The sequence below is a fragment of the Oncorhynchus gorbuscha genome, linkage group LG25 (assembly GCF_021184085.1).
Source record: "Oncorhynchus gorbuscha isolate QuinsamMale2020 ecotype Even-year linkage group LG25, OgorEven_v1.0, whole genome shotgun sequence".
Classification (NCBI taxonomy): domain Eukaryota; kingdom Metazoa; phylum Chordata; class Actinopteri; order Salmoniformes; family Salmonidae; genus Oncorhynchus; species Oncorhynchus gorbuscha.
The window spans coordinates 24,643,144-24,714,750 of NC_060197.1; the positions used below are offsets into that span (position 1 = coordinate 24,643,144).

The 71,607-nt window shown below is 43.9% G+C and overlaps 4 protein-coding genes across 7 annotated transcripts in view; 1 reads left to right on the forward strand and 3 right to left on the reverse strand.

Moving 5' to 3' along the window:
• Positions 1–1,521: 1,521 nt before the first annotated feature.
• LOC124014517 (calsequestrin-1-like) lies at positions 1,522–31,286 on the forward strand. 2 transcript variants are annotated; one of them, XM_046329615.1, is made up of 12 exons: positions 1,522–2,043; positions 23,397–23,429; positions 25,206–25,299; positions 26,568–26,668; positions 27,036–27,147; positions 27,449–27,522; positions 27,834–27,964; positions 28,231–28,276; positions 28,660–28,714; positions 28,934–29,034; positions 30,048–30,122; positions 30,339–31,286. In XM_046329615.1, exons 1-12 carry the CDS (start codon positions 1,807–1,809, stop codon positions 30,624–30,626), a joined length of 1,347 nt encoding a protein of 448 aa, XP_046185571.1. In that variant the 5' UTR covers positions 1,522–1,806; the 3' UTR covers positions 30,627–31,286. The 2 variants fall into 2 exon arrangements, with proteins under 2 accessions (XP_046185571.1, XP_046185572.1); XM_046329616.1 differs by lacking the exon at positions 23,397–23,429 and having other exon boundaries at positions 1,526–2,043.
• Positions 31,287–40,191: 8,905 nt separating this feature from the next.
• LOC124014540 (endonuclease domain-containing 1 protein-like) lies at positions 40,192–42,483 on the reverse strand. Its single transcript, XM_046329656.1, has 2 exons — positions 42,122–42,483; positions 40,192–40,853 (listed from the first exon to the last, which is right to left on the reverse strand). Exons 1-2 carry the CDS (start codon positions 42,422–42,424, stop codon positions 40,341–40,343), a joined length of 816 nt encoding a protein of 271 aa, XP_046185612.1. The 5' UTR covers positions 42,425–42,483; the 3' UTR covers positions 40,192–40,340.
• Positions 42,484–59,327: 16,844 nt separating this feature from the next.
• LOC124013729 (E3 ubiquitin-protein ligase TRIM39-like) lies at positions 59,328–68,563 on the reverse strand. Its single transcript, XM_046328180.1, has 9 exons — positions 68,427–68,563; positions 65,472–65,705; positions 63,814–64,025; positions 63,490–63,649; positions 63,241–63,336; positions 62,524–62,757; positions 61,868–62,015; positions 60,390–60,416; positions 59,328–60,186 (listed from the first exon to the last, which is right to left on the reverse strand). The coding sequence occupies exons 2-9, from the start codon at positions 65,679–65,681 to the stop codon at positions 59,648–59,650; spliced, it is 1,626 nt and encodes a 541-aa protein (XP_046184136.1). The 5' UTR covers positions 65,682–65,705; positions 68,427–68,563; the 3' UTR covers positions 59,328–59,647.
• LOC124013730 (E3 ubiquitin-protein ligase TRIM47-like) overlaps positions 67,981–71,607 on the reverse strand; it is an 11,234-nt gene continuing 7,607 nt past the window's right edge. For all 3 annotated transcript variants that reach the window (XM_046328181.1, XM_046328182.1, XM_046328183.1), the window contains 2 exons: positions 69,627–69,866; positions 67,981–69,471 (listed from right to left, as the gene is read on the reverse strand). In XM_046328181.1, coding sequence (XP_046184137.1) covers positions 69,349–69,471; positions 69,627–69,866 — 363 coding nt within the window. In that variant the 3' untranslated portion in view covers positions 67,981–69,348. The remainder of the gene's footprint in view (positions 69,472–69,626; positions 69,867–71,607) is intronic.

The following is a 71,607-nucleotide window of genomic DNA, read 5'->3' on the forward strand; positions in this document are numbered from 1 at the left end:
ATTTTTCAGCAGCTGCTCAATTTAGAACTCCGGAACTAGCTAGGCACTGCAGGTCCTGGATTAACCTCTACATTACCAGAGGAACAGAGGAGAAGTAGGATAAGGGTACGCCTAAAGATTATAAGAACTGGCCGTCAAGCACGTTCGGGAACAGAGAGTGAAAGGAGCAGGTTTCTGGGCACGATAGCATAGCATTGGAAGACTATCCATATAGACGGAGGCTTTTGCCTTTCTAGTTTTGTGTTTTTCTTGCATTTCTTAATTTTCTATAGGAAATGTAATAACAGTCACAAAATGCCCAGTAAAGCATTGAAGATTGCTATTCTTCTTGTCCATCATGGGAACCTACACTCTTAGAAAAAAGGGTTCTGAAAGGGTTCTTCATCTGTCCCCATAGGATAACCCTTTTTGGTTCCAGGTAGAACCCTTTTTGGGGTTCCTTAAGATGTTAAAATGCTCATAGATGACCAGCAGGGTCAAACAATAATCAAAGTGTTTATTGAGTTATAGAGTCAGCACCCCAGGATTAAATGTCAGTTGGCTTTTCACAGCCAAGCATTCAAAGGTCGAGAGAGAGAGACGAAACAGCGAGTCCGGGGAAAAGGTAGCACGTCCGGTGAACAAGTCAGGGTTCAATAGGCAGAATTGAAGAAACTGGATCAGCAGCACAACCAGGTGGACTGGGAACAGGGGAAGCCAGGAGTCATCACCATAACTCTGAATGTACAGTATTTCAAGGCCTTTACACTGTGCCAAAGAATCTGTGCCATCCTGTCTGTTTGTCTGTCTAGGCACTCAGCTATGCACCGCACTGGCAGACTACAGTCGGGCCGACCTAGTTCGACATCTATGTGTCTCATGCCGTTTATACTCTGTGCCACCCTGAATATGCCTTTCTATGTCTGTTTCTCTCTGTCTGCCACCCAGCTAGGCACTGGTAGACAACTACCAAGTTCAACATAATCACCAATGTGCGTCATGCCCTATACTCTGTGCCTATGACATTATGCCCAATTCTCAATATGCCCCATTCTCTCTCTCTCTCTCTCTCTCTCTGTCTCTCTTTGTCTCTCTCTCTCTTTGAAATTGCAGGCTACAGTACACCTCCATCAAACCAAGCTCATCGACCCTCATGGTGGCCATCTTGCTCACACCGTTTGTGTCAGTATTTTTAGCCGTGGTCAGGGTCCCCTACAAAACTTAATATGGGAATGGAATCCCCTCTCTCTCTCTCTCTCTCTCTCTCTCTCTCTCTCTCTCTCTCTCTCTCTCTCTCTCTCTCTCTCTCTCTCTCTCTCTCTCTCTCTCTCTCCCTCTCCCTCTCCCTCTCTCGCCCTCCCTTTGTAGCCATGGTATCCAACAGGTGGCCATGCGATCCAAAGATAGCCTCTCCCACGTTTCCATCCATTTGCTATTTACTAACCCCCTCAAACCCATTGTCACCAAGCCCCCCCCCCCAACCCCCTCTCACTTTCTCTCCCTACTTTTTGGTTGCCCACTCTCCCCGGGTTGCAGCCTGCTTCTCTCTCCCTCGAAATCGCCCTCGTCGTTGGAACCCCACCCCTCACTCACCCCCTTGGACGGTAGTGTCTGAGCCCGCATGTAAAAGGGGGGGTTCAACACTCCGACCTGCTCTTCTCTGGCCGGCGTCGAAACGAAGTGGACCTTGTTCCTAAGTGGCGTTTTTTATTTTTTATTTTAGGAACAACGCAAAAACTATATTCTTACGCAACATTAAACAATTCAGCAATTGACGTCCAAGTCGTGGGAGACCTGAGTGGGGGGAACCAACAATAACCTGGAACAATGAAGTGGGGTTGGGTGTTTCTGGGGGCCCTGCTCTCTTTGGGGAACATGTCCTGGGGAGAGAAGGGTCTGGAGATCCCTGAGTATGATGGGAAAGACCGCGTCCATGATCTCAATGCTAAGAACTACAAGTCTGTGATGAAGAAGTACGATGTCATGGTGATCTACTACCATGCACATGTGGAGAGCAACAAAAACGCCCAGAAAGCATTCGAGATGGAGGAGCTCACCCTGGAGGTGGGTCCTATGGAGGGAATGGATGGAGGAATGGAGGGGAAGAGGTAGTAAGGATGAGTGAGATGGAGGAGTTGACCCTGGACGTGGGTGTTGGGACAGCATGACGAAACTGAGGTATAAGGGGAAAAGGGGTTGGAGGGATGAAGGGTTGAGGGAGGACTTATGAGGGAGATGGAGGAGAAGGTACGTGAGACTAGATAACATGACCTCTGACGTGGGACAAAAGGATGATGAGAAAGGGGGCGAGTGGATAGAAGGAAACTGAGGGATGAGAGAATGGAGGGAGGGGCAACAATGAGGGAGAGAGACAAAGCATAATTTGCGCTGCAGCTCCATTCCAGGAAGCCAGCAGCATCATCAACCCAGGGGGAAATGGAGGGAAGAGGGGATGAGGGAGAGAGAGAAAGAGACAATGCGGCCGGGGAAAACACGACACACTGAGAGATGCTACAAAAAGCACCTTAATAGAAAATATAGTCTGTCTTCCCTAAGAATATTAGGAGCCTGGTTAGTTAGACTGAACCAGGATGTGGAGCACTCCAAATGGTTGGGCCTTGGACACGTCACGTTATTGGTTGTTGGAAAGAGTTGAAGCTGGTCTGGTCTGGTCTGCGAAGCTCAGTCCTAAATCCATAGGTTTTTTTGCTTCGGGGGTTCTCTGGGCTATTTAGTTCTGCTTGAGGGTGTCCAAGCGGCTTGTGGGTGTATGAGACTGTGTGCGTGCGTACAGGTACAGTATGTGGGTGTTAGTGGATGAACTATCAAACTGCTAAATTCAAAGAGGATCAAAATTAAACTATGACATCATAACAACAACCGATATCTACCCCCTGCAGTTCTTCTGCACCCTGCAGTTCTTCTGCACCCTGCAGTTCTTCTGCACCCTGCACTGCACGCCCACAGCAGATCAGGGTAAGTCCGGCTCTGTATGTATCAAGCGTCTCAAAGAAGGAGTGCTGATCTAGTATCAGTTTTTTGATCATAGTCTATAAGATTACATGGACAGGAGGGGCCTGGGGCTATTTGTATCAAGAGTATCGATGTAAGAGTACTGATCTAGGATCAGGTCTCCCCTATCCATGTCATCTTATTCATTGTGATCAAAAAGGGAAAATGTATCCTATATCAGACTCGTACTTTGAGATGCTTGATACATACAGTGTCTTCTTACAGGTCTAGAGTAGCACTAGCTGTCATAACTGTAAATAGCCCTGGACAGGGATGGCGTAGTTACCAAGAAGGCGAAGAGCCTTCCGGGGAGAGACAGAGAGACATATATCACAGCTCTAACTTCTATCAGTGCTTTCAATGCTCTCCCTGCACCATAATACACAACACTAGGCCGCAGGTGAACATCTTAACCTTTTACTGCAGTGGGCTAAATCAGGGTCACACAGAGTGTTTCTTGGTAGTCTTAAACAAATCTACTTTGAGACAAAAGTACACGGCTCACACATATGGTTATGAGCTTAAAAAAAAGATACCTGTACCATGTCAAATATAGAGTTGAATTGTGTTACATTTTTAGTTTGCATCTCAATATTACACTTTATAAATCACAGAAGACTGAAATATAACAAAACCGTTTGACATAGAAACAACGGATTTTCAGCGTTTAAAAATATATATGTTTATTAATTATGAAATTATGAAAAATATGAATAACATTCCAACCATGAGGCCACTAGGTCATTTGACTGCAGGAACTGGCTACAACATTGTTTATGTACCTACCACACTTTGAATACGATAGATTGACGACAAGCGCGTGTGTGCCCATGTTCAGCCATGTAGCTGAGTTGAGTAGTGTGTGTGTGTGTGTGTGTGTGTGTGTGTGTGTGTGTGTGTGTGTGTGTGTGTGTGTGTGTGTGTGTGTGTGTGTGTGTGTGTGTGTGTGTGTGTGTGTGTGTGTGGGTGTGTGTGTGCGTGCGTGCGTGCGTGCGTGTGTGTGTGTGTGTGTGTGTGTGCGCGTGTGTTTGCACGTGTGTGTGTGTGAGTAGCTAGACTGCTGAGTTGCTGAGTAGCTTGACCCCTCACTGTCTTACTGCTGACTCCTGGTCAATGTGGAGCGTTAGTTAGCCAATCAGAAACAAGCTTTCAGGGGTCTAAAATACATACTGAAAATAGCATTTCCACCAAACAGGATATATAAATTATTAAATGATGCACCCTGACAAAATCAGATTGGATTTTTAAGAGTACAAAACTCAATATCCCCCAGTATATAAAAATATGTGAATGGTTTTATTGCAGGAAAGACCCCAATATCTCAAGATACTGATCAGAGGACTGGTCCAGCACGACGGTTTGTGTTGTGCGACTTGCCCTGATGCATTTCACAGATGGAAAATATCGTACGATTTCTGCAACGCTATGTAATGTTCAGCAACGCTATTGGACAGATGAGTAGGACAAGGTGTGTAATCTAATGTCCTCTATCCGTAGTAATGAGGGCCCTGAGCTGCCATCTCCTCATGGATGTGTCAAACCATAGACAGTGTGGATGACAACGATTCAGCCACATACAAATGACAGCCGTCTCACAATTTCTAGATGTATCTTGCTTCTTTAGACTGAGCGTTGTTGAGGTTGTGGTGGTGTCTGCATTCAAAAGCAGCGCTTATGGGAACAATCTAGAGGTTTTGGGTGACATACAGTAATTGTTGTTACGAGGGAGAGAGATAGTAAGTTCAAATCCAGATGCACCAGAAGCACTGACGGTTAAAGAGATTAAACGGGATCGTAAACGCGTAGAAATTCATAACGTATTATACAAATTGGTATTTGTAACATATCAAACGAATTGCAGAATTAAAAAATGAGTTACTGATTTAAAAAACAATAATAATAATTAAAAGCTTGTGAGTGCTACTTTCAAAACTACTGGCTGAAATTATACAAAAACTCTGCTGCGTCACTTTAAGACAGATAGCCTGAGCAAGATCACAAAAAAAAAAAATCTGGTTAACATCTTCTTGCCTGTGACTTCCCTAGTCCACCTAGCATGGCGAGAAAGTAATCCTCCTCGGCATCTTCTTCTCTGAGAGGTCAAAGGTCAGAATGTTAGCCTGTGTCTCCCCGGCCAGGCACACCTGAAATGTCACCCCTCTAAGAGTCAGATTACTGGAGTCAGATTATCTCTCTCTCGGTCAAAGACAAGATAATGAAGATGATATATCTATATGCGGTTGGGCGTTGATTTTGGAGATCCATTTTGGGGTTTGCTTGAGGCTTGGGGCGGCAGGTAGCCTAGTGGTCAGAGTGTTGGACTAGTATCCAAAAGGTTGCAAGATTGAATCCCTGAGCTGACAAGGTACAAATCTGTTGTTCTGCCCCTGAATAAGGCAGTTAACCCACTGTTCCTAGGCCATAATTGAAAATAAGAATTGTTCTGAACTGACTTGACTAGTTAAATAAAGGTAAAATAAAAAATTGTATGAGGTGACTTGGGTGTGAGAGAGTATTCGTGCTTGTGTTTCTTCACTCTCTCTTACTATATGTGGTATTGCCCTGATATTGGACCTGTGTTAAGGAGTGCATGAGGCTACTTGAGGATGATTTGGGTGTGGGAGAGTATCAGTGTTCCTGCGGGTGCAGTTTGTGTTTATGAGGTGTAATAATAACAAGTCTGATTGAATGATTTGTGTATTTGCAAGGAGGAGATGAGAGATGCAGAGAGAGAGACAGACAGAGAAATAGAGAGAGTTCTTTGTTCTCAAGGAAAGTCCCATGTCATGTAGCCTACTGTAGTTTGGTCCAGATCACAGCTGTTTGGTCACTATGGAGATTTGTATTAATTTGAGTCAGTCAGTGACTCATGCTAGCTAAGCTAGCATCGCTGCATTAGGCCTAATAACAGTGACTCATGCTAGCTGCCATTGCTGTACTGTACTAGGCTCAATCAACAGACCCCCAACTAACAACAAATGTTCTTACAACTTTAAGGAACGTTCCCTTAAGAGTCGCATTAGATTATTACCTGACGTTTTCATTGGAATGTTCCAGTGATGTGCAAGGACTGTTTCCAAGAGACCATTTTCTCGAAGTTACCCGGAACCCAGAACATGGTTACCATGTTCTCAGAATATTTAATATTCATGTTCTGGACACTTCTCATGGGAATGTTCCTGTGTCCAGTTTTCTGAGGATATTCCATCAATGTCACACCAAAAACACGCAAAACGTGGTTACCATGGTCTTAGAATATAAGATATTAAGATATTAATATTCTAGACAAGTTTCATGGGAATATTGCAAGAACATTCCTGTGTCCAACGTCGTTTAAAACATAGGACATTCTGTTGTGGTCCCCCTGAGGTTTTTGACGTGTTCCCAGCTTCTTTCAGGTACGTCCCTAAATAATTTTTTTAAGATGTCGCCTGATGGTCCCTTAGAAACGTTTTAAAAAATGATCCTGTCTCTTTACAGACCACCCCTTGTTACTGTTGTCGAGCCTATCAAGGTCCTGATTGGTGAACCACTGATCCATTCACAGATGTTTGTTGGCAAGGATAGGGACACCCAAACAGTGCTTTCAAACATGCAGCGTTTTCGACGTACATATTTGACATATAGTACCTTCAGAAAGCATTCACACCCCTTGGCCTTTTCCACATTGTGTTGTGTTACTGTTTTGAGCCAATAAGTATTCAACCGCTATGTGATGGAAAGCCTAAATAAATTCAGGAGTAAATATTTGCTTAACAAGTCACATAACAAGTTGCATGAACTCACTCTGTGTGCAATAATAGTGCTTAACATGATTTCTGAATGACTACCTCATCACTATACCCCACACATACTGTACAATTATATGTAAGGTCCCTCAATCAAGCAGTGAATTTATTGGTAGATGGGTAAAAGAAAGCAGACATTGAATTTCCCTTTGAGCATGGTGAAGTTATTAATTACACTTTAGATGGTAATAAATAATTGCAGCAGACAGTTAAGCTTTTATGGCTCACTGGCTCTGAACAGGGGAATAGTGAAAAATAGATGCATCTATCAGTAGTGCAAGTCCAAATTGTTCACAGATCAAACGTGGGGTGTAGTTTTGTACTCTTCTTTGGGATAGGTATGGAGCTAGCCTGACATGAAATGTGATATGGGGCAGCGGGCTTAAATCATATTTGGACCAACAGGTCAAATACTATGTTAATTGTATAGATAATCATCCAATAAAACCAATGGTTCAACCCTCATGTCTCTATTGCAATCTGTTCACATGTTATTGGTTTTCTACCCTTGTTGGATGGCCCAGAATTAGGGTGACTAAATCAATGGGGGCCAGAGAAAAACAGGGGTACAAAAATCATAAAGCATTGTGTTGTCGAGGCTGGACGCTATGACGGAGAGTAATGGCTACCTGGCAGCCTCACTTTCCCGTTGAACTCATCGTCTTTCTTTTCGCATGTACAGGACATATGAAAACAATATAGAGGTAGGATAGATATTGATTTTGAGTCATGACATATTTTAGTATAAGCTTTTCATAATAATACAAGATTCCTGTTTTGTTTTTTTAGATTTCTCTCAAAAACAAACGTATCTCTGTGAAATGTCACTGGAGCACTGAGTGAGCGTACTGCAAGCTTTATTCATTTTTTTCAAAGCCTTTCGCATTTATTTCAGTTCAAAAACCGTTACACGCTGTTGTCCCTCAACGGCTGAGATTGATTGGCCACCCCTGAAGCGACCTGTGGATAATACTACATTAGCCAGTTCCTCTACACTTTTCTTGCGTGACTAGCTGCATCTTCGACAGTACCATGTGGAATAGACATTCTCTGTAGTATTGAGCTGAATGTTCAGACCATCGTCATGGCAACCGTGTCACTCTTCTGGCACCATGCTGTTGATGCGAAATAACATCATCACTGCTCATTAGGCAGCAACACCAACAACAATACTTGTATTACTGCCAGTTCTCATGAGAGTAGTGATGTAATGCAAGCCCAAAGCTACTAACTAACAAATTAAAAAGGTTTTGAAGTGGTTGAGTACAACATTTGGGGATGATTACAATATTACAAAGGATAAAGTATCCTATGGTTAAGTTTGGATAGTGTGAAGGTCAAACTGTGCGTCTTGGGCTTCATAGTTTGCGATTTATTTATTCTATTCAATCCATTACTCTTAATTGTGCTCATTTAATTTTAACACAGTTTCAATGGTCCTGCCCTTCCTTATAGCCCTCTACGTCCTGACTGTATGCTCCATACTTTTGAGTAAGATGGCGCCGACAGATACGGCAGCTCTGCTTCTAGCGCCTAAGCAACTTTGCAGTATTTTGTTTTTGTGTGTGTTATTTCTTACATTATTAGCCCAGAATTTGTTTTGTGTTATTACATACAGCCAGATTTTTTGCGGGGGGATATCAGAGTCGCGGTAACCCAGGAATACGACTTTCCCGAATTGGATCCTTTGTTCGTACCCCCCAGGGCAATTTAACTTATTCCAGAGGCTGCACCAAAATACCGCCGGCGGAGAAGAGGTTTTCGGAGTGGACTTCTAGTCCAACTCAGGAGGCGTGCACACCATCCACCGCTTCTGAGTTTGTTACTCGCTAATATTCAGTCTCTGGATGATGAAGTAGATGAGCTCAGCGCGAGGATCTCCTTCCAGAGAGACATCAGGGATTGTAACATACTCTGTTTCACAGAAACTCAAGTCCTTTTGTTCACCCCTGACCTAGAATACCTCACAATCAAATGCAGACCATATTACCGCCCAAGACAATTCTCTTTGGTTATAGTCACAGCCGTGTATATTCCCCCTCAAGCCGATACCACGACAGCCCTCAAAGAACTACACTGGACTTTATGCAAACTGGAAGCCACATATCCTGAGGCTGCATTTATTGTAGATGGGGATTTTGAGGAAAACACTACCGAAGTTCTACCAAAACATTGACTGTAGTACTTGTGCTGGTAAAACATTAGACCACTGCGACTCAACTTTTCTAAATGCCTACAGGACCCTCCCCCGCCCTCCCTTCGGCAAATCTGATCACGACTCCATTTTGCTCCTCCCTTCCAATAGGCAGAGAGTAAAGCAGGAATTACCCGTGCTAAGGTCTATTCAACGCTGGTCTGACCAAACGGAATCCATGCTTCAAGATTGTTTTGATCACGCTGACTGGGATAAGTTTTCCCTCCTTAAGGCAATCAAACAAGCAAAACGTCAGTACAGAGACAAAGTGGAGTCACAATTCAACGGCCCAGACACGAGACAATCATGGACTACAAAGGGAAAACCAGCCATGTCGCGGATACCGACGTCTTGCTTCCGGACAAGCTAAACACCTTCTTCGCCTGCTTTGAGGATAACACAGTGCCACCGATGTGGCCCGCTACCAAGGACTGTGGGCTCTCCTTCTCCGTGGCAGATGTGAGGAAGACATTAACCCTCACAAGGCTGCCGGCCCAGACGACATCCCTAACCGCGTCCTCAGAGCATGCGCAGACCAGCTGGCTGGAGTGTTTACGGACATATTCAATCTCTCCCTATCCCAGTCTGCTGTCCCCACTTGCTTCAATATGTCCACCATTGATCCTGTACCCAAGAAAGCAAAGGTAACTGAACTAAATAAATATAGCCCCGTAGCACTCACTTCTGTAATCATGCTTTGAGAGGCTCGTTAAGGATCATATCACCTCTACCTTACCTGACATTCCAGACCCACTTCAGTTTGCTTACCGCCCAAATAGAACCACAGACGATGCAATCGCCATCGCACTGCACACTACCCTATCCCATCTGGACAAGAAGAATACCTATTTAAGAATGCTGTTCATTGACTATAGCTCAGCATTCAACACAATAGTACCCTCCAAGCTCATCATTTAGTTCTTGCCCTGGGTCTGAACCCCAGCCTGTGCAACTGGGTCCTGGCCTTCCTGACGGGCCGCCCCCAGATGGTGAAGGTATGAAACAACACCTCCACTTCCCTGATCCTCAACACAAGGGTGCATGCTCAGCCCCCTTCTGTACTCCCTTTTCACCCATGACTGCGTGGCCATGCACGCATCCAACTCAATCATCAATTTGCAGATGACACAACAGTTGTAGGCCTGATTACCAACAATGACAAGACAGCCTACAGGGAGGAGGTGAGGGCCCTGGGAGAGTGGTACCAGGAAAATAACCTCTCACTCAACGTCAACAAAATACAGGAGATGATCGTAGACTTCAGGAAACAGCAGAGGGAGCGCACCCCTATCGACATAGACGGGACCACAGTGGAGAAGGTGGAAATCTTCAAATTCCTCGGCGTACACATCACTGACGATCTGAAATGGTCCATCCACACAGACTGTGTGGTGATTAAGGCGCAGGAGCGCCTATTCAATCTTAGGAGGCTGAAGTCATTTGGCTTGGCCCCTAAAACCCTCACAAACTTTTACAGATGCACAATTGAGAGCATCCTGTCGGGCTGTATCACCGCTTGGTACGGCAACTGCACCGCCAGCAGCCGCAGGTTTCTCCAGAGGGTGGTGCGGTCTGCCCAAATCATCACCTGGGGGCAAACTACCCGATGTCACAGGGAGGCCAAAAAGATTCTCAAGGACATCTACCACCCGAGCCCTGCCTGTTCACACCGCTATCATCCAGAAGGCGAAGTTAATACAGGTGCATCAAAGCTGAGACCGAGAGACTGAAAAACAGCTTCTATCTTAAAGGCCATCTGACAGTTAAATAGCCATCACTAGCCGGTATCCACCCTGTTACGCAACCCTTCACCTTAGAGGCTGCTGCCCTATATACATAGATTTGGAATCACTGGCCACTTTAAAAATTAACACTAGTTACTGTTAATGTTTAACTAATGTTCACATATGGCTTTACTCATCTCATATTTGTATACTGTATTATATTCATGTATTTTAGTCAATGCCACTCCGACATTGCTTGATCGAATATTTATATATTTCTTAATTCAATTATTTTACTTTTAGATGTGTGCATTGTTCGGAATCGGGCGCAAGGAGAGGAAGATAGTTTAAGTTATTGAGACACACCCCAAGTAAGGAGGGCACATTCATTCATCACAGCCACAGCGGCAATGGTGGGGCTATGATACCTCGGGGACACACACTCACACAGGTAATTACAGCACATTCGAAAAGTATTTAGACCCCTTGACATTTTCCACATTTTGTTACGTTACAGCCTTATTCTAAAATTGATACAAAATCATATAATTCTCATCAATCTACACACAATACCTCATAATGACAAGGCGAAAACAGGATTTTAGAAATTTTAGCAAATGTACAGTACCAGTCAAAAGTTTGGACACACCTACTCATTCAAGGGTTTTTCTTTATTTTGACTATTTTCTACATTGTGAATACTTCATAACTATGAAATAACACAGTCATGTAGTAACAAAAAAAGTGTTAAACAAATCAAAATATATTTAGTAGTAGCCACCCTTTGCCTTGATGACAGCTTTGCACACTCTTGTCATTCTCTCAACCAGCTTTACCTGGAATGCTTTTCAAACAGTCTTGAAGGAGTTTCCACATATGCTGAGTACTTGTTTGCTGCTTTTCCTTCAATCTGCAGTCCAACTCATCCCAAAGTACTTCAATTAGGTTGAGGTCGGGTGATTGGGGAGGCCAGGTCATCTGATGCAGCACTCCATAACACTCCTTCTTGGTCAAATAGCCCTTGCACAGCCTGGAGGTGTGTTGGGTCATTGTCTTGTTGAAAAACAAATGGTAGTCCCACTAAGCGCAAACCAGATTGGATGGCGTATTGCTGCAGGATGCTGTGGTAGCCATGCAGGTTAAGTGTGCCTTGAATTCCAAATAGATCACTGACAGTGTCACCAGTAAAACACCACCAGACCTCCTCCTCCATGCTTCACAGTGGGAACCACACATGCGGAGATCATCCGTTCACCTACTCTCCTTCTAACAAAGACACGGCGTTTAGAAGCAAAATTCTCAAATTTGGACTCATTTGGACTCAGACCAAAGTACAGATTTCCACCGGTCTAATTTCCATTGGTTGTGAGTCTTAGCCCAAGCATATCTCTTCTTATTTATGTCCTTTAGTAGTGGTTTCTTTGCAGCCATTCGACCATGAAGGCCTGATTCACGCAGTCTCCTCTGAACAGTAAATGCTGAGATATGTCTGTTACTTGAATTCTGAGAAGCTCTGCAATTTCTGAGCCTGGTAACTCTAATGTACTTGTCCTCTGCAGCTAAGGTAACTCTGGGTCTTCCTTTTCTGTGGTGGTCCTCATGAAAGCCAGTTTCATCAGAGCACTGAAAGTTTTTTGCAACTGCACTTGAAGAAACTTTCAAAGTTCTTAAAATGTTCCACATTGACTGACCTACATGTCTTAAAGTAATGATTGGCTGTCATTTCTCTTTGCTTATTTGAGCTGTCTTTGCCATAACATGGACTTGGTCTTTTACCTAATAGGACTATCTTCTGTATACCACACCTACCTTGTCACAATGCAACTCATTGGCTCAAATGCATTAAGAAGGGAAGAAATTCCACAAATTAACTTTTAACAAGGCGCACCTGCTAATTGAAATTCCAGGTGACTACCTCATGAAGCTCGTTGAGAGAATGCCAAGAGTGTGCAAAGCTGTCATCAAGGCAAAGCGTGACTACTTTGAAGAATCTAAAATCTAAAATATATTTCGATTTGTTAAACACTTTTTGGGTTACTACATGATTCCATATGTGTTATTTGATAGTTTTGATGTCTTCACTATTATTTTACAATGTTGAAAATACTAAACATAAAGAAAAACCCTTGAATGAGTAGGTGTGTCCAAACTTTTGACTGGTACTGTATTAAAAATGTAAAACAGAAATACCTTATTTACATAAGTATTCAGACCCTTTACTATGAGACTCAAAATTGATTTATGGTCAATTCAATTGATTGGATATGATTTGGAAAGGCACACACCTGTCTATATAAGGTCCCACAGTTGACAGTGCCTGGCAGAACAAACACCAAGCCATGAGGTTGAAGGAACTGTCGGTAGAGCGCGGAGACAGGATTGTGTCGAGGCACAGATTTGGGGAAGAGTACCAAAAAATGTCTGTAGTATTGAAAGTCCCCAAGAACACAGTGGCCTCCATCATTCTTAAATGAGAGAAGTTTGGAACCACCAAGACACTTCCTAGAGCTGGCCGCCTGGCCAAACCGAGCAATCGGGGAGAAGGGCCTTGGTCAGGGAGGTTACCAAGAACCAAATGTTCACTCTGACAGAGCTCCAGTGTTCTTCTGTGGAGATGGGAGAACCTTCCAGAAGGTCAACCATCTCTGCGGCACTCCACCGATCAGGCCTTTATGGTAGAGTGGCCAGACGGAAGCCACTCCTCAGTAAGTGTCACATGACAGCCCGCTTGGAGTTTGCCAAAAGGCACCTAAAGGACTCTCAGACCTTGAGAAACAAGATTCTCTGGTCTTATGACACCAAGTTTGAACTGTTTGGCCTGAATGTATAAAGCTTTACGTCACAAGGAATCCTGGCACCACCCTTATGTGAAGCATAGTGGTGGCAGCATCATGCTGTGGGGATGTTTTTTAGTGGCAGGGACTGGGAGACTAGTCAGGATCGAGGGAAAGATGAACGGAACAAAGTACAGAGGACCTCAGACTTGGGTGAAGGTTCACCTTCCATCAGGACAATGACCCTAAGCACACAGCCAAGACAACGCAGGAGTGGCTTTAGGACAAGTCTCTGAATGTCCTTGATTGGCCTAGCTAGAGCCCGGACTTGAACCCAATTTAGCATCTCTGGAGAGACTTGAAAATAGCTGTACAGCGACACTCCCCATCCAACCCGACAGAGGTTGAGAGGATCTGCAGAGAAGAGTGGGAGAAATGCCCCAAATACAGGTGTGCCAAGCTTGTAGCATCATTTCCAAGACGACTCGAGGCTGAAGGTCGCTGCCAAAGATTCTTCAACCAAGTACTGAGTAAAGGGTCTGGAAACTTATGTAAATGTGATATTTGCAAACATTGTGTGTAGATTGATGGGGGGGGGGGCAATTGAATCTATTTTAGAATAAAGCTGTAATGTAACAAAATGTGGAAAAATTCTAGATACTTTCCGAATGCACTGTATTTATTTGTGTGTGTGTATGTACTGTATATATATGTGTGGTTGTTTTTGTGACAACATGTGACCGGACAACAACAACTTTATCAATCTTTTTATTTAGTTTGATCATTTTAGAACTTCTAGAACTATAGTTCCTCCCTGTGTTTTTGTACGCGAGCAGGTGTAACGTGTACGCTGGGAGTCGTGAAGCAAGTACAGGGAGTGAAAATGTAATAATAAATAAAACATGGAAAGAAACATCTTCATAGTTTGGACATGTAGACCTCATTCCATGGAGGGCCGGGTGTCTGCAGGTTTTTGGTTTCTCCTTTCAATTAAGCCCTAGACAACAAGGTGTGGGGAGTTCCTTACTAATTAGCTAACTTAATTAATTAATCAAGTACAACGGAGGCGCGAAAAACCCGCAGAAACCCGGCCCTCCGTGGAATAAGTGATCTATAGGGTACCACAAGTAAAATGTGACCTAAATAGGTTACATAGCAGAGGAGGTTACACACTATCTAGAACCTAAAAGTGTCCTTCAAATGTAACGATGGGAGAACCCTTTGAATAACTCTTTTTTATATCCAGGTAGAACCCTTTTGGTTCCAGGTAGAAACCTTTTGGGTTCCATATAGAACCCTTTCCACAGAGGGTTCTATATGGAACCCAAAAGGGTTCTACCTGAAACCAAAAATGGATTACCCTATGGGGACAGCTGAAGAACCCTTTTAGGAACCCTTTTTTCTGCGAGTGTAGTCATAGAAAGATGTGTGTGTTCATGCAATGTCATCTTTCTTTATTGGGGTCCCCATTACCTGACAACATGATGACAGCATGTCTACCTGGAGTTACTATCAGTCATAGTCAGTCAGTCATAGTCATCATTACTGTGTTTACGTAATGCCAAGTGACCCTTGCACTATCCTCACACCAACCAATCAATAAAGACACGATGGATGCATCTCAAGTGGCACTCTATATAAAGGTGCTACTTAATCATTATACTTATGTAACCGATGTGAAATGGCTAGCGAGTTAGCGGTGCGTGCTAGTAACATTCAATCATTGACGTCATTTGCTCTGAGACCTTGAAGTAGTTGTTTCCCTAGCTCTGCAAGGCCAGTGGCTTTTGTGGAGTGATGGGTAACGATGCTTCGCGGGGGACTGTTGTCGATGTGTTCAGAGGGTCCCTGGTCCGAGGCCAGATTTGTTTGAGGAGAGGGGCGGAAGCAATACTGTTAAACTCACACCATCCAATGATCACACAGCACTGTGTAAACATGGTAAAACTGAGTAATCATGTCTTTCTATGTCTGATGGTAACCTATCCCATTTAAGCATGTTGGATGAAAGTGCCACTTTCCTGTCAAATGACAGAACACCTCATGGTGATAGAAACAAATACTTGTTTGCAAATGTTGACTTCAACAACATGTGTCCGAACTCTGATCCTGGCTTGATGAAATACCAGGATGGAAGAAAACAAACATACTCCTCCTACCTCTACACAGTTTCTACCCTCTATTGAGCTTCCCCTGCACTAAACCTCAGTCCTAGTGATTTGTACAATGTCTGGTCAATTCTAAAAAAGAAAGAGCAGGATACTGGTCTCAGGCCCTTATGAAGTCTTTCTCCTCATCCATCAGTCAGTTTTCCCACTGCACTACAGCACATCCCAGCACATTGGTGCGGCCTGCAAGCCGCACCAATGTTTTTGGAGGAAACACCTTTCAACTGACGACTGAGGTCAGCCTGCAGACGTCCAGCCCGCCACAAGGAGTCGCTAGAGCGCGATGAGCCAAGTGAAGCCCGCCCGGCCAAGCCCTCCCCTAACCTGGATGACGCTGGGCCAATTGTGCGCCGACCTGCGGGACTCACGGACATGGCCGGTTTTGACACAGTCCAGGTTTGAACCCTAGCCTGTCGTGATGCATCGAGCTCTGTGAAGCAGTGACTTAGACTGGTGCCCCACTCGGGAAGCCCCCCACCCCAATTTTGTAACCTAGCAGATAATCAGACTCCTATCCCCAGATTCTGGACACACATACACACAAATTCTGCAGCGTTGGCTGTAGCAGACAGCTATGGGGTTCTGTACTATACTTGTCAGCAAGTCTCCAAAGCCTTGCCATGAAAGTCCCCGATGAAGCCAGAGAACCGGTCGTCCGGCTGCTCTCTCTCTGTTTGTGTGGAGCTACATTTAACCTACCTACCATGCCATCTCCACTAACACATGGTGCAGTTGATGGTGGCGACTAGGTTGCTGAGTTTTAGTTGATTTCTACTGTCTTCTTCGTCATTCAGAGCCTACGATGTCTTTAATGTCTCAAAGGGAAGACATCTTCATTGTTGTGCTTCCATGAGGTGAATTTGACCTCAGTGCAGGTTCCTTGAGGTTGTGGTTCCCAGATTTAGTCACAAGTGACAGGCAACGTGACACACTGTTTCTCCATTGTGTTTGTACTGTAAGGACTAGACTCAAGAGGACACACACACACACATGCACAGACACACACACACACACCACGTTGCTGTTGTGTTATAATAGCCTGTGCTTCATGTTGTGCCTAATGATTAATAGATGACCCTCTGCTCTCTCCGTAGGCCTCCTGAATGTTGGAATGTATTTTCATATCTTATTCATAGGAGAGGTAATGTCAGGGAAAGAGGTGCAAACACGCACGCAAAGAGGGGCAGTATTTCTGATCCCTCAACTTAACTGTCATTTTATGCCATTTGCATTTTAGTTTGATACACTAGTCTTTCGAGTGTCTTTGTATTGCTAACAAGGTACATGTTTATTTATATTTTGCCCATCTCCGCATGCACACACACGCATGAAAAGGCAAACGAGGTAAAGAAGTGCCTGGTTAAAGTTTAAAACTCACATTTTTGAGTTTTGTCGAGCACACGGTTAGCATTTCCTGTTTTATCTCTCTCTCTGGAACTAGAGAGAGAGAGAGCCAAAGTAGGAAAGGCTGTAAGGGTTGACACTTGTTGGTGTCGTGGTTACTTTGGAGTATAAACATTATAAACACCTGTTCTTTCGTGTAACATGTGGTTACGTCTTGGGATTAATATGTCAACTATCTGGGGCACCAGTGGAGGCTGCTGAGGGGAGGACGGCTCATGATAATGGCTGGAACGAAGTGAATGGAATGACATCCAACACATGGAAACCCTGTCTGTTGATGTATCGGATACTATTCCGCCTACTCCACTCCAGTCATTACCACGAGCCCATCCTCCCCAATTAAGGTGCCACCAACCTCCTGTGTAGAGCACGTTTGGAGTGATACACAATAAACAGTACAGATTGGTAAATAAAGGAGCTGTAGTTCTAAGTAGTATTGTAGGTCCTGGAGTTTTGGCAGTTCAAGTCATGTGGTCTGGAAAAACTCATAGTCCCGGCTATAAGTAGTGAAGTTGAACCGAGTTCTGTGCATTATTTGACTTCTGACATCCAGGTAAAACAGCCAGAATGATGTACTCCAGGAGAAGGGACCGTTTCTGATGAGTCTTTGCCACAAAGTCTCACTGATCTCTCCGATTGATTTATCCTGCTTGGCTAAACAGCAGCTGATGCCTGCAGAGTGATGTGCGATGCGATGAGAACATTGGCTGGTTCCTTGTGTGACATATTTGCAATGGAGTTCAAACTGTATAGGGAGCATGAGTCACTCACAGTCGGTGACAGACAGACCTGCTTAACTCCTCCACACTCCTCAGCTATCTACCAGGAGATACTGTAGTATGTGCTGGTGTGAAGTCCGATATGACTTGGAATGGACATTCGATATCATGCAAAACTGGTGTGATAGGCTATTAAAGGTGCATTTGTAACTTTCAATTCGTTTGAATTCCACAGTGGACTGAGATAGGACTAATACAAAAATAGCCTAAATTAGGCCAAGACCGCTACAATCATCAAGACCCACTACCTACTACAAAGAACAGGGGCAACACTTTCGACCAGAACTAAAAGTTTCAGAAATCACATATTTCATACCCGGACAGCTTTTTTATTACATATGTGTAGGGCATTTGTTTATTTTAGGGCATTTATTTTAGCCACACCTAGAGTATGCGACTGAACCAATGTGTATACATCTGTTGTTTAACTCTTTAATGCCCACCCTGCTCAGTGTTGTTGTAACATGTCGGTGTAGGCTGTAGGGACGTCCTGGTGTGTTGAAGCTACATCGTCACACACAAACACAAACACAAACACACACACACACAAACACAGGCACACACACAAACACAGGCACACACACAAACACACACACACACACACACACACACACACACACACACACACACACACACACACACACACACACACACACACACACACACACACACACACACACGCACGCACGCACGCACGCACGCACGCACACACACACACACACACACTGGTGTTTTACAGTTACGTCCATTAATTATTGACACCTGAGCTGGAAGCGGATGCAATAGAACGGGGAAGGCTACAGGAAATGGGGAGAAGAGCACTCTGAGTGTCTTTGTGTCTCAGGGTACAAAGATTGAATTGTGAAAAGCCTTTGTGATATTTGGGGTGTGACGTTGAACTGAGGCTTAGAGAAGCTCTGACAATACAGCAGGTTGAGATGGAGTGAGAAAACAGACATGGTGACCAAATGGGAGATTCTACATCTTGGTAAAAACATTGGATGTTACTTATAGCTGTGCAGATGGTTCTGCGTTTGAATGATGAGGATGATTTGTAATTTGAATAAAGCTGCGAAACGTTGCAACAGTAGTCATAGAAACAAGGACGGATGCACATGCAGCCATTCCCACACACAAGCTACAACCTCCTTCCTCCCAACACACACACGCACGCACGCACGCACGCACGCACGCACGCACGCACGCACGCACGCACGCACGCACGCACGCACGCACACACACACACACACACACACACACACACACACACACACACACACACACACACACACACACACACACACACTCCTTTCTCACTCTATATACTGGCGCAGTCAATAAATAACAACAACATTGTAACAGCATCATCATACAGACTATCCCCGTTAGTGGCTCACAGGTGAAGCACACACAGATGTGTGGTGACTCATCGAACAACGTGCACTTACAACCACACTGGCAGCGTAAAGATACTATACAGCTCCCAAAACAGTTTTACTGCACTGCCACACAGCAAGGTTGAAGTGACCTGATAGAGCTACAGCTGTACTGTAACCATGAGTTATTTTAGCTTATGGACATGATATGAATGCATGATTTATAGGAAATTACGGATCTACGATACTAGCTGTGTTTTCCATGCACTTAGTCCGTCCCTCATTCAACCATAGAATATGAATGAGGTTGCCTCTAAACATTGATACAGAGGCTGACACTTCTTCAACCCGCTTAAGGATGATTGAAAGTTGGGTAATCTGATCCAAGATCTGTGATTAGGAGGAACTTCTTCACCTGTGGCTGGACAGTGAGAAGTCACACCTTCTCTTGGCACATACATCAGCAGAGCATGGTGGATAGAAAAACAGAGAGGTTGTGTGAGAGAGAGACAGAGAGAAATATTGAGAGAGAAAGAGAGAGGTCACAATAAGTTAGATATAAGCTGCAGTCAGAGAGAAACAGAAAGTGAGACGAATCTCTCTGTGAGGAGATGATTGATAGTCTGACAGACTAGAGTGAATGTTAGTCATGTATTAGCTATCCTTCTCCCTCCCTTCTCCTCCCTCCTGTCCCTCCCCCTCCCATATGTATCAAAGCTTAACATTTTCTCCGGTCTCCTTCCCCTCCCTCCCTCTTTCTCTCCCTTCTCCTCCCTCCATTTTCTCCGCCCCCCCCCCCTTCCCCCTTCACGTTTTCCCCGGTCTCTCTCTGTGCTCCCCAGAAAGCCTTATATAGCTGTAGGACTGTCTTGCCCAGCTCCTCACCGCAACGCCAGTTCAGTTCAGTCTCAGTCTCTCTTATAAATACCCCTGCTCAGACTAATATGGAAGTGCCTTGGCGGTATCGGATGGATAGCCTGTGATGGAGGAGCAGAAGTTGGAGGGGGCTGTGGGGGGGGGGGCTTTAGGGGGGCAGGTGCCTTAATTTTCTGCAAAAACACAGTCATCACACATTGTAGGCTAAGCAAGCTAGAAAAATAGATTAAAGAGGGCTGAAGAGTGTAGTGCGTAAAAATGGTCTGTTCTCGGTTGCAACACTCACTTCCCAACTGCCTCTGGACGCAACGTCAGCACAAGAACTGTTTGTCGGGAGCTTTATGAAATGGGTTTCCATGGCTGAGCAGCCGCACACAAGCCTAAGATCACCATGCGCAATGCCAAGCATCGGCTGGAATGGTGTAAAGGTCGCCGCCATTGGAGCAGTGGAAACACATTCTCTGGAGTGATGAATCACCATCTGGCAGTCCGACGGATGAATCTGGCTTTGGCGGATGCCAGGAGAACGCTAACTGCCCGAATGCATAGTGCCAACTATAAAGTTTGGTAGAGGAGGAATAGTGATCTGGGGCTGTTTTTCATGGTAGGGCTAGGCCCCTTAGTTCCAGTGAAGGGAAACCTCAACGCTACAGCATACAATGACCTTCTAGATGATTCTGTGCTTCCAACTTTGAGGCAACAGTTTGGGGAAGGCCCTTTCCTGTTTCAGCATGACAATGCCCTGTGCACAAAGCAAGGTCCATACAGAAATGGTTTGACGAGATTTGGGATAAATTGGAACGCCAACTGCGAGCCAGCCTAATCGCCCAATGTGGGTTCCCAACCTCACTAATGGTCTTGTGGCTGAATGGAAGCAAGTCCCCACACCAATGTTCAAACATAGTGGAAAGTCAGAAGAGTGGAGGCTGTTACAACAGCAAAGGGGGGACCAACTCAATATTAATGCCCATGATTTTGAAATTAGATTTGCGACGAGCAGGTGTCCACATGCTTTTGGTCATGTAGTGTGTCTTGAACCACTACTGGAGTGGGCTATATCAGCTAATCATCGCTAATGTGGGCCAGATAAATCAGCTAGTTAGCACAGCTATGCTGTCAATACAAGCTAGTCTTCACTTGATTTAAATTTGTCCTGCTAATTGACAAGCAGTAGAACTGCAGTTGCCCCTTTCTCTCACTGTGACTCCACACATGCTAGCAACTACAAAGTAACTTACTACTGGCGGTATTTATTTCAAACTCACTGCTGTGAGCGGGTGGGTAGCTCATGCATGCTACCAGGACGCAATGCACTGGCGCGTTCGCGGTGGCAGAAGGGCGGGGGATGAGACTTTTTTCAAGATTCATGAGTTTATAAGAACTGATCTACTTTAAACCTCTACAGGATCGGTGGGTCCCCGGCGGGACGGTTGAGCCAACGTAGGCTAATGTGATTAGCATGAGGTTGTAAGTAACAAGAACATTTCCCGGACATAGACATATCTGATATTGGCAGAAAGCTTAAATTCTTGTTAATCTAACTGCATTGACCAATTTACAGAAGCTATTATAGTGAAATAATACCATGCTATTGTTCAAGGAGAGTGCACAAAATGTATTAATAAACCAATTAGGCACATTTGGGCAGTCTTTAGACAACATTTTCAATTGTTCATTGGATCAGTCTAAAACATTGCACATACACTGCTGCCATCTAGTGGCCAAAATCTAAATCGTGCCTGGGCTGGAATAATACATTATGGCCTCTCTCTTGCATTTCAAAGATGATGGTACAAAAAATAAATACAAAATAATTTATGTTTTTTTCTTTGTATTATCTTTTACTAGATCTAATGTGACATATTCTCCTACATTAATTAAACATTTCCACAAACTTCAAAGTGTTTCCTTTCAAATGGTATCAAGAATATGCATATCTTTGCTTCAGGTCCTGAGCTACAGGCAGTTAGATTTGGGTATGTCATTTTAGGTGATATAAAAAAATGGGCCGATCCTTAAGAGGCAAGCAATTTGTCGCATTTAAAGTTACAAGGGATAAGAGACTAAACATTTTATACAAAGTAATTCCTTTTTTTTTAAACGCCACCAATCAAAAGTGCACTTTGTCCTTAGTAGGGCAAATACTGTGAATATGGGCCCTGAACTATAATCTTTCAGTCTGATGTTGAAAGAGCAGTTGCCCTCATTCTGAATCTCAGTTGTCTGTTGAAGTTGGATTATTCTGTACTCTGCATCTTGACCTGTCAGCATATCTGTGTAATATTGACAGTCCTGTATGGTGGAAGTATTCTGCAATCTATATACTGCCCTGTTATGTCATGACCAAATGTCCTAATATACACCGAGTCTACAAAACATTAGGAACACTTGCCCTTTCCATGACATAGATTGACTAGTTGAATCCAACTAGCTATTATCCCTTATTGATGCCACTTGTTAAGTTCACTTCAATCAGTGTAGATGAAGGGGGAGGTGCAGGTTAAATAATGATTTTTAAGCCTTGAGAGAATTGAGACATGGATTGTGCTTGTGTGCCATTCAGAGGGTGAATGAGCAAGAGTTAAATGCCATTGAACGAGGTATGGTAGTATATGCCTGGCCCTGCGGTTTGAGTGTGTCAAGAACTGCAACGCTGCTGGTTTTTTTTATGCTCAACAGTTTCCAGGTGTGTATCAAGAATGGTCTCATCACCCAAAGGACATCCAGCCAACTTGACCCAATTGTTGGAAGCAATGAAGTCATCATGGGACAGCGTCCCTGTGGATCGCTTTCGACACCTTGTAGAATCAATGCCTTGACGAAGTGAGGCTATTCTGACGGCAAAAAGGGGGTGCAACTGCCATACTAACTTGCAAAAATGAATGACGACGTAATTAAATTGACAAGCATAGTAGTGGATTAGTATGCAGATTAGATCACACTATTAAAAGTACTATTGTGACGAGGCACAATATGTTAGTCTGGATATTGGGACACGTGCACTCGGTGTTACGCTTAGTTTATTAAGGTATTTTCTTTTTACAGTCCTGTTGAATGAGGGTCTTGATATAGTCTTGTAATAGTCTCTGAAGGTGAATGACTATGGCCAGGATTCAGTCCAAAACCCATTGTCGACAATGCACCTTCTAAAGGCAACTTCCAGACGTTCTTGGAGATCGCATTCACGTTAGCTCTGCGGAAGTTGGCTCAAGGGTAAATTACCTTTAAAGTCAAGTGCAGTGTGCTTGTCAAGGATGCACCTTTGATTGAATCGCAGCCTATATGTGAATGTCCTGTGCTAAAGCAAGACTTCTCTCTACAGTTACTCACCAGTCCAGCCGCCCTGACGTACCAGGTATGTTCAGGCCCTCAAAACACCCCTCTAGAAAGCTGCTGCCCTACAGCAACCCCTCAGCAGCTTTCTTTCAATGCTCTGTGACTGAGTGTGTCCCAAATGGCACCCTATTCTCTAATTATTGCTCTACATTTTACCAGAGCCGTAGGGCCCAGGTCAAAAGTAGTGCGCGATATAGGGAATAGGTTGCCATTTGGGAGGCAGACTAAGATTGTGCACAAATGGACTGCAGTAATGAATGTAATGTTGCAAATAAAGATGTCCTATACTCACCACAGCTGAGAAAGAAATAAGCAAAACAAATGAAATAGGTTATAGCTGGTCTAACCCCTTCATCCCTTCATTCATTTGTTCTTTCATTTGTTTGTTCGTCCATCCATCCATCCATCCACCTACCCACCCACCCACCCACCCACCCACCCACCCACCCACCCACCCACCCACCCACCCACCCACCCACCCAACCCTTTAACAAATGTTTGCAAAACAGAGATGCTGGCCTCAAGGTATTGCTTGACAAGAGAGCAGAACTTGTACCATTGGCTTTACTGTTAACCAAAGCCACATGATAGCAGCCATCTAGGTTTAGCGGCCGTCTTGCTGCCAAATTCAGGGTTGCAGTGGGAGGCTGGTTTGGCTGAGGTGGAGTAGAGGCTTGTGCCGAACCATGACATGGCTGGAAATGGTGTAAATATTGCCCAGCTGACCGTTTCCCTGAGTTGGTGTTATCTGAGCTGGACATATTAACAAAACGTTTTTTTAATGGATATTGGCTGCTTTTAAATTATACATATTCTGCAATTAAAGAGTACAATGTTTTTTTCTGCTGATGAAATGTGTTTCACATATTGCCATAGATTGGTGGCGTCTAGTGGATAAGAAGAGAACAAAATGTGTGCGTCTCTGTGGGTGTGTGTGCGTGCGTGCATGCGTGTGTGTGCAAGTGTGTGTTAGTGTTAGTAAGTTTGCGTATGTAGGCAATAACCCCACAGTATGTGAGTTTACTTTCCCATAGCCTGAGCCTTCTCCTTTCCACTGCCCACTGCACCTGTCGTGACCACGTCTTTACCCGTCGACACACTCACACTATCTCCCATACCACTGCCCCCCCCCCCTTTTCATTCCTCTGTCCTCTCGTTGGCCGGGCTAGCTGTCCGTCAATGGGTCCAGTTTCACACAGATTTAGAAAGTGCAAGGCAGCGCTCTAAAGCTGTTGCTTTTAAGGCCTTGAAAGTAGGAAGAAATACCATGGGATGGGGGGTGGGAGTGGGGGGTCCTTACACAGAGTATGTGGGAAATATATTTTTCATCCAGGCAAGCGGAGTGCAGTGCGGTCATATGTGTCTAGGGCTGGACGGGAGTGCTGAGCAACCCATTCTTAAGTGAGGGACGGCACAGCTTTAAACATAGACTACAGGTATACGTTTAGCCAATAGGAACCTCTTTCAAGCTGAACAGGCGGGTTGGGGGGGGGGAATTGTGGTGGCTCACACACAAAACTACTCATTTCTAAATCAACCCCATGCCCCTATAGGCACTTGTGTAGATCTGAAATGATATTATAGGCATAAGCAATATGGCAAAGATTCCACTTAGCCTATCAGAGGGCAAGGTTGAGCTACTAAGATATTGCTAATAACTATCTATTCAGGATTGTTCAGTGTGCAAACAGGGCTAGAGATCTATTTGAAATGGAGCGGAAAACAGACGTTAGGAGGCGGGCTCTGATACTGCTCAGACTCTTACACTCTCTTTCTTTCTCCCTCTTCTCTGCAGCTTGCAGCCCAGGTTCTGGATGATCTCGACGACGAAGACATCGGATTCGGCCTTGTGGATGAGAAGAAGGACATCTCTGTCGCCAAGAAGCTGGGTAAGACCGCACTCATCTCTTGACCCCGTTTCCTCATTAAAACGCCAACTCTTCGGTCTGACTTCGCATTGGAATCCTCTTCTGCCCTCTTCTGCCTGAGGAGTGGTATCACTGCTGTTGGAATAGAGTGAAGTAAAGACAGGCATGGCATTTACAGCATCTTGGGGCCCAAAATACAGGCAATGTTTTAACGTATATTTGCAGCTTAAACTTTAATACGGAACATATTATATGAGTTTTTCCTGACAAGGAATGTTCTTGGCCCTAGTTGAGGGCCATAGCTATAGTCATGAAAAATGGTGTTCATGATACGTGGTTAGGAAATACTCAGGGCCCTAGAAACCAGACACATACAGTAAACACCTCGGTATCACCCACAGGACATCATTCAGCCACCAGAGAGCTGTAGTGGTCTAAAAACCATCCCGAGCAGAGATCTAAGGCTCGAGCAGAGATCATCCCTAGCAGAGATCATCCCTAGCAGAGATCATCCCTAGCAGAGATCATCCCTAGCAGAGATCATCCCTAGCAGAGATCATCCCTAGCAGAGCTCTAACTGGCTGCTTCTCTACACAACCTATGTCTCTTTGTCATATACATCTTATCCTTTTCTCATACTGCCACGCCCCTGGGCGAATATAAAAGTCAAAGAGGGTCATTCACCGCTCTGCAAAGAAACAATAAAAACATTCTACTTCAAGAGGGAGGCATTCACATGATAGTTATACTGTGTATAAAAAAATAATACATTGTTTCAAAAGCGAGGTCAAGTCATGCAACTGTAAATGGTAAAGCCTACTGGGGTAGAACTTGGTTCAGGCAATAAACAACATTGTCTGGATGGAATTCATTCAATCACAGATAACGTCGTTAACCACATTGCAGGTTTACTCTGAATTTTTTTCACTCTATTTTAGTAAGGCCAAGTGTGGTTTCAAGCCCATATTCAAAATCCAATGAACAAATCCTCTGCAAGAAGAATGGCTTGCAGTTACCAACTAACTTGCCCCATCGCTTCCCCAGCCCCAATTTCTGACCTCCTAGCTAGAAATCCTTACCTGTCCCCCCCTAAACTTCAGCCCCTAACCAGAGTTCCTAACCTGTCCGCTAAACCCTAGCCCCTAAGTAGAGTTTCCTAACCTGTCCACTAACACCTAGCCCCTACCCGGGATTTTGTAAACTGCCCCATTCCTCCCGGAGCCCCCATCAGTTTCTTAGTCCCTAGCCCCTAAAGAAAATCCCTAACCTGTCCTTCTCTTATATCCCAGGTCTGGATGAGGTAGAGAGCATCTATATCTTTGTCGATAATGAGATAATTGAGTACGATGGCGAGCTGGCCGCTGACACCCTGGTGGAGTTTCTCTATGATGTGAGTAACTATAACAACATTATATAGTTATTTGGTTGTCGTCACTTTACTTTATCTTGGTTGCAGTCACTGTGTTGTAACTTTACTATAGTGCTCTTACTCTGTGTAAACCCCAAATTGTAATTACAATGCTGAACATGCGGCATTATTACAATCTATTTACTAATGTAATTTCATAATACTATCAACACTTAGAAATATTGTTTGAAAAAGAGTTTAATTTGTCAAAGAAGGCAAAAAAAATGATTGCCTAATGCTATATACATTGTCAATGTCAAATCTCTTCTAATCCGCTCCTCACGTAAATCTTCTCTCCCTCTTCCTTCACCTCTCTTCTCTCTCTCCCCATGTCGCTTCCACTCTGCAGGTGATTGAGGACCCTGTGGAGATCATTGATAATGAGCGTGAGCTCAAGGGCTTCCACAACATCGATGAGGACATCAAGCTGGTCGGCTACTTCAAGAGTGAGAAATCCCCCCGTAAGTACAGCCAATCAACTCTGCAGGAAAGACCCGAGAAATCATGACTAAAAGTTGCTTGGATATGAAAAGCTAGCCTGGTAACAGAACTGTTTGTGCTGTCCTGCTAACTCCTGTGGTCATTGTCACACAATTGGCACAAACAGATCTGGGATCAGTCTAATGGGATTCTAGGCACAACATCTACAGTGTATTTGTGAACCACATACAGGTACTCGATGCTGTATTCGGACAATTTCCTCTTATCAAGGTTGTCAAGGGGATTCTCACATTAGGTTCATGTTGTTTTTCTCTTTTACAGACTTCATTGAGTATGACGATGCTGCCGAGGAGTTCCACCCCTTCATCAAGTTCTTCGCCACCTTTGACGCCAAGGTACGGAACCACAGAGGGCTGAATTAGATTCTTATATATTCTAAACTCCATTCTGGAAAATTGTCATTGATCCCGTTGCAAACGGACCCTTCTTATGCTGTATCATTTTTTGTTTTTTTCAAATTGAAGACATATAAGTTAACAAAATGCCTTCACATTTTAAGTTAAGTCAACTCAATAAATTAAGTGGAGTTACATTACAATTGAAGTTACATCACAAGAAACAACTTTCGTCCGTGAGGTAACTCAACTTTAAAAAATTCAAACGCAAATTATTTACAGCCTAATTGATGGTCTTTGTCCCCATCCAGATTGCCAAGAAGCTAAAGATGAAACTGAACGAGGTTGACTTCTATGAACCCTTCATGGAGGAGCCAGTGACCATCCCAGGACAGCCCTACTCTGAGGCTGAGCTTGTAGACTACATCGAGGAGCACGACAGGTGAGTTTGGCCCTACAGTACAGCTGACAATGCAAAGCTGGAAGTCCCATGGTAGGTTATGAGGTGATTTACTTCACACATATAGACAAAATGCGGCTCAAACTACATTACTTGTTTCCTGGCCACTGTGCTCTTGCTTCTGCCTTTGCTTGCTTGCTCTTTAGGGTCTAGGCCCGGGTTACGGTAAAAGTACTTTGTGAAAACTGATGTAAAAAAGGGCTTTATAAATTAATGTGATTGATTGACTGATGTCATTCTCCTTCCAGGCCCACTCTGAGGAAGCTTGAGCCCCACAGCATGTACGAGACCTGGGTAAGATTTCTTCACTCACTATTGAACTGGAACTATACAGTGAGCCTACTTTTCATGGAGATGTACAGTAGGCCAGAGTCTCATCCCTTTCTTTCTTTCTTTCTTTTTTTCTTTCTTTCTTTCTTTCTTTCTTTCTTTCTTTCTTTCTTTCTTTCTTTCTTTCTTTCTGTCTCTGTCTGTCTGTCTGTCTGTCTGTCTGTCTGTCTGTCTGTCTGTCTGTCTGTCTGTCTGTCTGTCTGTCTGTCTGTCTGTCTGTCTGTCTGTCTGTCTGTCTGTCTGTCTGTCTGTCTGTCTGTCTGTCTGTCTGTCTGTCTGTCTGTCTGTCTGTCTGTCTGTCTGTCTTTCTTTCTTTCTTTCTTTCTTTCTTTCTTTCTTTCTTTCAGGAGGATGACATAGATGGAGAGCACATTGTTGCCTTTGCTGAGGAGGATGACCCTGGTAATGTACATTACACTAGTTGAAAGTAAAGCTGAAAAAAGAACGGAAGTGGGAACTCCTGTTTTTCAGGCGTCATTCTACGGCTGCTGCATGTGCGTTATTTTAGGTCATAAAAGGATTGCTAGAAAATAGTTTGAAAGGTTGAGAATTGAATTGTCTTTCAATGAAGAAAGGTAGCAGGGGGGGGACAGCAGTACCTGACCTTTGACCTTTCCCCAGATGGTTATGAGTTCCTGGAGATCCTAAAGGAGGTGGCCCGTGAGAACACTGACAACGCTGACCTCAGCATCATCTGGATTGACCCCGACGATTTCCCCCTGGTAAGACCTGAAGAAATCGGATGCATATGTGCCTGGGCAATGGAGTAGACGGAGCAGCTGCAGACCCACTTTAAAAATAGGGGTGCAAAAGTATGTTTTTGCACACCTACTTTCTTAGCAAAAAATGATCATGATCTATTGGGTAGTTTGACATTTAAAACGCAATCTTCGAAAATGTATGCAACAGTATAAGGATTTGTGGTTTTAAGAACCAAAACGCAATTAGATTATGTATGCCGTGCCGTTCTTTGTTTCTATCACAGGAGGTTGGTGGCACCTAAATTGGAGAAGACGGGCTTGTGGTGATGGCTGGAGCAGTATAAGTGGAATGGTATCAAATACACAAAGCATGGTTTCCATGTGTTTGATGCCATTCCATTCGCTCCGTTCCAGCCATTATTATGAGCCGTCCTCCCCTCAGCAGCCTCCACTGGTTTGTTTTCATATTCATTCAAATTAGGCCTAAACAATTATGAAATATGCAGGCTGAATATGAGTAGCTCTCAAAAAATGTATTGGAGACCCCTGCTCCAGCCTACACCAAAATATTTGTTATTCTATTGTGGATTCTGGGCAAATAAATTAATAATACGTTTGAAATATTATTTTTATGTGAACATAATCTATGTTTTTGTTCAATGCCCTACCAGATAACTGTACAAAATGAAGTGCAAAGTTCTAATTCAAGTCCTTAGTGGATAAAACAATATTATTCCTTCCATCTTGATTTCCTTTGCACATTGTCATGTGTTATCCTGGCCACATTCTTAATAGTTTGGCCTGTCAATCAATCACTGTGGGTGGGATTGCCAAGGGAGGAACTGGATATTGAGAGTCACAGGATTGGTAGGGTTTCAAACCTGTCAATACATTATTGGGGGTGGAATTTTTAGGGAAGGGGGTAGATTAGAATATAATTTATTGTGGCAAGACCTACGAAACATAGCAAAAAAATGATTTTCAAAATTCTGCATTTCCTTTGATTTTTCTCTTTATTTCCTTCTCTTCTTTAGCTTGTGCCCTACTGGGAGAAGACATTCGGCATTGACCTTGGTTCTCCTCAGATCGGTGTCGTGGATGTAGAAGATGTAAGTCTAATATTCTCATCCTTCCTGGTTGTCTGCTGTCTTTAGTACAGTAATTTCATTATGCTGTTTCATCAAACTCAACTATACCTTTTCCTCCTTGCTCCCTGGGGATTGTTGCTGGTCTATTTTCAGTCTCTCGTTAGCTTCAATGCCTATTTGCCTTTAGCCTATTTAGTGTCCATCTTGTGTGTGTTCTCACTGTGTATTCCCTCTCAGGCTGATAGTGTGTGGATGGAGATGGATGATGATGAGGACATGCCCACTGCTGATGAGCTTGAGGACTGGATCGAGGACGTGCTGTCTGGAAAGATCGACCCAGACGATGATGATGATGACGATGATGACAACGATGACGACGATGACGACGATGACGACGATGATGACGATGATGATGACGACGATGATGATGATGATGATGACGATGATGACGACGATGATGATGACGATGATGACGACGACGATGATGATGACGATGATGATGACGATGATGACGATGACGAATAAATGATCGCTTGCCATCCTTGGGTTTACTCGGCTTTAACCAACAGTGGCCAAAAGCCGGCACCAATATTCAGTTTCCTAACATCTCGTCGTAAACACATGCTGTGTCTCTTCCTGTTTGCTTTCTGTATCTCTTTCTCAAATCCCTGGTCAGATAGTCAAGTGACACACCCAAAGGGCAACACCTAAATCAATTTCACTGGGTAAGAAAAGACACGAAAGCTGGGGGAAGTTTTTGTCTGTGAAAAGAAGAACGGGTTGTGGTTGAATTGTAAGTTCTGTGTTCTTTGTTGTATGAAATGTTTGTCTCTCGGGGTTATAACTGTCTGTGTGTATGTGAGAACTAAGCTGAGGAAAACTAGCATGTTTAACCTGGTTTTGTTTATCTCGTTTAGCACTAGTCAGGGATGCCCCCTTTCCCCTTCCTCCTTTATCCCATTTTTCTGTATTCTGGAACCACTACATGTTTTCTACTGGTAAAGAGAAGCAACAACCAACTTATTGTACCATTTTTTAAAGAAAAGGAAACTTAACCTCTCTGAAACGTCTTAAGAATAACATAGTTTGAGAAAGTGATAAAGATCTTGGAATTCACAAAAAATGCAAAATCATTTGATTGTTTCTGGTCCGATATTGGGAAAAAAGAAAATATTTAAAAATCCATTCTTGTTGTTTGTCATCATTTCTTAATGAATGTGAATGTGTGTGTGTGTGTGACCAACTATCAAACAAATACATTTCCATTTCATAACCATTTCTAAACTACATAACTGTGAACCCATAAAAAATAATAATTCATATTGATGATTACAAATCAAAAACAATCCAATTCAATTATTTGAGAATGTCAGAGAGACAAGACTATGTTAGCTTCATATTTCTGGGCAAAAATAAAAGGTGCAAAATTCCCACAACAGCAAACATTTCATAAATCTGGCTCAGAGAGTATGTTACTGCCGTGATGACAGGTGGCATAAAACACATGGTATACAGGTATGTGTTATGATATAGCACACATGGAGTATGCATTATGCTTGCAGTAACTTAACTGGCCATGGTGAGGCAGCTTTCCTATAAAGTACTCTACTGAGTAAGACTATAAAATACATTCCGTTGTCTTGATAAAACCTGAACTCTCCCAGGTTCGCTACATGGTTCTTGTTGGAAGGTTCAACTGACTGATTGCACATTAACCAGAGGAGCTACAGTATTGTATGTTGACTCTTTTAAAATCTCAGATGGCCATTCACAAGAAAATGCATTAGTATTTTGGTAAATGGGTACTTGGTATGAATCCTTTTTGACAGTAAAAGGGGTAAACTGTATATACAGCAAAATTATCTCTCTCTCTCCCTCTCTATCGCTCTCTCTCTCTCTCTCTCTCTCTCTCTCTCTCTCTCTCTCTCTCTCTCTCTCTCTCTCTCTCTCTCTCTCTCTCTCTCTCTCTCTCTCTCACTCTCTCTCAATTCAATTCAATTTAAGGGCTTCATTGGCATGGGAAACATATGTTAAGTAAAGTAGATAATAAACAAAAGTGAAATAAAAAATATGAACTAACAGTAAATATTATACTCACAAAAGTTCCAAAATAATAAAGACATTTGAAATGTCATATTATGTGCAAATAATTAAAGTACAAAGGGGAAAATAAATAAATATAAATATGGGTTGTGTTTACAATGGTGTTTGTTCTTCACTAGTTGCCATTTTCTTGTAGCAACAGGTCACAAATCTTACTACTGTGATGGCACACTGGTATTTCACCCAATAGATATGGGAGTTTATCAAAATTGGATTTGTTTTCAAATGTGTGTCAAGTAATTTGTTTGAGCCTAATTATGTTGCTGTCCTGGGGCTCTATGGGGTGTGTTTGTGAACAGAGCCCCAGAACCAGTTTGCTTCGGGGACACTTCTCCAGGTTCATTTCTCTGTAGGTGCTGGCTTCGTTATGGAAGATTTGGGAATCACTTCCTTTTAGGTGGTTGTAGAATTTAACGTCTCTTTTCTGGATTTTGATAATAATTAGCGGGTATTGGCCTAATTCTGCTCTGCATGCATTATTTGGTGTTTTACGTTGTACACCAGGGGATATTTTTGCATAATTCAGCATGCATTGTTTCTATTTGGTGTTGGTCCCATTTTGTGAATTATTGGTTAGTGAGTGCACCCCAGACCTCACAACCATAAAGGGCAATGGTTTCTTTAACTTATTCAAGTATTTTTAGACAAATCCTAATTGGTATGTCGAATTTTATGTTCCTTTTGATGGCATAGAAGGCCCTTCTTGCCTTGTCTCAGATCGTTCACAGCTTTGTGGAAGTTACCTGTAGCGCTGATGTTTAGGCCAAGGTATGTCTAGAGGGAATTTGTATTTTTGGTCTTGGCAACAGGACCTTTTTTTGGAACACCGTTATTTTTGTCTTACTGAGATTTACTGACAGGGCCCAGGTCTGACTTAATCTGTAAAAGATCTAGGTGCTGCTGTATGCTCTCTTTGGTTGGGGACAGAAGCACCAGATCATCAGAAAACAGTAGACATTTGACTTCAGATTCTAGTAGAGTGAGGCCGGGTACTGTAGACTGTTCTAGTGCCCTTGCCAATTTGTTGATATATATGTTGAAGAGGGTGGGGCTTAAGCTGCATCCCTGTCTCACCCCACGGCCCTGTGGAATGAAATGTGTGTTTTTTGCCGATTTTAACCGCACACTTGTTGTTTGTGTACAATGGTTCTTCCTTTAAAAGTTTTGAGCTTATGCCGCCACCATTAGTGGTAGATGGTGGCATTCTGTAATTGCACCACACTATCACAAGGGGGAGTTAGAACACTGATCTATCGGTAGTCTAAACTGTGGCACAAATTAACTATCTATTCGTAAATTAATTGCGCTGTTTTCAATCAGAGAGCCTCTCTTCTCTGGCACTAGAGTCCTGCATCAGGCAACAACAACAAAAAACTGTTGATGATCCTGGAGTTAAGAGAGAACTTGGGAAAATATAATGGGGGAATTACACTTGACATGTGGACTGACGATTTTCAAAAAATAGGCACTGTGGGCTTTCGTTTCTCTCCCTCTAAAAACAGAAATAAATAATTCTATATAACAAACTGGCTTTATTTACCACAGTGTGAAAGACTGATAGCCCCTCTATATGAAGTGAGTTTCTGAAACACAGAGTCCTTCTTTGCTGATGTGAAGAAGAAACTGTCATGTTTTGTCTTAGATTGTCTTGTCATTTTGCTTTTCCCTCTGTTCATTTTCCCCCTGCTGGTCTTTTTAGGTTCGTTCCCCTTTTTCTCTCTCCCTTCCTCTCTCTCTTCTCTCTATCATTCCGTTCCTGCTCCCAGCTGTTCCTATTCCCCTAATCAATCATTTAGTCTTCCCACACCTGTTCCCGATCCTTTTCCCTGATTAGAGTCCCTATTTCTCTCCTTGTTTTCCGTTCCTGCCCTGTCGGATCCTTGTCTATTGTTCACCGTGCTGTGTCTATGTATCGCCCTGTCGTGTCGTGTTTCCCTCAGATGCTGCGTGGTGAGCAGGTGTCTGAGTCTGCGGGGTTCTTTTTTGTTAAGAAGAAGGACGGTACTCTGCGCCCCTGCGTGGATTATCGAGGGCTGAATGACATAACGGTTAAGAATCGTTATCCGCTTCCCCTTATGTCATCAGCCTTCGAGATTCTGCAGGGAGCCAGGTGCTTTACTAAGTTGGACCTTCGTAACGCTTACCATCTCGTGCGCATCAGAGAGGGGGACGAGTGGAAAACGGCGTTTAACACTCCGTTAGGGCATTTTGAGTACCGGGTTCTGCCGTTTGGTCTCGCCAATGCGCCAGCTGTTTTTCAGGCATTAGTTAATGATGTTCTGAGAGACATGCTGAACATCTTTGTTTTTGTCTATCTTGACGATATCCTGATTTTTTCACCGTCACTCGAGATTCATGTTCAGCACGTTCGACGTGTTCTACAGCGCCTTTTAGAGAATTGTCTCTACGTGAAGGCTGAGAAGTGCTCTTTTCATGTCTCCTCCGTTACTTTTCTCGGTTCCGTTATTTCCGCTGAAGGCATTCAGATGGATTCCGCTAAGGTCCAAGCTGTCAGTGATTGGCCCGTTCCAAGGTCACGTGTCGAGTTGCAGCGCTTTTTAGGTTTCGCTAATTTCTATCGGCGTTTCATTCGTAATTTCGGTCAAGTTGCTGCCCCTCTCACAGCTCTTACTTCTGTCAAGACGTGTTTTAAGTGGTCCGGTTCCGCCCAGGGAGCTTTTGATCTTCTAAAAGAACGTTTTACGTCCGCTCCTATCCTCGTTACTCCTGACGTCACTAGACAATTCATTGTCGAGGTTGACGCTTCAGAGGTAGGCGTGGGAGCCATTCTATCCCAGCGCTTCCAGTCTGACGATAAGGTTCATCCTTGCGCTTATTTTTCTCATCGCCTGTCGCCATCTGAACGCAACTATGATGTGGGTAACCGAACTGCCCGCCATCCGCTTAGCCCTAGGCGAATGGCGACAGTGGTTGGAGGGGGCGACCGTTCCTTTGTCGTTTGGACAGACCATAAGAACCTTGAGTACATCCGTTCTGCCAAACGACTTAATGCCCGTCAAGCTCGTTGGGCGTTGTTTTTCGCTCGTTTCGAGTTTGTGATTTCTTACCGTCCGGGTAGCAAAAACACCAAGCCTGATGCCTTATCCCGTCTGTTTAGTTCTTCTGTGGCTTCTACTGATCCCGAGGGGATTCTTCCTTATGGGCGTGTTGTCGGGTTGACAGTCTGGGGAATTGAAAGACAGGTTAAGCAAGCACTCACGCACACTGCGTCGCCGCGCGCTTGTCCTAGTAACCTCCTTTTCGTTCCTGTTTCCACTCGTCTGGCTGTTCTTCAGTGGGCTCACTCTGCCAAGTTAGCTGGTCATCCCGGTGTTCGAGGCACTCTTGCGTCTATTCGCCAGCGCTTTTGGTGGCCGACTCAGGAGCGTGACACGCGCCGTTTCGTGGCTGCTTGTTCGGACTGCGCGCAGACTAAGTCGGGTAACTCTCCTCCTGCCGGTCGTCTCAGACCGCTCCCCATTCATTCTCGACCATGGTCTCACATCGCCCTAGACTTCATTACCGGTCTGCCTTTGTCTGCGGGGAAGACTGTGATTCTTACGGTTGTCGATAGGTTCTCTAAGGCGGCACATTTCATTCCCCTCGCTAAACTTCCTTCCGCTAAGGAGACGGCACAAATCATCATCGAGAATGTGTTCAGAATTCATGGCCTCCCGTTAGACGCCGTTTCAGACAGAGGCCCGCAATTCACGTCACAGTTTTGGAGGGAGTTCTGTCGTTTGATTGGTGCGTCCGTCAGTCTCTCTTCCGGGTTTCATCCCCAGTCTAACGGTCAAGCAGAGAGGGCCAATCAGACGATTGGTCGCATACTACGCAGCCTTTCTTTCAGAAACCCTGCGTCTTGGGCAGAACAGCTCCCCTGGGCAGAATACGCTCACAACTCGCTTCCTTCGTCTGCTACCGGGTTATCTCCGTTTCAGAGTAGTCTGGGTTACCAGCCTCCTCTGTTCTCATCCCAGCTTGCCGAGTCCAGCGTTCCCTCCGTTCAAGCGTTTGTCCTACGTTGTGAGCGCACCTGGAGGAGGGTGAGGTCTGCACTTTGCCGTTACAGGGCACAGACTGTGAGAGCCGCCAATAAACGCAGGATTAAGAGTCCAAGGTATTGTTGCGGCCAGAGAGTGTGGCTTTCCACTCGCAACCTTCCTCTTACGACAGCTTCTCGTAAGTTGACTCCGCGGTTCATTGGTCCGTTCCGTGTCTCCCAGGTCGTCAATCCTGTCGCTGTGCGACTGCTTCTTCCGCGACATCTTCGTCGCGTCCATCCTGTCTTCCATGTCTCCTGTGTCAAGCCCTTTCTTCGCACCCCGTTCGTCTTCCCTCCCCCCTCCCGTCCTTGTCGAGAGCGCACCTATTTACAAGGTACGTAGGATCATGGACATGCGTTCTCGGGGACGGGGTCACCAATACTTAGTGGATTGGGAGGGTTACGGTCCTGAGGAGAGGAGTTGGGTTCCGTCTCGGGACGTGCTGGACCGTTCACTTATTGATGATTTCCTCCGTTGCCGCCAGGATTCCTCCTCGAGTGCGCCAGGAGGCGCTCGGTGAGTGGGGGGTACTGTCATGTTTTGTCTTAGATTGTCTTGTCATTTTGCTTTTCCCTCTGTTCATTTTCCCCCTGCTGGTCTTTTTAGGTTCGTTCCCCTTTTTCTCTCTCCCTTCCTCTCTCTCTTCTCTCTATCGTTCCGTTCCTGCTCCCAGCTGTTCCTATTCCCCTAATCAATCATTTAGTCTTCCCACACCTGTTCCCGATCCTTTTCCCTGATTAGAGTCCCTATTTCTCTCCTTGTTTTCCGTTCCTGCCCTGTCGGATCCTTGTCTATTGTTCACCGTGCTGTGTCTATGTATCGCCCTGTCGTGTCGTGTTTCCCTCAGATGCTGCGTGGTGAGCAGGTGTCTGAGTCTGCTACGTTCAAGTGCCTTCCCGAGGCAACCTGCAGTTCTTGATCAAGTCTCCAGTCTGTTCTCGTCATTACGAGTAGAATTATGCCTTTTGATTGTAAAGTTACTTTACTGGATTAAAGACTCTGTTTTCGCCAAGTCGCTTTTGGGTCCTCATTCACCTGCATAACAGAAACGGAATGAATGAGTCCATCGAGGGTTTGTCAGCATAAAGCTGAGTGACACACTCATTCATGGCTTTGGATCAAAATAAATAAGTACCAACATTCTTTCTGATTGTCTTTAATAAAGAAATGTTTTGACTGTTTGACCAAGTTAATCTGCTCATGTTGTGTGTGTTCAATTATTTTTGACATTGTGGTTACTATGAAGAATGTAAACAAAATGTATCAGAATTGATGGATGCCTAAGGGAACGCAGGAGTGAGAGGAGGTCTGAAGACTGTTTTTCAGAGAGGATCCGAAGCCACTAGAGCTCGCTGGAGAATCATCGACGATGGGTGAGTCAGATACACCGGAACCTTATGCGACAGGAAGGTGCTAGATTATCGCCTAGGGAACATTCAAATAGGCTAAGCTCCAAGAGTTGTCTGTATTGCGGTGCTGCAAGGCATTTCATTGCTTCCTGTCCAGTGAGGAGACCTAAATCATTAGTAGGTACAAGTAGACTGGTGAGTCAGACTGGGAATTCTCTAATTCCTATTACCCGTACCCCTTTTGCTGTTATTCTGCTCTGGGGAGATCATTCAAAATATTTTCGGGTGCTCATTGACTCTGGGGCTGATGAGAGTTTCATGGCTGCTACCCTGGTATCAGAACTAGGTATTCCCACTCAACTCCTCTCCGTTCCCATGGATGCCAGAGCACTGGACGGCCATTCCATTGGCAGAGTCACGCACAGCAGAGTTCCCATGACTCTGCGGATATCTGGCAATCAAAGTGAGTCAATACAGCTTCTTCTCATTGAGTCCTCTCACATCCATGTTGTTTTGGGATTTTCTAAGTTCCAGAAGTAAAATCCCGATATTGAGTGGACCACAGGTTGAATCCTGGGTTGGAGCACGTTCTGCCATTCACACTGCCTAAAGAAGGTGCAGCCTTCCCCTGAACGCCTCCTAGGTTAAGTATGGCCTCGGATCTCTCTGCCGTTCCCACAGAGTATCATGACCTCTGGGAGACATCAAAACTATGAAATAACACATATGGAATCATGTAGTGACCAAAAAAGTGTTCAACAGATAAAAATGTATTTTGTATTTTAGAATCTTCAAAGTAGCTACCCTTTGTCTTGATGACAGCTTTGCACACTCTTGGCATTCTCTCAACCAGCTTCACCTAGAATGCTTTACCTACAATCTTGACGGAGTTCCCACATATGCTGAGCACTTGTTTGCTGCTTTTCCTTCACTCTGTGGTTCAACTCATCCCAAACCATCTCAAATGGGTTACGGTCGGGTGATTGGGGAGGCCAGGTCATCTGATGCAACACTCCATTACATTCCTTCTCGGTCAAATAGCCCTTACATCGCCTGGAGGTGTGTTGGGTAATTGTCCTGTTGAAAACCAAATGATAGTCCCACTAAGTGCAAACCAGATGGGATGGCGTATCACTGCAGAATGATTTGGTAGCAATGATGGTTTAGTGTTCCTTGAATTCTAAATAGATCACAGACAGTGTCACCAGAAAAGCACCCCCACACCATCATACCTCCTCTTCCATGCTTCACAGTGGGAACCACACATGCAGAGATTTCATGTGGGCTTTCAAGCATGAACTGCTCCTTTCAACTCCTGCCACAACATCACAATTGGGATTAGGCCTGGAGTTTGACTATGTCACGCCTGCTCCAGCTTCCCCTCTTTGGTGCTCGAGGGCACCAGGCTGCCCTTCATTACGCACACCTGTCACCATCATTACGTGCAGCTGTGAAACACTGGACTCACCTGGAATCTATTACTTTGTTGATTACCCCCTGTATATCTGTCTACTCCTCACTTTGTTCCCTGTGTCAGCATTGATGTCAATATTTTTCCCCTGTCCAGACGCTGTTCCTGTTCTGTTTCATGTCTGTGTTTCATTAAATGTTCACTCTCTGTACCTGCTTCTCGTCTCCAGCGTTGACCCTTAAAGACTAGGCCATTCCAAAACTCAAAATGTGGTGCTTTGTAGCCATTTTCATGTAGACTTGTGTGTTTTGGATCATTGTCTTGCTGCATGACCCAGCTATGCTTCACATACGGATAGTCTGACATTCTCCTATAGAATTCAGTGATACAGAGCAGAATTCAAGGTTCCTTCTATTAAGGCAAGTTGTCCAGGTCCTGAGGCAGCAAAGCATCCCCAAACCATCACTCTAATACCACAATGCTTGACCGTTGGGTATGAGGTTCTTATTGTAGAATGCAGTGTTTGGTATTCGCCAGGCATAATGGTACCCATGTCATCGAAAAAGTTTACTCAAGTTTGACACAAAGCACCCGGAAGCACCTGGAGGATCATCAAGACTGGGAAGAATGTTCTATGGACAGGTGATTCAAAAGTATAACTTTTGGGATGACACACATTCAGTCTACACACACATCACAACTGCTGCTACCAGACTCTTATTATTATTGCTAAATAGTGCACCATTTAAACACTTGCCCCCCAATCCCCAAAACACGTGTATATATTGGACTAAAAATAGTGCCTTCCTGTATTATACTTAAGCTAACCTATTTATTATATTCTACTGAGCCATTTACTTTGTTCATATTCTAATCTTTCATTATTTGTTATTGTTGTTGCATTGTCGAGAAGGAACCTGCAAGTAAGTATTTCATTGGACGGTGTATACAGTACCACGTGTATCCTGTCCACATGACTAATAAAATTTGAAACTTGATAGTAGGTCAATTGACATATAAAGGAATTTAATCTACTGAACGGTACACATGATGTCATAGATAATAAAATGTTAATGATCATTTACTGATATTTACAGAATATTTTTCAAGTATTTATGTTAAATATGCATTTACATCAAATAGCATCCTTGTCATTATCTAAGTCAACTAATTCACACATATTGGAGGTACAGCTGTTTTATTATGATGAACATTTGGTATTTTATTTAACAAAAATACAATGTCCATGTATTAAAAACAGTAAAATGTACCATTGTTACAATTATAGTGTTGTTCAAGATTAAATTAGCATTAGCTAGCTGATATAACATTAGCATCTACCTTGGAACACATAGAAAGGTGAACCATAATATCCAGGACCACTGAGTCTAGTCTCCAGATCTTTCACAGTCAGCGTTTGCACTTTGCCATTGTTATCAGGACCAACATACCCTGCAGACTCTGTAGTGTGACTCTTACTAATACAACAGTATGCGCTCCAGTAGTACTTAGCCACTTTTACACCATCACCTATCTGGGTGTCACCAGGCACTACACCTGTGACCACATAAGCTTTGGAGCAGGCGTTATTCAGTAATTCAGCGAGGTCCTCTTCATGTACCCTCCACTGGCCCCGGTTGAAGCCTGGGTCTTGGGGTGCGGCGTTGGTCAGGGTGAAGGTGGCTAACATGGAGGAATGGGTGGAGGTGTGATGGACGGGGTAGAGGTGGCCCTTGTCGTAGCCATATCCTTCGTAGTCTCGGTTCAAGGCCTGGTGATCACCCCTATTGTTGGACGGGATTTGGTTCAGTCCACTCATGCAGAGGTGACTACCACCATCGAGCTGTGAGAGTCAAGAAAAGTAATTGATTTACAGGCAACACATTTTCTTATCAGTCTGTAGATACCTTTGGCAAAGGGAAATTCATGAAGTTTGAATTGTACAGTGATTTGCTTAAACTTAAAATACAAAATATATACCATTGTTCTGTCTCTGTACCTTGTTGGTGAATGCACAACATACAGTATGTTTCCTAACAAATATATAGACATTAATATATAGACATTTAGGTTACACTTTACTTGAAGGGGGTACATTCAAGACATGGACACCTTCATGGGTTTTGCAATATCATTCATAACAAACCTTCTAACACATTTATTCAACCTCATTCATAAGGAGTTTTCAAAAAAGAATAGTCCCTTCAAGTAGATCTTTATGTATGTATTTAATTTCTTATAACCACAGTACCCAACCCCCCAATATACCATAAAAACATGTTTTTGGCATATCTTGGCAGAGAACATGCTGTATACCTAGTGCTTCAGAACTCGCTCTAGGCCAGGTACTCTGTTTACTTCAGATCCGCCTTCTCCCGGATATCACAGAATTGAATACAATAATTCATGATGATTCTAAGGAATGTTTACCCAGTGGCATTCTGCCAAATTGAAAGGTTATCAGAGAGGATGTACAATAGTCACTAATCGCTAACCCTCTGCTAAACTCTCTGCTAACCCTGTGCTGCTCCCAACCTGTTAAGTATGTTGACATTTATTGTCATGAATACTGCCCTGGAGGCAGAATTAAGCGATTTTCGCTAGATGGGTCAGCTGCAAACTCAGAATTGGCTATATTGTAAATTCATGAAAACATAAATGTGCTTATTGGTCTTAATTTAAGGTTAGGGTTAGGCATTAGGGTTACCATTGTGGTTAAGGTTAGGGTTAAGGTTGGGGTAAGGTTTAACATCAGATTTTATGACTTTTCTGCCAGCTAGTGACAATTCTGCAGAGCTGCCTCCAGTGCATGAGTCATCCCAATAAATAACCTGTGCCTGTTACATTATTATGTGTCAGAGGGTTGGGTACCGTGGCCGTAAAAATAAAAATGAACATTGTAAAATGGATAAATAAAAATCTAATTTGGAAACTCCTTTTTTGAATGATATTGACTAAATGTGTACTGAAGGTTGTTATGGAAAATACTGAAACACTGATAAAGGTATACTGCCTTATGTACAGTATACCCACTTCAAGTAAACTGTTACAAACATGTTAAGGTGTGAAAACAAATGTTATACATGTCAGTAAATACAATTCTGTGCCTACCTGAGGTTCGACATACCAATAGTCCTTTCGTTCAATGTCTGCATGTTGAAGCTCATAGGCAGAATACACAGGAATCTTATTGTTGGTGTCGTAGAGTGTGGCATAGTAATATTGCAGTTGATTATTATTGTCCAGGAGACACTGGCATATTTGCTGGTAGCGATTATTGTTTGTAGGATCACTGAGAACCGTAGGAGGAACATGGTTCAGAAAGAACTGACTGCATTTGACGAACGAGGTCACTTCCCCCTGGGAGAACAGAGGAAACAACAGCAAAACAAAAACTTCACACCGGAGCCCCATGGTGACAGACGTTTGGTCAGCACTAGTGGAGATAAAATGGTGACTCGGCTGGGGTTCTCTGGTGAGAAGTACCACAGGCTTTCCACTTACACTATACAAACAAAAGTATGTGGACACCCTTCAAATTAGTGGATTAGGCTCTTTCAGCCACACCCATTGCTGACAGACGAAAATCGATCACACAGCCATACAATCTCCATAGACAAATATTGGCAGTAGAATGGCCTTACTGAAGAGCTCAGTGATCTTCAACTTGGCAACTTCATAGGATGCCACTGTCATGCAGGTGAAAGAGGACCCAAAAGCGACTTAACAGAAACAGAGTTTATTCAAGTCCAAACAGGGAATAACTGAAATCCTCTAGTCTGTAGAGGGGAATAACAGGAGAAGCGGCCACAGACTGCAGGTCGCTTCGGGTAGGCGCAGGCCGTAGCTGACAGAGACACCTGCTCACACGCAGCATCTGATGAAGGCAAAAAACACGACAGGACAGGGCGATACACAATCACAGCACGGTGAATTCTAAACAAGGAACCGACAGGACAGGAACGGAACACAAAGGAATAAATAGGGACTCCAATCAGGGGAAAGGATCGGGAACAGGTGTGGGAAGACTAAATGATGATTAGGGGAATAGGAACAGCTGGGAGCAGGAACGGAACGATAGAGAGAAGAGAGAGCGAGAGAGTGAGAGAGGGAGGGGGAGAGAGAGGGATAGAAAGAGGGAAAGAACCTAAAAAGACCAGCAGAGGGAAACGAATAGAATGGGGAGCACAGGGACAAGACATGATAATAAATGACAAACATGACAGTACCCCCCCCCACTCACCGAGCGCCTCCTGGCGCACTCGAGGAGGAATCCTGGCGGCAACGGAGGAAATCAACGATGAGTGAACGGTCCAGCACGTCCCGAGACGGAACCCAACTCCTCTCCTCAGGACCGTAACCCTCCCAATCCACTAAGTATTGGTGACCCCGTCCCCGAGAACGCATGTCCATGATCTTATGTACCTTGTAAATAGGTGCGCTCTCGACAAGGATGGGAGGGGGGGGGAGGGAAGACGAACGGGGGTGCGAAGAAAGGGCTTAACACAGGAGACATGGAAGACAGGATGGACGCGACGAAGATGTCGCGGAAGAAGCAGTCGCACAGCGACAGGATTGACGACCTGGGAGACACGGAACGGACCAATGAACCGCGGAGTCAACTTACGAGAAGCTGTCGTAAGAGGAAGGTTGCGAGTGGAAAGCCACACTCTCTGGCCGCAACAATACCTTGGACTCTTAATCCTGCGTTTATTGGCGGCTCTCTCAGTCTTCCCCGCAGACAAAGGCAGACCGGTAATGAAGTCTAAGGCGATGTGAGACCATGGTCGAGAAGGAATGGGGAGCGGTCTGAGACGACCGGCAGGAGGAGAGTTACCCGACTTAGTCTGCGCGCAGTCCGAACAAGCAGCCACGAAACGGCGCGTGTCACGCTCCTGAGTCGGCCACCAAAAGCGCTGGCGAATAGACGCAAGAGTGCCTCGAACACCGGGATGACCAGCTAACTTGGCAGAGTGAGCCCACTGAAGAACAGCCAGACGAGTGGAAACAGGAACGAAAAGGAGGTTACTAGGACAAGCGCGCGGCGACGCAGTGTGCGTGAGTGCTTGCTTAACCTGTCTTTCAATTCCCCAGACTGTTAACCCGACAACACGCCCATAAGGAAGAATCCCCTCGGGATCAGTAGAAGCCACAGAAGAACTAAACAGACGGGATAAGGCATCAGGCTTGGTGTTCTTGCTACCCGGACGGTAAGAAATCACAAACTCGAAACGAGCGAAAAACAACGCCCAACGAGCTTGACGGGCATTAAGTCGTTTGGCAGAACGGATGTACTCAAGGTTCTTATGGTCTGTCCAAACGACAAAAGGAACGGTCGCCCCCTCCAACCACTGTCGCCATTCGCCTAGGGCTAAGCGGATGGCGAGCAGTTCACGGTTACCCACATCATAGTTGCGCTCAGATGGCGACAGGCGATGAGAAAAATAAGCGCAAGGATGAACCTTATCGTCAGACTGGAAGCGCTGGGATAGAATGGCTCCCACGCCTACCTCTGAAGCGTCAACCTCGACAATGAATTGTCTAGTGACGTCAGGAGTAACGAGGATAGGAGCGGACGTAAAACGTTCTTTTAGAAGATCAAAAGCTCCCTGGGCGGAACCGGACCACTTAAAACACGTCTTGACAGAAGTAAGAGCTGTGAGAGGGGCAGCAACTTGACCGAAATTACGAATGAAACGCCGATAGAAATTAGCGAAACCTAAAAAGCGCTGCAACTCGACACGTGACCTTGGAACGGGCCAATCACTGACAGCTTGGACCTTAGCGGAATCCATCTGAATGCCTTCAGCGGAAATAACGGAACCGAGAAAAGTAACGGAGGAGACATGAAAAGAGCACTTCTCAGCCTTTACGTAGAGACAATTCTCTAAAAGGCGCTGTAGAACACGTCGAACGTGCTGAACATGAATCTCGAGTGACGGAGAAAAAATCAGGATATCGTCAAGATAGACAAAAACAAAGATGTTCAGCATGTCTCTCAGAACATCATTAACTAATGCCTGAAAAACAGCTGGCGCATTGGCGAGACCGAACGGCAGAACCCGGTACTCAAAATGCCCTAACGGAGTGTTAAACGCCGTTTTCCACTCGTCCCCCTCTCTGATGCGCACGAGATGGTAAGCGTTACGAAGGTCCAACTTAGTAAAGCACCTGGCTCCCTGCAGAATCTCGAAGGCTGATGACATAAGGGGAAGCGGATAACGATTCTTAACCGTTATGTCATTCAGCCCTCGATAATCCACGCAGGGGCTCAGAGTACCGTCCTTCTTCTTAACAAAAAAGAACCCCGCCCCGGCCGGAGAGGAAGAAGGCACTATGGTACCGGCGTCAAGAGACACAGACAAATAATCCTCGAGAGCCTTACGTTCGGGAGCCGACAGAGAGTATAGTCTACCTCGAGGAGGAGTGGTCCCCGGAAGGAGATCAATACTACAATCATACGACCGGTGAGGAGGAAGGGAGTTGGCTCGGGACCGACTGAAGACCGTGCGCAGATCATGATATTCCTCCGGCACTCCTGTCAAATCGCCAGGTTCCTCCTGAGAAGTAGGGACAGAAGAAACGGGAGGGATGGCAGACATTAAACACTTCACATGACAAGAAACGTTCCAGGATAGGATAGAATTACTAGACCAATTAATAGAAGGATTATGACATACTAGCCAGGGATGACCCAAAACAACAGGTGTAAACGGTGAACGGAAAATCAAAAAGAAATAGTCTCACTGTGGTTACCAGATACTGTGAGAGTTAAAGGTAGTGTCTCAAATTTGATACTGGGAAGATGACTACCATCTAAGGCAAACATGGGCGTAGGCTTGTCTAACGGTCTGAAAGGAATGTTATGTTTCCGAACCCATGCTTCGTCCATGAAACAACCCTCAGCCCCAGAGTCAATCAAGGCACTGCATGTAGCACCCGAACCGGTCCAGCGTAGATGGACCGACATAGTAGTACAAGATCTAGATGAAGAGACCTGAGTAGTAGCGCTCACCAGTAGCCCTCCGCTTACTGATGGGCTCTGGCCTCTTACTGGACATGAATTAACAAAATGTCCAGCAACTCCGCAATAGAGGCACAGGCGGTTGGTGATCCTCCGTTCCCTCTCCTTAGTCGAGATGCGAATCCCTCCCAGCTGCATGGGCTCAGTCTCAAAGCCAGAGGAGGGAGATGGTTGCGATGCGGAGCAGGGAAACACCGTTGATGCGAGCTCTCTTCCACGAGCCCGGTGACGAAGATCTACCCGTCGTTCTATGCGGATGGCGAGAGCAATCAAAGAGTCCACATCTGAAGGAACCTCCCGGGAGAGAATCTCATCCTTAACCACTGCGTGGAGTCCCTCCAGAAAACGAGCGAGCAGCGCCGGCTCGTTCCACTCACTAGAGGCAGCAAGAGTGCGAAACTCAATAGAATAATCCGTTATGGACCGTTCACCTTGGCATAAGGAAGCCAGGGCCCTAGAAGCCTCCCTACCAAAAACTGAACGGTCAAAAACCCGAATCATCTCCTCTTTAAAGTTCTGGAACTTGTTAGAGCAATCAGCCCTTGCCTCCCAGATAGCTGTGCCCCATTCTCGAGCCCGGCCAGTAAGGAGTGAAATGACGTAAGCAACCCGAGCTCTCTCTCTAGAGTATGTGTTGGGTTGGAGAGAGAACACAATCTCACACTGCGTGAGAAAGGAGCGGCACTCAGTGGGCTGCCCGGAGTAGCAAGGTGGGTTATTAACCCTAGGTTCTGGAGGCTCGGCAGGCCAGGAAGTAACAGGTGGCACGAGACGTAGACTCTGGAACTGTCCAGAGAGGTCGGAAACCTGAGCGGCCAGGTTCTCCACGGCATGGCGAGCAGCAGACAATTCCTGCTCGTGTCTGCCGAGCATGGCTCCTTGGATCTTGACGGCAGTGTAACGAGCGTCTGAAGTCGCTGGGTCCATTCCTTGGTCGGTTCCTTCTGTCATGCAGGTGAAAGAGGACCCAAAAGCGACTTAACAGAAACAGAGTTTATTCAAGTCCAAACAGGGAATAACTGAAATCCTCTAGTCTGTAGAGGGGAATAACAGGAGAAGCGGCCACAGACTGCAGGTCGCTTCGGGTAGGCGCAGGCCGTAGCTGACAGAGACACCTGCTCACACGCAGCATCTGATGAAGGCAAAAAACACGACAGGACAGGGCGATACACAATCACAGCACGGTGAATTCTAAACAAGGAACCGACAGGACAGGAACGGAACACAAAGGAATAAATAGGGACTCCAATCAGGGGAAAGGATCGGGAACAGGTGTGGGAAGACTAAATGATGATTAGGGGAATAGGAACAGCTGGGAGCAGGAACGGAACGATAGAGAGAAGAGAGAGCGAGAGAGTGAGAGAGGGAGGGGGAGAGAGAGGGATAGAAAGAGGGAAAGAACCTAAAAAGACCAGCAGAGGGAAACGAATAGAATGGGGAGCACAGGGACAAGACATGATAATAAATGACAAACATGACAGCCACCTTTCTAACAAATCAGTTCGTCAAATTTCTGCCCTGCTAGAGTAGCCCCGCTCAACTATAAGTGCTGTTATTATGAATTGGAAATGTCTAGGAGCAACAACGGCTCGGACGCGGATTGGTAGGCTACACAAGCTCACAGAACGGGGCCGCCGAGTGCTGAAGCGCGTAAAAATCATCTGTCACACACACCCAAGATCCATAATGCCTCTAGGAGCAACATCAGCACAATAACTGTTCGTCTGGAGCTGCATGAAATGGGTTTCCAAGGCCAAGGAGCCTGGAGTAGTGGAAACACGTTCTCTGTAATGATGAATCATGCTTCGCCGTTTTAGCAGTCCGACGGCCGAATCTAGGTTTGGCGGATGCCAGGAGAACGCTACCTGTCTGAATGTCTAGTATCAACATTAAAGTTTGGTAGAGGAGGAATAATAATGGTCTGGGGCTGTTTTTCATAGTTCAGGCTAGGCCCCTTAGTTCCAGTGAATGGAAATCTTAACACTACAGCATACAATGACATTCTAGATGATTCTGTGCTTCCAACTTTGTGGCAAAAGTTTGGCCAATTCAACCCAAATTCATCCCAAAGGTGTCGATTGGTTTGAGGTCAGGATTCTGTGCAGGCCAATCAAGTTCGTCCACACCGATCTTGACAAACCATTGCTGTATGGACCTCGCTTTGTGCACGGGGGCATTGTTATGCTGAAACAGGAGGGCTAATGCCCCCGTGCACAAAGCGAAGTCCATACAGCAATGGTTTGTCGAGATCGGTGTGGACGAACTTGATTGGTCTGCCTCAAACCAATCGAACACCTTTGGGATGAATTTGGGATGAATTGGCTGACTGGGAGCCAGGCCTAATTGCCCAACATCAGTGCCCGACCTCACTAATGCTCTTGTCACTGAATGGGAGCAAGGCCTCACAGCAATGTTCCAACATCTAGTGAAAAGCCTTCCCAGAAGAGTGGAGGCTGTTATAGCAGCAAAGAGGGGACCAACTCCATATTAATGCCATGATTTTGGAATGAGATGTTCGACGAGCAGGTGTCCACATACATTTGGTCATGTAGTGCATGTTTTCCTGCACGTCCTCATACTATCAAGCCTGGAAGTTCCCCAGGGTCAACATTATGGCTAAATTCCAGGCTGACTACCAGTGGTGTAGTGTTGCCTGGATATGCTCTAATTTTCCAAAGGTGCCCTGTGTGAAAGAGTCTATGAGAAACAGTGACATACACTCCGAATGACCTAAAATGATAAATCCTATATTGGTCTTTCACAGTCAGGCCAACCAAAGCGGTACTGTGCAAATAGTCTAATAGTAGGCTTTACCAGTGAAACAGATAAATGAGGCTGTCAACTAAGTCAGACATTTTTTCACATGATTCAGATTTTTCCACATTTTTTCAGGTTTCCACAAAAATGGTTAAACCACATCCGGAGACCACTTTTGAGCTCTGGTTAAAATAAAATACATTTAGATTTTTGTGTGTGTAGTTAACTTCTAATTCAAGTGCGCAGGCACCTAAGCACTGTTGTTTGGTTAGCGGTGTTTGAGTTGGAGAAAACAAAACAATTGGCCACTGGTAGGCATAGGTGTAACGGCTCTCATTTGAAGAATGAAGCGTGAACCAAAGCGCAGCGTGGTAGGCGTACATCGTCTTTTTATTGATGACACCAAAACAAAAGCACACAGTTCTGTAACACTAAGAAAACGAATCATAAAACATGATCCCACAAAACCCCAGAGGAAAATGACAACTTATATATGCTCCCCAATCAGAGACAACGATAGACAGCTGCTTCTGATTAGGAACCACACGCGGCCAAAAACAAAGAAATAGAAAACATACCCTGACCTAACCAAACATAGAGAATAATAAGGATCTCTAAGGTCAGTGCGTGACAATAGGATACTTTGTACAGTAGCTAGTTAACATTTAATTCAGAAGGTTTTTTAGAAAGCCTTCCATCTACCATAAGATGGTTAGACCTATCATCAGTGTCGTATATTTTTCCTGTTGTTTAATTGTTTGCAACCTGGACATTATACTTCATATTATGAGGTGTCTTACCTTGTTTGAAAGTGGCCTATAGCCAAACTCCCACCATAGAAACATGACAGCAATTATTTTATAAAAACTTCATATGCTTTCTCCTGTTCCAGCCTATTAGTTTTCTTTCAACTTTCTTTCATTGTCTAGCAGCCAAAGGCATTATCCTAGTCATAGCAGCAACATATGATCTTTAGATCTCCCCTCTAAATTACTAACGGATATTTTCATCTTTGTCCATGAAACCCCTCGCATGTGTGGTGCGCATTTTAGAATGGTGTTTCCTCCTGCAAATGGCATTTTAGAACATTCTCACACAGCCTACCGCTATGTGCACATTGCTGAGCTGAAATTGTGAAGAAACAATCCTTTATCAACATTTTAAACAAAACATTTTGATCTATTCCATCAGCCTTATTAATTGATATGGCGTATACCTCCACTGCACTACTTTCATACGCATTGTGGGGATTATTAAGAAGTGAGTATGCGCAATGCCCACTGAAAATGTGTGATATGGGTACACCCTCCACTACACCACTACATTGCAAGAAGCATGCCAGATCTCACAACGCCTGGATAGGTGCTCAACAAATCAATTAACCACATCATTATGGTATAGCTATCTGATGCCTGTCTGCTCAGTCAATGACGTGGCCCAAAAACATTGTTTTATAGAATGCAACGTACTCAACCTGGAACAAGACCTATGTGTTCCCATGTGTACGAACCAGTACATGATGTGTATTTGCCCAGATGCTAGTACTGTATGTGGCACTGAGGACTAACTGTGGAAAAGTATTCTTGCATCCAAAAGATACCTTTTATCTCAGAAGGTTAATGATTAGCAGGGTTGCACACCAGTGTGAATGTGAACATATTGTGCCCATGTTCTATCCTAAGAGGGTAAACCACATCTAGATCATTCATTTACCTCATTGTCACGTTCTGACCTTTATTTCCTGTGTTTTGTATTTAGTTAGTATGGTCAGGGCGTGAGTTGGGTGGGCAGTCTATGTTTGTTTTTCTAGGTTTTGGGAATTTCTATGTTTCGGCCTAGTATGGTTCTCAATCAGAGGCAGGTGTCATTAGTTGTCTCTGATTGAGAATCATACTTATGTAGCCTGGGTTTCACTGTGTGTTTGTGGGTGATTGTTCCTGTCTCTGTGTTTGCACCAGATAGGACTGTTTTAGGTTTGCTCACGTTTGTTGTTTTTGTTAGTTATCTCATGTGTAGTTTCTTTATAAATTAAAGAACATGAATAACCACCATGCTGCTTTTTGGTCCGCTTCTCTTTCACCAGAAAACCCTTACACTCATTCAAACTAGTTCTGAACATAAGGAAGCACACTTTTTGTATATTTCTATAGGCACATGTTTCATATCTACATGGCTAGAATGAAACCTGAATAATATATTTAATTTTTAAACTAAAAAACATCCACAATCTGTCCAGAATAAATGTTGTAAATTGGCTTGGGTTTCTGATGTGATTGTTGTGTTGATGTTATGTAATGCTTACTTGAGACCAAGACCAGTGACTATCACCTTTATTCAAAAGCACAAAAAAAACATTTTTATTCTGACATTTTCTTGCTTCATGGATTTCATTATTTATTCACCAGAAATGTGGTCAAAAAGTACCTTCTAAGCTAAGGAGCAGATACACAATCTTTAAGCATAATCTATATTTAATAATTGAATAGGTCTGAATGGTTTGGTTTGATTTTCTTGTATGTCATTACCCCCCCCCAAAAAAAAAAAATATGATTATACAATATTAATCCAGCTGCTATATTATTGTGAAGAAAAACAAACAGAAAGACAAAAACCAAGGTACCAATCATTATAGCATATTACAACACAGCCTGTGTATTTGTTGAGATTTCACAAAGCTTGCCATTAGGAACAAAAGGTTGAATGTACAATAAGAGTAATAAGTCTGCAATATCAAATCAATAGCGAAATGCTTGTGTTCCTAGCTCCAATAGTGTAGTAATATCTAGCAATACACACATATCAAAGAAGAAGAATGAAATTAAGAATATATAAATATTAGGACGAGCAATGTCAGAGTGGCACTGACTATAAAACAGTAGATACAATATATACAGGTCATTCGGAAATTATTCAGACCCCTCCTCGTGATAGCCACCTTGCTTCACTCTGAAACAGCACAGCTTGATGTTCAGCTCCCATCTCCTCACAGATAGCAGAGAAGACTTGTGTTTTTAGTGGTCTGGTCTTTATAAAATTGACTTCACCTACAATGTCAGTCATAACCTCACTTAATTCAGAGGAAAGGTGCCTTGATGCCAGTGCTTCTCTGTGTATAACACAGTGTGTCCACTCAGCATGAGGTGAGGCCTTCTTGATGAGTCCCGAAGTCCTTTTCTCATCCCACTCTCATGCCATGGTCTGTGCATCATCACTGCAAACACCAATGCAGTTCTCCCACTTTAGCCCATTCTCAGTCAGGAAGCAGTCCAGCATTTTGAATAGCTCTTCAGCTGTGGCTCTGTCTCTGACATATTTACAAAAAAGTAGATCCTCACACAGGGAGTTTGTCATATCAAAACGTACATAAGAGATAAACAAACAGTTTTTGTTGCTGTCAGTTGCTTCATCGAACTGTAAGGCAAAGCGTTTGTCTTTGAGTTTATGTACCAGCTGTTCTTTAAGATCGTTAGCAATGTCATTTATACGTCTGGCGACAGTGTCATTGGACAGAGGGATGGTTGTTATTTTTGCAGCACTTGCGTCATCCAGAAGGACAGAGACCAGGTCTAATGCTGCAGGCAGTATCAGCTCCTCTGCTATGGAGTGGGGTTGTTGCAATTTGGTACGCCACCTTATAGGATGCTAACAGTGCTCGCTGGTTTACTGACGTAGCATTCACAAAGCGGGACGATTGTTGGCAATATTCGGCACGTTTTCGCTGAAAAAACTCAAGCAGCTAATCAGCGTGATTGGGGTGTAATGTCTTTAAGTGACGCCTTCATTTATTTGGCTTCATGCTGTCCGCTGCCAACATTTTTGTCTCCCACTGTAGTCACAGTGAAGACAAGCGCTACATACGTTTCGTCATATTTCCTTGTCTTAGCTTTCGGGAGACTTACGTTTGTCTCATTATCTCCATCTCTCTCCGCCTTTCTTTTCATCCCTGTTAAATACTTTTCCATGGTGTCTGTTAAGGGTTTGTTATCTGCACTTCATATCTCCTGCTCTGTGCTGTGTGCTCTTGTTCGGTGCAAAAACCTACTCCTGCGGCAAAAAAAAGCATGTTCCCCGGGTTCACACGCGCCCCCCTGGCATCGCTCCGAGCCCCCCCAAGGGGGCGCGCCCCACTATTTGAGAAGGACTGCTGTAACCTAACAAAATGTTGAAAAGTCAAGGGGTCTGAATACTTTCCGAATGCACTGTACCTAACAGTGGAGGTTGGTACTGTTCAAGATTAGGGAGGACGGCCTTATTTCTGTCATATAACATTGGATGACTTTTATTCAAATTCCACTCACCCAGCCCAAAGTAATATCAAAAGGTTTAGGCTACTACATGATACAAAATTTTTCCCTGCACCCATCATGAAGTTGCTACAACCTAGCCTACGAATGAAAGTTTATAATGTAGGTGCACAGGTCGAGAGACAAATTGGAGTAATTAAATTGACAGACAGTTACACATTCAATGCCGCCAAGCACACTCATGCCTGCATCTAGCTGATCTCGGTGTAATCATTAGTCCAACAGTTGCAAACAAGAGTTTCTATTGGACAAATTCTGGTAGGTTTATTTACATTTTGGCCTGTTTGCTTCTGTTTAAGATTTTTTTTTTCTTCAGCAGAATGAATACACTCCTGATCACTCTCACACACAGTACACTTTCAGAGCAGCCACATACAAACAGCATCATCACTTTGCTCTTTGTATGATTCCTTCTTGCATCTACGCGCTCTCCTCCTCTCACCTTTTCCCTTCGCTTGTGGACTTCAGTGCACAACAAAACATCTGTCTGTGACCAGGTGAAAAAACCTTTCCAAGCCAAACTTTCATACCATAACCGCTAACCGCTACAATCAGCCTAAATCATTGTCACCATATTAGTTAACAGCATAACTACTAGAACATAGCTACTAGAAGTAACACGTTAGTAAACCCGCTACATCCATGCAGTACAGTGTACAGCAAACAATGAAATCTCTCTATTTTTCTCTCTCTCTCTCTGCTGCTTCTCCTTAATTTTTAAAGAAATTATTTTGTTCAAAACTGTTCAACTTTTGTCTTTTGGTCTCTTTGAGTCAACTACTCATTACATTTTATGCACTGCAGTTCTAGTTAGCTGTAGCTTATGCTTTCAGTACTACATTCATTCTCTGATCCTTTGATTGGGTGGACAACAACTGCAAGAGCTCTGATAGGTTGGAGGAAGTCCTGGAAGGGGGTGAGAACCATGAGCCTCCTAGGTTTTGTATTGAACTCAATGTACCCAGAGAAGTACAGCAAATAGCTGTCCTCTGGCTACACCATGGTGCTTCCCCAGAGTGCTGTTGAGGCTACCTTAGACCTTCAGGCTTTTAGATTTTTTTTTTAAATACAGAAATACCTGGTTATTTAAATAGGTATTCAGACACTTTTCTAGGAGACTCAAAATTGAGCTCATGTGCATCCTCTTTCCATTGATCATCATTGATATGTTTCTAGAACTTGGACTCCACCTGTGGTAAATTCAATTGATTGAACATGATTTGGAAAGGCACACACCTGTCTATTTAACATCCCACAGTTGACAGTGCATGTCAGAGAGAGAAGAAAAAAAACACGAGATCGATGGAGTTGTCCGTAGGCACAGATCTGGGTAAGGACACCAAAAAAATCTCTGCAGCATTGAAGGTCCCCAAGAACACGTTGGCCTCCATCATTCTAAATGGAAAAAGTTTGGACCCACCAAGACACTGAGCGGGCCGGGCCGTCTGGCAAACCTGAGGCATCGGGGGAGAAGTGCTTTGGTCAGGGAGGTGACCAGGAACCCTATGGTCACTCTGACAGAGCTGCAGAGGTCCTCTGTGGAAACGGGAGAACCTTCTAGAAGGACAACAATCTCTGCTGCACTCCACCAATCTGGCCTTTATGGTAGATTGGCCAGACGGAACCACTCCTCAGTAAAAGGCACATGACAGCCCGCATGGCGTTAGCCAAAAGGCACCTAAAGGACTCTCAGACCATGAGAAACAAGATTATCTGGTCTGATGAAACCAAGAGTCAACTATTTAACCTGAATGCCAAATCAAATCCAATCAAATGTTACTGGTCACATACACATGGTAAGCAGATCTTAATGCGAGCGTATCGAAATGCTTGTGCTTCTAGTTCCAACAGTGCAGTAATATCTAACAAACAATCTAACAATTCCCAACAACTACCTAATACACACAAATCTAAAGGTGTGAATGAGAATATGAACATGTAAGTATATGGATTAGCGATGGCCGAGCAGCATAGGCAAGGTGCAGTAAATGGTATAAAATACAGTATATACATGTAATATGAGTAACGTAAGATATGTAAACATTATTTAAGTGCCATTATTTAAAATGGCATTGTTTAAAGTGACTATTGATCCATTTGTTAAAGTGTCCAGTGATTGTGTTTCAATACAGTATATACATGTGATACGAGTAATGTAAGATATGTAGACATTATTAAAGTGCCATTATTAGAGTGGCATTGTTTAAAGTGACTAGTGATCCATTTATTAAGTGTCCAGTGATTGGGTCTCAATGTGGGCAGCAGCTTCTCTGAGTTAATGTTTGCTGTTTAACAGTCTGATAGCCTTGTGACAGAAGCTGTTTCTCAATCTCTCGGTCCTTTGATGCACCTGTACTGACCTCGCCTTCTGGATGATAGCGGTGTGAACAGGCAGTGGCTCGGGTGGTTGTTGTCCTTGATGATATTTTTAGACTTCCTGTGACATTGGGTGCTGTGGGTGTCATGGAGGGCAGGTAGTTTGCCCCCAGTGATGCATTGTGCAGACCGCACACCCTCTGGAGAGCCTTGAGGTTGAGGGCTGTGCAGTTGCCGTGCCAAGGTGTGATACAGCCCGACAGGATGCTCTCGATTGTGCATCTGCAAAGGTTTGTCAAGGTGTTAGGAGACAAGCCAAATTTCTTCAGCCTCCTGAGGTTGAAGAGGCGCTGTTGTGCCTTCTTCACCACACTGTCTGTGTGGGTGGACAAATTCAGTTTGTCTGTGATGTGTACTCCCACTGTGATCTTCTCCACTGCTGACCCTTCGATGTGGATAGGGGAGTGCTCACTCTGCTCTTTCCTGAAGTCCACGATCATCTCCTTTGTTTTGTTGACGTTGAGTGAGTGGTTGTTTTCCTGACACCACACACCGAGTGCCCTCACCTCCTCCCTATAGGCTGTCTCGTTGTTGGTGATCAAGCCCACTACTGTTGTGTCGTCTGCAAATTTGATGATTGAGTTGGAGGCATGCATGGCCACGCAGTTGTGGGTGAACAGGGAGTACAGGAGAGGGCTGAGCACATACCCTTGTGGGGCCTCAGTGTTGAGGGTCAGTGAAGTGGAGATGTTGTTTCCTACCTTCACCACCTGGGGGCGGACCGTCAGGAAGTCCAGGTCCCAGTTGCACAGGGAGGGGTTGAGACTCAGGGCCTCCAGCTTGATGATGAACTTGGAGGGTACTATGGTGTTAAATGCTGTGCTCTAGTCAATGAACAGAATTCTTACATAGGTATTATTTTTGTCCAGATGGAATAGGGCAGTGTGCAGTGCGATGGTGATTGAGTTATCTGTGGACTTGTTGGAGCAGTTTGCAAACTGAAGTGGGTCTAGGGTCACCGGTAAGGTGGCAGTGATATGATCCTTGACTAGCCTCTCAAAGCACTTCATGTTGACAGAAGTGAGTGCTGCGGGGTTGTAGTCATTTACTTCAGTTATCTTTGCCTTCTTGGGTACAGGAACAATGGTAACCATCTTGAAGCATATTGGGACAACACAACTGGGATAGGGAGCGATTAAATATGTCTGTAAACACACCAGTCAGCAGGTCTGCACATGTTCTGAGGACGCGGCTAGGGATGCCGTCTGACAAGGAGGGGGGGCAGCAGTCTTTGTTAGCGAGCCACGAGGGTGGCACTGTATTATCCTCAAAACAGGCAAAGAAGGTGTTACTTATTTTCCAACATAATTTGCAAATAATTTCATTAAAAATCCTACAATGTGATTGTCTGGATTTTTTTTCTCATTTTGTCTGTCATAGTGGAAGTGTACCTATGATGAAAATTACAGGCCTCTCTCATCTTTTAAGTGGGAGAACTTGCACAATTGGTGACTGACTAAATACTTTTTTGCCCCACTGTAGGTGTGCCAAGCTTGTAACGTCATACCCAAGAAGACTGAAGGCTGTAATCGCTGCCAATGGTGCTTCAACAAAGTACTAAGTACAAGGTCTTAATATTTATGTAAGAGAGTTAAATCAAGTAAATGATCAAGTTAAACAGTGATAGACCTTCATCAGGGTTGTGGTCAATTTGAATTGAAGGAACATTGACACATTGCCCACATTGCCCACTTAACCTGGAAGCCAGCCACACCAATGTGTCAGAGGAAAAACCATACACTTGGCGACCATGTCAGCGTGCACTGCGCCCGCCACAGGAGTCGCTAGTGCGCGATGGGACAAGGACATCCCTGCCGGCTAAACCCTCCCCTAACCCGGAAGACACTGGGCCAATCATCTGCTGCCCCATGGGTCTCCCGGTCGCGGCCGTCTGTGATAGAGCCTGGACTTGAACCCAGAATCTCCAGTGGCACAGCTAGCACTGCGATGCAGTGCCTTAGACCACTGCGCCACTCCGGAGGCCCATGTTAATTTAAAATAGAAAAATTGAAAACTTTTGAAATAAATTGTTTCTACTTACACTGAACAAAAATATAAACGCCAAGTGTAAAGTGTCGGTCCCATGTTTCATGAGTTGAAATAAAGATCCCAGAAATTGTCCATACACACAAAAACTTATTTAGCTCAAATGTTGTACACAAATTTGTTTACATCCCTGTTAGTGAGCATTTCTCCTTTGCCAAGATAATCCATCCACCTGACAGGTATGTCATATCAAGAAGCTGATTAAACAGCATGATCATTACACAGGTGCACCTTGTGCTGGGACAATAAAAGGCCACTCTAAAATGTGCAGTCACACTACATAATGCCACAGATGTTTCAAGTTTTGAGGGAGCGTGCAATTGGCATGCTGACTGCAGTAATGTTGACCAGAGCTGTTGCCAGAGTTTAATGTTCACTTTAAACCGCCTCCAACATCGTTTTAGGGAATTTGGCAGTACGTCCAACCTGCCTCACAACCGCATACCACGTGTATGGCGTTGTGAGGGCGAGCGGTTTGTTGCTGTGCCCCATGGGGGCGGTATGGTTATGGTATGGGCAGTTATTAGCTATGGACAATGAACTCAATTGCACTTTATCAATGGCAATTTGAATACACTGAAATACTGTGATGAGATCTTGAGGCCCATTGTGAGGCCCATTCTTTTAATGTATCTGTGACCAACAGATGCATATCTGTATTCCCAGTCATGTGAAATCCATAGTTTTGGGCCTAACAAATGTATTTAAATTGACAGATTTTCTCCTACTAATTGTAAATCTGTAAAATCTTTGAAATTGTTGCATGTTGCGTGTATATGTTTTGCTCAGTATAGGTATTGGGAAGTCTGTTGTTTAATTGAAGTTTACTTTCTGAATTGACTGCCTTCATTTCCAATTCCAATTGACCCTAAACCTGGCCTACATGAAAACACATCTGAATACTCAAGCGTTCTCTCAAAGAGATCCCATTCAATTACTCTAATTCCTCATTCTAAACATTCCCAAAACTTTAACTGGAGTTGTTCAGTCTGATGCTGATCCTCTCCTCTTCTTGCTCAGAACCCATTTGACCTTGTGGAAGGGCCTTCTTAATGTTCGAGGGGAAGCACTGACACCATCTGGGAGTTTTCCAACACTAAAACAGTCATGGGAAGATTATAACACTGATGTGTGTAATACTATCGGACGTCACCTTCCCCTTTCCCAGTACTTGTATGGGCTGGGAACTCTCTGTGGTAACTTATTTACAGTACATCCTGCATTATACAACAATGAGAACACTGCAACTAGTAACTTTACAAAGTAAAATACTGTTACTTAGTTGCATAATACTGTACATTTGAAAAACTGTAGAGCGGCTGCATTAGTTTGAAATTGTAGAGTTAGGTTAATTAAATTATTGGAAGCCATTTCTTTTTGCAACTCGCTGTTTTCTTGTTTGTGTATTTATGACATCAAAAAAGAAATGGGCTAATGTTGCACAATCCAGGTGTGGAAATCTTTTAGAGACTTACTCAGAAAGACTCACACTTGTAATCACTGCTAAAGGTGCTTCTACAAAGTATTGACTCAGGGGTGCTAATACTTACGAAAATGAGATATTTCTGTATTTTATTTGGGCCATTATGGGTTATTGTGTGTAAATTGCTGAGAATGTTTTATTTATTTAATCCATTTTGAATTCAGGCTGTAACATGACAAAATGTGGAATAATGTGGGGTATGAATACTTTCTGAAGGCACTGTAATTGTATGTGTGGGGTACAGAGGTGAGGTAGTCATAAAACTTGTCAAGCTAATTTCTACTCTTGAACTTATTTAGACTTGTTGAATACTTATTGACTCAAGACATTTCAGATTTTCATTTTTTATTAATTTGTAAAAGTTTCTAAAAATATAATTCCACTTTGACATTATGCGGTATTGTGTGTAGGCAAGTGACAAAACGTTTCAATTTAATACATTTTAAATCCGGGCTGTAACACAACAACATGTGGAAATAGTGTGTGAATTTTCTGAAGGTACGGTGTACAAAACTATTAATTCAAATATTTATATTTGTAATAAAGTACAATATTTGTATCTGACCCTAACCCAACCCTAAACTTGTCTGTAGCCCTAATCCTAGCCTGAAACAAGTCTTTCACCTTCAATGCCAAACAATGATTGATCAGCCTATTTCTGTGATGACCAGTGGATCTGAGTTCTTCTTCCCATTCAGAAGATGTGGGCTAAGATATGGATACATTTCCCCAGTGAAGGAATACCCAGTGAAAGAATATATATGAGCCTTAGCTTCCACATCATAAAAAGACACCAACCCTTCCTCATAATCCACAAACACCCCCACCTTCTGGGGTTTCTCCATCAGTGACAAGAGAAAAGGAGGGTCCCCCAAGGCTCCGTATTGGTCCCCATTATAATGCACAATTGCCCAGTAACCATTAGTAGGATTCACAGAGAGTTGCCCCTTCCTGTTGGCATCTCCTCTTGCAATTCCCAGATCCCAACCTGTCTTGTTCCCGACATCCACCTCCCAGTATGATCTCCCAGACGTTAACATGTTGTGCCCCAGCACGCTGCCGAAGTGATCAAAGCGATCCGGACGGTCAGGGAGGTCCTGTATCTTCCCTCCGTCTCTCACCTCTTTCCCGTCCTCAGAGAGAACCAGCTGTATGTTGGCTGTGTCTGGGTCCAGGGTCACATCAACTGAATAATATCAGATATGGACGTTATTCTTATGACAAGATACAGCACAGTATTTGGGCATGTACAAGGCCTATCAGTTGGCCCGAATGAAGTTCAAATGTGGCCCACTACAAAGTGAATGTGGTTGAGATCGATGTATGCTAATGAAGATTGAAGTCTTTATATACTAATGTATTACTACCCTGAAATGTAACAATACACACCTGCAAACTTCAGGATCCTCTCAAGTTCTGTGGAAGAAACACATTTTGGGGCTGTCATGGTCAATTGTAGTATGACAAAGCTAAACAAAGAATACAGCAATGTATGCAGATTATATGTCTAAAATGTACAGTGCATTAAAAAAGTATTCAGACCCCTTTGACTTTTTCCACATTTTGTTACCTTACAGCATTTTTCTAAAATGTATTCTATTGTTGTTTCCCTAATCAATGCCCCATAATGACAAAGCAAAAACTTGTTTTCTGTTTGCAAAAAAAAAGAAGAAATATCACATTTATTGTTCGATCGGGTTCAAGTCCGGGCACTGGCTGGGCCACTCAATGACATTCAGAGACTTGTCCCGAAGCCATTCCTGCGTTATCTTGGCTGCGTACTTAGGGCCGTTGTCCTGTGCTCTGGAGCAGGTTTTCAATCAAGGATCTCTCTGTACTTTGCTCCGTTCATCTTTCCCTTGATCCTGACTAGTCTTCCAGTCTCTGCCGCTGAAAAACATCCCCACCGCATGACGCTGCCACCACCATGCTTTACCGTAGGGATGGTGCCAGGTTTCCTCCAGACGTAACGGTTAGCATTCAGGCCAAAGTGTTCAATCTTGTTTTCATCAGACCAGATATGGTTTCTCATGGTCTAATTCCTTTAGGTGTCTTTTGGCAAACTCCAAGCGGGCTGAGATGTACTTTTAACTGAGGATTGGCTGCCGTCTGGCCACTCTACCATAAAGGCCTGATTGGTTGAGTGCTACAGAGATGGTAATCCTTCTGGAAGGTACTTCCATTTCCACAGAGGAACTCTAGAGCTCTGTCAGAGTGACCATTGGGTTTTTGGTCACTTGCCTGACCAAGGCCCTTCTCCTCGATTGCTCAGTTTGGCTGGGCGGTCAGCTCTAGGAAGAGTCTTAGTGGTTCCAGAACCTTTAAGAATGATGAAGGCCACTGTGTTCTTGGGGACCTTCAATGCAATTTTTGGTACCCTTCTCCAGATCTGTGCCTCAACACAATCCTGTCTCGGAGCTCTACAGACAATTCCTTTGACCTCATGGTTTGGTTTTTGCTCTGACATGCACTGCCAACTGTGTGACGTTATATAGACAGGTGTGTGCCTTTCCAAATCATGTCAAATCAATTGAATTTACCACAGGTGGACTCCAATCAAGTTGTAGAAACATCTCAAGGCTGATCAATTCTAACAGGATACACCTGAGCTCAATTTCGAGTCTCACAGCAAAGGGTCTGAATACTTAAGTAAATAAGGCAAAAAATAAATTTGCTAAAAAAATGTAAAAACTGTTTTTGTTTGGTCATTATGGCGTATTGTGTGTAGATTGACGAGGAAATGTATTTATTTAATCCATTTTTAGAAAGAGGCTGGAACGTAAACAAAAGGTGGAAATAGTCAAGGGATCTGAAAACTTTCCGAATGCACCGTATATGTATGGTTTTCAACACGGTTGTCATCTCACCAATCGAGGAGAGCTTCTCAAGCTCCTGCTCAATTTTCTCCATCATGGCTGAACGGCTGCTTCTCATGGTACCAAAGGAGACTTCAGTATCAAGTGAGACCTCAGTCCAGTCTCTACCGTCACCCAGCCCCGACAGAGATGGGAAGGTCTGGTGGAGAGACAGATGGAGAGGAAAGAAAGAGAGAAAAAGAGACAGTCACAGAGAAAGATGATTCAAACAGTTTTATTTCGTTGTATCATTATAGTGTATAATTATATAAATCAAATTCGAAAAACAATTTGACAGACAATAGTCACCCAGTCCAGTACAATCCATGCATTTCACACATACTGGTACACAAACGCACGCATCAACCAACAGCTTGCGGACTTTTCAGTCACCTAGCCCCATACAGAGTGTGAGCAGCTTGCAAACTCTTCAATCATATAGCGCAATAAAGAGTGCGAGCAGCTTGTAGACTGTTCAGTCATCTTCCCCAATACAATGCGAGCAGCTTGCAGGCTGTTCAATCACTTTAGCCCAATACAGAGTGAATGCGAGCAGCTTGTAGGCTGTTCAGTCAACTAGAGTGATACAGTGCCGGGGGGAATCATTTGTGGATGATCTATGCCACTCACAGAGCAAAAGGGTTAAACGTTCAAGGAAAGTCGCTCACCTGCAGGAAGTGAATGTGATCCTCTAGGATAGCAACGTCCTCCAGCTGACCGATGATGTCTCTCAGCTGTCTGATCTCTTTCTGCAGCTCTTGGGTGAGTTCTTCTGCCTCTCGCTCCATGTCCTGTTGCCTCTTCTCCAGGGGCCTGAGAGCCTCTCGCCGGGTCTCCTCTACAGTGGTCATCACTACTTCAAACACAGAGTCTATCTCCCTCCTCTCGCTGTCCAGTTGGGCCTAAAGGGATAGGTGGTGGACAACAACTCAGTATCACCTCAATGTCTCTCTCATTCCCTCTCCGTTTTTGCCTCTCTGTCGGTCTCACTTTTCACTTGGCTTTTCTCTGTGCTTGTCTCACTGTCTGTGCGTGTACCGTATGTCTCATGTCTCCAGCTCTCTTTCTGTATGCACGTCTCACACTCTGTACCGCTTGTCCCTCTCTGTGTGCAACGGGTCTCTCTGTCTCATGTTTAACTGTGTCACTGCTACAGTGCTCCACCTCTGCATCTGCATGTGGACTTGTAGTACCTCTCTCTGACTCACACAGGACTCCCGTTGCAGGCATATACCTAATGTATTTATGCATGCAGTCCTTTTTTTGTGTTTTTTTTACTATCTTTGCTCTCGCTCTCTCTCTCTTCTTGTAGAGCACTGTTACATCACAGCTCTGTGCTTGCAGGTAGACATGTAGTACCTCACTCCGAATCACTCAGGACTCACCTTGCAGAGGTCCATGGATTCCCTGATCTCCTCCGCCTTTCTCTCTCTCTCCAGGATCCTTTCCTGCATCTCAGCTAGGCTGCTGCCCAGCTCACCCTTGTAAATGGAAAAAAAAACATGGAAAGAAAAAGGAATCATACATTAGTTTATCATTATTAATGTAGTAATCACACAATACACACTCTCCTTCAGACTCAACCAATACTATACACATAGCCATCATTGAACCCTTAGGAATTATGACCTCACCTTCTTCTTGTCCCACTCCGTTTCTGTGGAGACGACCTCGTCACCCTCCTCCATGCAGAGGGCACAGACACAACGACCCTCAGCCCTGCTGTACAACTCCAGGGGTCGTCCATGGGTCAGACAGGCCCTCCCATCCAGGTCATCCACAGGGGCCACCAACCTATGTATACACATGTTTACACTTTCCAATCAAGAAAAGTAAGAATAAAAAAACAAGTGTATCCAAGTGTGTTTTCTGGTGTTATTTCCTATTATGTAAATTCAGAGTTTCTTCAAGTTCTATGGTATGAACTGTGATTAAGAATCAATAAAGTCCAAGTCAACCTGTGGCCCTTCAGCCTGTCTGCAGAGGTGTGGGTTTGCAGGTGAGTCTCGCAGTATGAGGCCAGGCACAGCAAGCAGGACTTATGGGCCTTGAGTTTCCTCTCATTGCAGACATCACAGGCCACCTCGCCCAAGGCTCCGGAATATTCCTCTGGCTTCCTATCCTGGGCCTTCTTGAGTTCTTGGATTAGGGACCTGAGGATGATGTTCACCTGTGGGTAACATTATTGCTCTATTATGCTTTGTTTATGCATTCATTATTCAATCTAATACAACTTTATTTATCACCTCAGGGACAATTAAGAAAAGCAAACCAGTTTTTTATTCCTTATTTTATCCGGTGAGTTGACGGATAATACTATGTTATTTACGTCAATGACTTACAGAAAGTTATAAAACATAGTCAAAATGTATACTTAACCGACAAAATATATAAGCAAAGCAAAAAAACACAAACAATCGAAAATGTCATAGAAACATAAGATCGAGCATAGAATCATAAGAAACACGTTCTTCCTTAAAAAGGTCCTCAGACAGCCGTCTGAACTGCCTCAGAGGCACCGATTCCTCCAATTTCAGCGAACTCGGTAGACTCAGGCGTACTCAACTCTTACCCTACGAGGTCCGGATGACCGCTGGTTTTACTGTTCTACCTGATAATTAATCTCACACACCTGGTGTCCCGGGTCTAAATCAGTCCCTGGTTAGAGGGGAACAATGTAAAAATGCAATGGAACTGACTTCGAGGTCTAGAATTGAGTTTGAGGGCTGTAAGACCATTCCATAAGCAAGGTGCAAAATAGCTTAAGGCAGATTTCCTTAACTCTGTCGAGATCTAAGGGATCTCCAGGGTGAGCCATCCCTGAGACCGTGTCTGATTTCTGTAGGATAACAGAGAAGTGAGGTACGCAAGAGGGATTTATAAACAAAAAAATGTGCAATGCATCTATGAAACTTCAAACTTGGCAAGTCTACTTTCTGGTACAGAGTTCAGTGATGTGTGCTGAAACTAGCACCCGTAATAAAGTGTAATGCAGAAACTGCATCCAGTGACTTCAATAGAGTGGCAGCGGAGTTCATATTAGATGTTATCGCCGTAGTCTAAGACAGGAGTGAATGTCGACTGAACTATTTGTTTACTGCTATTGAACGAAAGGTATGACATGTTCCGTTAAAAGAAGCCCGTTCTTAACAAACTCATCGACATGCTCTTTGAAGGAAAGCCTATCATAAATCTAGATGCCCAGATATTTATACGCGGTGACACGATCAATGAGAGCACCATCCAATGTATGTATGCATAAATCATCAGACACATTTGTGTGTGATTTGTGAAAAAAATCCATATACTTGGTTTTTGCCTGCATTACATACCAATATTCAACTCAACGAAGGTTACAAGTGTCGTTATCAACACATTCTCCACATAAAAAAAATTAAGTACACAACAGACATCATTCCCCAATACAATACATCCACCCCAACCACATGTGACATATTTATGTTGATGCAAATACTGCCAACTAGTGGGGAAAATGGCTGAGACAGGATGTGTTATATTGAGTTTTTCTAGCACTTAAAATGTCTGGACTGCCTTATTACTTGTGGGTTTCTCCATAAATGCATCTTGAAGAAGAAGAGGAAGACTAATACTTCACCTGCGGGTTACCCCTCAGATGCTTCTTGCAGAGGGGGCACATGAGGTCATTCAAGTGGAGGTTGCGGCCCAGGCAGGACTGGCAGAAGCTGTGGCCACAGTGGGTGGTGACGGGGTTTTCAAACAGGTCCAGACAAATAGAGCAGTATAGATGGTGCTTGATCAGAATGGGGGTGTCCGTGTTGACGGAGTGTAAGGAAGAGGAGGCCATGTCTGGAGCTGGAGTCCTTTAAACCTGTCAATATCAAGTATTTCAGAGTGTTTGTCGTCTGCAATTTGATAAATAAAAAAGTTGAAAGAGGTGTTGTTGGAGATTCATTATTTATCATTAATACCCTGCTGGAAAAAAAACAGCATTGACCAGCTGATCATGCTGGTGACTTCACTGTGTTTTGGACAATGATGACCAGCATATGCTGGTGATGCTGGTAACCATCATCAAAATGCTTAATGATTTATTTTTTCCCAAATACAGTGGTGACAACAGGCCTGCAAGCAGTGTTGCCAACTCCTCAGTAAGGAAAGTAGCTATTGGCTGTCCTAAAAGTTGCTAAATGACATCATCGCCGAATTTGCATAATTGCCCATGTGCATGTAATGGCGATGGACGCTGTAGGAGAGAGGAATAATGTGGGTGCAATAATTTAATAACATAGATTTCTAAATTCATTTTGCAACGCTTGCACACAGGACACGAGCGGTGTGGTCAGCCTGTCCCCAAATTAATAAAATTGGTTGAGAGTTTGTTTTGATATTTAAACCTGCATGTGGTGATCGCGTTTGGTGTGGGGGGGACAAAGTACATTTATGCACGATGGGGCACAGCCGGTTTGAGTTCCGTGTAAACAGGCTGACCACATCGTTCGTGTCACCATGCGTTGCAACATAAATGTTATTCAATTATTGCACCCACACTGCTCGCTGGCGGCAACGAGCGTCTGCGTTGCCAAGGGCTAAAATAGAAATCTATTTCTGACACAGATTGCGCTGCAAGTCCTGCCTCACCCATCTCCTCATTGGTTTATAGAAGCGGATACCCACGTGCCATCTCCTCATTGGTTATACCCACTTGGGCGACTGAGAGATGAACGATGTCAGTGTCGGTAACGCACCCGTTTTATGTGTGGATTAAATGGTGGAGTAGAGGACCTTGTGCATTTCAGGTAAAATAACAACTCAATGTTTATATCCCAGGACAAATTAGCTAGCAACAGAAAGCTAGCTAAATAGGACAAATTAGCTAGCAAGTGCAAGCTAACTAGCTAAATTGCCATAAATGTTTAATGCTTTTCGACCAGTCCCCAAATTAACATAATTGGTTCAGAGTTTGTTTTGATATTTAAACCTGCGTGTCATGATCACGGTTAAAATGGGGGACAAAATAAATGTTTATATCCCAGGCAGCCTGTTTGGGTTCCACCTCTGGCCTGAAAGCCTCCCTACCACTGAGGAAAAGCTTAGCTCAGCCCAGTCAAAACTGTTAGCTGCTCTGGCCATAAATGGTGGAACAAACTCCCTTACGACGCCAGGACAGCGGAGTCAATCCCACCTTCCGGAGACACCTGAAACCCCACCTCTTTAAGGAATACCTAGGAAGGATTTGTATTCCCTCTCACCCGCCCTTTAAGATTTAGATGCACTATTGTAAAGTGACTGTTCCACTGGATGGGTGAATGCACCAATTTGTAAGTCGCTCTGGATAAGGGCGTCTGCTAAATGACTTAAATGTAAATGAAATGTAAATGGGTTCCGTGTTAGACCATGCTGGACCAGTATAGACCCGCATGGACCAGCATCACCAGCCTAAACTGGTCACCAGGATACCAGCTTGACTAGCTAGTCGGCCAGCCTAACCAGCTAGATAATGCTGGTCAGCCAGCATAAGCAGATAGAACATGCTGATCATACCAGCTTGAACAGCATCAGAACAGCATGGACCAGCATGGACCATCTTGAGATTTAGTCGAGTATATGCTGTTTTTTTCATCAGGGTAAGTATTCATCATTCACTGAGAGACTAAAAGCATATCAGCGACGTCATCTCTTTCCAATGCTGCCTGTCAAGTTTTGATGAAAGGAACGAGTTTATGTGCATTCTTGGTCTTACTTTTAACTACCCACAAGTCACAATTTTGGAGATTCTGGAAGGTAGTTGCACCACTGAATTACAGTGATTTACTGCCCTCTGGTGGTCGGAGTACAGTAAACTCCAGAGTACATTGTCTACTGAGGTAAATGAATTAGCCAAATGAGAGTGAGCAGTGAGCACACAGACATGCGGGTATGCCCACAGATGGTCTGACTGGCGCACCTAGGTAATGAGACAAGCCCGAAGGCACTTGTGTACCTACAGTAACTTCCGTATCACAATAATCAGAACACAATAAAGAATAAAACAACCACAAACAGGAAACATAATAGCAGTATATGATAGTATTGTACTTTTTTAAATATGTTTTGACTATATTTTAAAGAGTTATTAAATAAGGGAAATTGTTGACTGGTTTTGATACAGAAATGAGAAAAACATTGTCGTAATTATTGTAATGTGTCAAAATGTACAACAAGTATATCTATAGTACAGTACCTTAATTTCATCTAATTTATTACATGTATAAGCATTGTACTTGTCAATCATACTTACATTGTACATCATCAACCAAAAACAATCAATTACAAATGACATGTATACCTAATTTCTTGACAGTAGCATGATGTACACTTAAAAGTAATACACTGTTATATATGCAACAAAAAAAGTAATACACTGTTATATATGCAAAAAAAAGTAATACACTGTTATATATGCAACAAAAAAGTAATACACTGTTATATATGCAACAAAAAAAAGTAATACACTGTTATATATGCAACAAAAAAAGTAATACACTGTTATATATGCAACAAAAAAAGTAATACACTGTTATATATGCAACAAAAAAAGTATTGCCAGTACCTTTCAGATGATGTCAACTTCCTTTACTCTGGGCTCATATGGGCATCCTTTACTTTGTCCCATTCTTTTTCTCCTTTGAGTTTCATTTCAGCTAAAATAATGACCAGTTCCCTTTCCGTGAAGGAGGTATGTATTCATCGGTAGTAGAATTGGCCCATGCATGGGTGTGTGGAAAACCTGTTTATGTGTGTGTGTCAGAGGAGCCTGGTGGGAGGCGCACGGGCTCATTGTAATTCCTGCAATGGAATTAAGTGGAACGGTATCAAACACAACCATATGGAAACCACGTTTGACTCCATTCCATTGACTCCATTCCAGCCATTACAATGACCCCATCCTTCTATAGCTACTTCCATCCTTCTCCTCTGGTATGCGCATGCAGTTTCTTTTACTTGAGAATTGAAAGTCAAACACCTTTCCACTAGGCTAACGATAGGCTACAGTATTTACTTAATCCAATGACAAACTCTGCTAAATGCACAATCACAAATTCGTACAACCCTGCATAATACTTGATTGGTGGTCATACTTTCTCTGGCACGGTACTAAACATTTTGAATAAATTCAAAGATAAATAATAGATAGATAGATAGATAGATAGATAGATAGATAGATAGATATATAGATAGATAGATTACATTCACATTTACTCTGGTCAAATTGTAACTAGACATACATAATCAACCATGGCTGCACACTGTGGATAGGATAGGCACAATGATAAACTCGACATAAGCATAAGTGATACACATTAAAGTCACACTTCCTTTGGTAAAATGCTAAGTCAAGGTCACAATAAACAAATAAGTTCCTGATATTTCTCATTGTAAAAAATCACTTGAGGACAGACAAAAAGGCAGAACGATGTCAGACAATCATAAAATGTTCCTGAGTAAAGACCTGTCTTATTTTAGGAGGAGGCTCAATGTAGTTTTCTACTATCTCTTGAGGATATTTCTAGTTTCCCCTGTAGTTCTTGGATCAGGGACTTGATGATGTGCGACCAGTCCTTGTTGTGTAGAGGAGTGGACAGTGATGGAAATCTCTATATGTAGAGGAGGGAAACCCGTCAAAAAGAGTAACAACTTGTTGTTGGGCTCGTTTGTGTTGTGAAATTAAATATAAATATATATATATATATATATGTTGGCCCAAAATGTTAACATTTGATTTATAAAGACAGGAAATGGGGACACTGACTTGCAGAAGGGTGAGATGGTCCTCGGTGTGTGAGAGCTGCTCCAGCGCAGTGCTTTTCCTCTGTAGCTCAGTGATTTCCTGCTCCATCTCTTTGACGAGCCCCTCAGCCCGCCTCTCTGCTGCTTTCTGCTTCTCCTCAGTCACGTCAACGAGCTCCGCTGATTGTTGGAGGTCCTCCATCTTCTTCAGTCTCTCCTGGATCATCTGCTGAAACTTTATCATGGACTTCTTTAGCTTAACCTGTGGATGAGTCAGTGGACTTCAAATCAGAAGAACGTACAATATCAGTCAACTCTCTAAGTTGGGAAAAAAACGTTTAAAAATCTCTGCGGACTCAGTTAAATCACATCTGCATTTTGGCCTAATGTTTGAAAACCCCGAATCGCTTACAGTACATACTGTATGTACGGATGCATGTACAGATTCTTACAGATACAGTATCTCTGAATGTTAGGTGTATGTGCTGTACATTTATAAAAAAATGATTTAATGACTTTGACGGAGAAGTTAGTCACTGGCAGCGGGCAGGATTTTGTCAACTAACACACCCACACTCATCTCCCCATCACTGCTCCGTTTTCAGCTACATTAGCAACGTGGGTCGAAACAAGTTCATCTGGCGATCTCAGGTCATACATTGCACACATCACTCTTACCTCCCGTCAGTAACAGTTGGGTATGGTATGAAGAATTTGCTGGCAAGCTTTCATGTTTAATCTAAGTGGGCTGGCAGCGTAGCCTAGTGGTTAGAGCGTTGGACTAGTAACCGGAAGGTTGTGAGTTCAAACCCCCGAGCTGACAAGGTACAAATCTGTCGTTCTGCCCCACCGTTCCCAGGCCGTCATTGAAAATAAGAATATGTTCTTAACTGACTTGCCTGGTTAAATAAAGGTAAAAAAAAAAACTTTAATCTAAGTGATGTACTTTTGTACTCAATGTTTTGGATCACCGCTCTATTTGTTTCGGTTTCTCACTCAGTCTCTGTAGCTTCCGGGTATGCTGGAATAAGGACTACTAAAAATGCTGACCCAGTACATCCTGTCCTTTGACCTTTTTCATCAATCTGTGTAAATGGCCACAAAATCCTGATACACAGTATCCCCATGTCTCTTAAACAAATCAGACGGATCAACACCCTCCTCACCTTCCTATAGTTTCGCCGAACACTTCTAGATCTACTACCGGAGGTGCGAGTAGCCATGGAGGATTGATAGGAAAAGCTACTTTTAGACTAAACTCCCTTCAACACAGTCCCATCTCCTTCGCCTCGTTATTACCCACGCGCCGCTTGTGTTCTGTCTTCGCTTATATTCCCTGCATGCCTGTAAAATCCCTTTCGCGAGATGAGACACCCCTTGTCCCGGTAGGTTGACCCAATAATCAATTGCCAGCTGTGGTCTTCTAATCTGCAATGGCATATCCCCCATGTCCAACTGCAGCCGAAGTGAGTAAGACATTTAAACGTGTTAACCCTCGCAAGGCTGCAGGCCCAGACGGCATCCCCAGCAGCGCCCTCAGAGCATGCGCAGACCAGCTGGCCGGTGTGTTTACGGACATATTCAATCAATCCCTATACCAGTCTGCTGTTCCCACATGCTTCAAGAGGGCCACCATTGTTCCTGTTCCCAAGAAAGCTAAGGTAACTGAGCTAAACGACTACCGCCCCGTAGCACTCACTTCCGTCATCATGAAGTGCTACCTGACACCCTAGACCCACTCCAATTTGCTTACCGCCCAAATAGGTCCACAGACGATGCAATCTCACCCACACTGCACACTGCCCTAACCCACCTGGACAAGAGGAATACCTATGTGAGAATGCTGTTCATCGACTACAGCTCGGCATTCAACACCATAGTACCCTCCAAGCTCGTCATCAAGCTCGAGACCCTGGGTCTCGACCCCGCCCTGTGCAACTGGGTACTGGACTTCCTGACGGGCCGCCCCCAGGTGGTGAGGGTAGGCAACAACATCTCCTCCC

What these genes read in the sequence shown, in the direction of transcription:
- LOC124014517 (XM_046329615.1), top strand. Translation starts at nt 1,807, where the DNA reads ATGAAGTGGGGTTGGGTGTTTCTGGGGGCCCTGCTCTCTTTGGGGAAC. An exon ending in CTCTGTCGCCAAGAAGCTGG is followed by an intron (nt 25,300 to 26,567) that starts GTAAGACCGCAC and finishes CTTATATCCCAG; the next exon opens with GTCTGGATGAGGTAGAGAGC. An exon ending in TACATCGAGGAGCACGACAG is followed by an intron (nt 27,965 to 28,230) that starts GTGAGTTTGGCC and finishes TTCTCCTTCCAG; the next exon opens with GCCCACTCTGAGGAAGCTTG.
- LOC124014540 (XM_046329656.1), bottom strand. Translation starts at nt 42,424, where the DNA reads ATGGGGCTCCGGTGTGAAGTTTTTGTTTTGCTGTTGTTTCCTCTGTTC. An exon ending in ATTGGTATGTCGAACCTCAG is followed by an intron (nt 40,854 to 42,121) that starts GTAGGCACAGAA and finishes TGACTCTCACAG; the next exon opens with CTCGATGGTGGTAGTCACCT.
- LOC124013729 (XM_046328180.1), bottom strand. Translation starts at nt 65,681, where the DNA reads ATGGCCTCCTCTTCCTTACACTCCGTCAACACGGACACCCCCATTCTG. An exon ending in GACAGGCTGAAGGGCCACAG is followed by an intron (nt 63,650 to 63,813) that starts GTTGACTTGGAC and finishes GTGTATACATAG; the next exon opens with GTTGGTGGCCCCTGTGGATG. An exon ending in ATCACATTCACTTCCTGCAG is followed by an intron (nt 62,016 to 62,523) that starts GTGAGCGACTTT and finishes TCTCTCCACCAG; the next exon opens with ACCTTCCCATCTCTGTCGGG.